Source organism: Amblyomma americanum, chromosome 7 (assembly GCF_052857255.1).
Source record: "Amblyomma americanum isolate KBUSLIRL-KWMA chromosome 7, ASM5285725v1, whole genome shotgun sequence".
Taxonomy (NCBI): domain Eukaryota; kingdom Metazoa; phylum Arthropoda; class Arachnida; order Ixodida; family Ixodidae; genus Amblyomma; species Amblyomma americanum.
Window position 1 is genome coordinate 18,864,742 of NC_135503.1, and position 50,630 is coordinate 18,915,371.

General features: G+C 47.3%; 1 protein-coding gene across 1 annotated transcript; it reads right to left on the reverse strand.

Moving 5' to 3' along the window:
• Positions 1–2,627: 2,627 nt before the first annotated feature.
• On the reverse strand, positions 2,628–50,421 carry LOC144098614 (uncharacterized). Its single transcript, XM_077631397.1, has 32 exons — positions 50,313–50,421; positions 48,651–48,666; positions 47,057–47,172; positions 46,003–46,062; positions 44,094–44,153; positions 41,884–41,919; positions 41,486–41,539; positions 39,036–39,077; positions 38,845–38,946; positions 38,022–38,162; positions 36,533–37,188; positions 35,529–35,645; positions 34,720–34,849; positions 32,549–32,590; positions 30,933–30,977; positions 30,053–30,190; positions 25,718–25,959; positions 25,213–25,331; positions 23,555–23,669; positions 22,096–22,245; positions 20,883–21,002; positions 17,680–17,809; positions 16,101–16,148; positions 15,561–15,584; positions 15,108–15,152; positions 12,798–12,932; positions 9,745–9,980; positions 8,954–9,075; positions 8,728–8,842; positions 5,476–5,637; positions 4,587–4,703; positions 2,628–2,840 (listed from the first exon to the last, which is right to left on the reverse strand). Exons 1-32 carry the CDS (start codon positions 50,371–50,373, stop codon positions 2,691–2,693), a joined length of 3,846 nt encoding a protein of 1,281 aa, XP_077487523.1. The 5' UTR covers positions 50,374–50,421; the 3' UTR covers positions 2,628–2,690.
• Between the last annotated feature and the right edge of the window lie 209 nt (positions 50,422–50,630).

The following is a 50,630-nucleotide window of genomic DNA, read 5'->3' on the forward strand; positions in this document are numbered from 1 at the left end:
GTAAAAACCCGACGTGCCACAACGACATGTGGCGCATGCGCAGAATTACCTTCTAATCGCCGGCAGTGCAATACGGCAAGCGGGCTTCGTCGTCTCCTTCCCGAGGCCCGCCAACTGGGCATGGACAGCGCTTTCCACACTGTTACTTCCTGTCAACGCAACGAGGTCCCCGGGTCAACACCTCTAGGGGACGTCAGCACGCTGACTTGCTAATCCCGCACTGTCGTCGCCGCTGCGAGGGCTGCAGTGTGCCAGGTGGAGCCAGTGCCGACGTGGCGTATGTAGCTGCCTCGATCCTCTGTACATGTCCTCGACCGTCAGTGACTCGAGGCGGCGCGTCGAGATCTTGAGTGTCTATCTCAAGCGAGCAATGCCTTTCGGACTTTTTCTGTGTTAGGCCTAACTGATTAGCTATTGATAGGACTCACCCTGTTCTCATTGATATGTATGTGCATTCTAATCACGAATACGCCTGTATAGGAGTGAAAAAGGAGTAAGCTGTCCTCTAGCGCAGCCTTTTAAAAATGAGACTGTGGTAGAAGATAGCTTACTCCCCTTTTTACTCCTTTCTGTTCAGAGTGTGTGCAGCTTTGCGAGTTCTGGGTTGTTTAATATGTGTCATTTGCAACCTCCTTCGTGACCCTTTCACGGCTTTTATATTTGGTGTAGTTTTCGCTGTGTTGTTCGAATTTGCACGCTTTATTTTTTTTTCTGACTGCTGCCATGCCTTCATCCCGTCGAGGCTCTCTCCCTTTGAAGCCGGCTCGTCAGTATCGAGAGCCTCGACTTCCCCGTTCTGTGTGCGCGCTTTTTCAATCGCCGTTTTCTAGCTTTCTTTTTGTTCACCTGATAATTACTTTCCAGCTATTGCTGCATTTCATCATGTCGTTTTTTACCTGAATGCAGGCTAAGCGCGTCGGAAGCGGGGTCCGATTTGCAACAATCGTAGGACCGCGGGGCTCTCGGTGACTCTTTTCTTCATGGCTCCAAGCTCTTTGAGGTTCCCCGAATTTTTCTCCGCGGTTTAGGTTGTCCTTTCATCGCCCCCCAACCCCTTCTCTTCATGGGGTGACCCGTCGTATACGCTCTCGGAGGTGCTCGACCTTCCCCGTATTCTCGGAATCCTCTGCCGTTCGGTTTCCCCTGTCCCGCCAGGTGGCGACTGCGACTCACCCCTCCTCCGCCGCTACGCAGAGGGCAGACAAAAAACAAAAACAAACTCATTGGCCATTTTTAATAATAATAATAATAATAATAATATTAATAATAATAATAATAATAATAATAATAATAATAATAATAATAATAATAATAATAATAATAATAATAATAATAATAATAATAATAATAATAATAATCTGCCATTATTATGTACATGACGGCAGGGGCTACCGTAAAGCAACTTGGCAGAGCCCCCACCCCCCTCTTTGGCTATTACAAATGGGAGGCCAATACGAACATGTAAATAAAATACACAACGCAAAATTTCAAACAATAGGAATCACAAATTAAAGATTAGACAATACTAACTAATACAATGCATGTTTTTGTATACAGGTAAAAAATAAAGAAGGGGAAAGCAAAGAAAAGCATACGTCAAGGAACTTAAAAAATGCACATTTTTGTTTCAAACGAATGCTACATTTTTTCTTTAATAAAGCACTGTACTCTCAAGGTTATGCTGGATTTAGGAAAGGAAGTGTTAAAGTAAGTGTTGAAATGATGACTCTGGAGGATAAATATTTGCTTGGGACAAATTGTTAAGCGAACCCATACGCGGCAAACACGCATAGCGTCGGAAACTTCATTGTCACGTTTCACTTCTCTTTAAGTTCAGTAACGTTTAACTTCATTATATCATGTTTTCGACTTCGTCTTTTTCATACAATGTATTATCATAACGCTGCAGTAAAGAATCATCTTCATTCCTCGCCTTTCAAACATATCCCGTTCTGACCACATGTTTAAATTTGCTGCTACATTTTCCGGTACAAAAATGTGTCATAACTCAATTATTCCCAAAACCAGCGCAGACTGGAACGACCTTCCTCTCTCCATCGCTGCCATTTCTGACATTGACAACTTCAAGACCATCGTAATTTCTGCCGTTTTGTAAACATTATGTTGTATAATCATGTTTTTTTTTATGTACTTACCACTCCTTTCTGTAATGCCTTCGGGCCCGGAATGTGAAAAAATAAATAAATAAATAAATAAATAAATAAATAAATAAATAAATAAATAAATAAATAAATAAACCTAACCTGACGATGACTGTGCCAGTTGGAAATTATTTACAGCAAACAAGTACTCAATGCAGATGCACCCAATCTCATCTAATCTAATTCTTTCTAGATCATAGGATCATCGCGACGTGAGATTACGAGATGATCGTCAGTAATGCAAAACACACACTAAAGCTTCTCACCCGCATAAGGTTTTCCTCGAAGCTCTAATAAACTAACATGCTTTTTTTTTTTTTTGTCGGGATACCGAAGAAGTAACGAGTCTGTTCGGCGTAATGAAAACATCGGTAGTTATTTGCTTTCAGTGCATTTGGGTATGCTTCTGTCTGGCGAGTGTTTCTGCTGACGGGCCGGCGCAAAAAATGAAGAGAGGCTCGTGAGTAGAAGACATGCGACAGTTTTCATTTCAGACTCAGTCAGGGATGAACAATGTGAAGCGCTCGGTCAGCGATTCCGGACTTGGTTGAGAACATGGCGCACTGCCGTGAGTCGCGGGAAGGTCTGGTTCCCGCTGCAGACGCCCGTGTAGTCTTCGTAGTCCACGTAGTAGGCAGCCACGCACACGCTTGGGTTCACCTTCAGCGCAAGCCGCATCTTCGTGATGGAAAATAAAAGGAAAGGGGAAAACGCACGCAAACAGTTAGAGAGGGAGAGAAAACAAAGGGAAGGCAGGGAGAGTGCAACCAGGTGCATGTTAGGTCGGCTACCTTGCACTGGGGAACGAAGGATCAAATGAAGCAAGGGTAAGGCGGAGGGAATGAGATGTGAGAACACAACAAAGAAAGCAGATCTGCATACATGCGCATGTTGTTTATAATCACTCCCTGATGGTCCAAAGTTTAGGGGAATCCGCCCATGTGGAGCAGATTTGTAATAAGGGAGTAATTATTCACTAGCATCCACCCATGCGCAGCCACAAAGGAGAGTTATAGAGCCTTCCGTGTAGCTTTCCTTTGTAGCCATATGGCAGCGCTTGGGGGGATGCCAATGAGTAATTACTCTCTTATTACAAATCTGCTCCACATGGGCGGATTCCCCGAAACTTTGTACCAACACCGTTCCAATTTTTGATCAGTTCGCCCTCGTCCCACGACATGCTAGCCGTTATCTGAGACGCTATAATAGAGCGACGTACTGCTCCTGGCGGTCCCGGGTTCGAACCCCGGACCAGTACGAAGTTTCTGTGAAAGCTGCACAGCTTTCTTTTGTAGTCGTATGACTGCCCTTATTACAAAGTGTCTATGGGGCATACCTAACAAAAGGTGTTGCAGCAGTATGCGCCATTTACCGTGCTGCCCAAGCATAGTATTTAGCAGGTTTTCGTTTGGTACAGGAATGGCTTAATATTGTCGCGTTCTGAAGTAAAGATGCGTCGGTTAATGTGACTTCAGGGACGGAACTGCTGGTGATCGCACGAACGGATTTCAAACGGCCAACAGAACCTTGGTCGTTATCGTCTCTGCTGGGCTAGCCGGGGTACGAAGAAGGCAGCGTAGTGACGTGGCAAAATAATGGACCCTTATGTGCAAAAACAGATAGGCTGTATAAAGGATGGCTGCGGGTTATTTCGACCACCTGGAGATTCTTTAATGTGCGCTGGCATCGTACAGCATGCGGGCGCTTTTGCATCGTCTCCAACTAAATGCGGCTGCCGCGGCCGGGAATCGAACCCGCTACCTCGCACTCAGTTGCAGGATGAACCATTGAGCTACAGCGATGGGTGGATCAGGAAACAAATGGCGCCGCTGCACTGCGGGAAGATACCTCTCTCCTCAAGATCACTGTTCTGGTCGCTTTTGCGGTCTTCTATGACCTATGCCTTGTTAATGTATTTTTAGCCAAAAACAACCAGCCCGTATATTTAGAAAGGCAGACAAAGAAGGTGACAACATAAAAGTATCCGCTTTGAGTGAGAAAAACTAACGAAAATCGATGCACTCAGAGAACAACATTATCTGGGCAAAGAGCTGAGCGCTAGCACTCCTCACGGTTGTTTCCAGTTTTTCATTTCATTCAGTTCATTTTATTTCCTTAAAGGCTCCAGACTGGGGTATTACATGGGGTGGGAACTAATAATAAAAAAGTCTTCTTACAATTGTACAAACTTTTTACATTTTCAGTGACAATTTTTTTGACAGCAGAATCGTTTGACAGGCGTAGTTAGTGAATTTTTGTTACACAGACGTGTTTTGTGATAGCAGACCGTTTGACGTCCATCACTGCATTAACTATTACCTGAACTCAGTGCAATGGTACGCCCCGCACTTCAGATCTGCCCATTCAGTCAGACGCTGCACAACAGATGTGAGTGGATGGGCCCATGTATTGCAAAGCACGTACCATTTTTGTGATGCTGTCCGGTGTGAGGAAAGACTGCCACTGGTTGCTGTTATAGTGGTATGATGCGATGGCTCGGTCGTCCTGAATGGGGCCAGCCCAGCTGCCTCCCACACACGTCTGCGTGCACAAAGGGGCAATGGTTCCCTGACTGAAATCTCCGGCGACATCTACGATGTAGATTTACCGGTTACTGTCAAGCTGGACAATCATTATACTGGTCACGATAAAAAGAATGCGGATTTCTTTATTGCAGCCACGAAGCAACATAGATAACGCGCGTCTCTAACGTCATAAAGTTCTGCACGAACTCACTTACTTCAGACAGCCCAGCCGAAGCCCCCAGTGCTTTTGCGACGTATCTGTGTACAGCTATGCTTCACTATGCCTGTACCGGGTTCCTCACGATAGGCCTATGTCCCGATTCCAATACTTCCGAGTACTCTGAAATCTAGTTTCCACGATCACATTTTCATTCGCTGCACTAACTTGAAAACGTTCTATCGTCGAACATCTTTACGAAACGGTTTACGACGAAATAACGGATATAACGAAGGAAAGACGATCCCCCTTGGAAGGTCGGTCAACACGGGCTATAACGAAGCTACGGCTGCAACGAAGAAATCGCCGGGCCCCTTGAACTTCGTTATAACGAGGCTCAACTATAATTGTATACTGATAGGCGAGGATTCTGGCTGGCTTGATTTGGGCTACGCCAGGTATACCACTGCCCTGTCTTTTCGCCGTACCACGCTAATCGGCGCGTTACGTGCTGATGCATTATCTGAAGGCCGCTCAGTGCGGATTAGTCAGCGGTTTATAAAGATAAGCGACAGTTCAGCGCCACTGACGTTGTTTCAACAGGGGCACACCCAAGTCTAGACCTCCTGACCTTGTTGTAGGGCACGAGCGCCTCGGTGTCGCAGGGGGCGCCCACGTTGTTGGCTGCCGTCTTGAGCGTGTAGTGCAGCGTGGCCAGGCTGAGCGAGAAGCACACGTTGGGCATCGGCACGAGGTTGCTCTGCAGCTGCTTGATCCACTCGAGCGCCGTCACCTGCGCCGCGCCATCCGGTGCATGCTATACGGTCGACTGCGCACACATCGCACAGTGGCCCGGCAGAAGAGAGGACGGGAGGTACACTCTAAACAGGAATAGGCTTATATGGGAGTAATAAGGGGAGTAAGCAGCCCTCTAGTGCTCTAGAGGACAACTTACTCTCCTTTTTACTCCTTTCTATTTAGTGTAGGCCTTCAAAGCTTGAGCTTGAACAAGGAGCGGGGGAGAAAAAATTGGCGGTGGTTTAGCTCTGGTTAAACCTGGAGTGACACGATAGCTACAGCTGGCTGAGGGGTACTTGGTCACGTGACCAACCACGTGATCAGCCACGGCGCCGCGCCGCCGGCAGCTGCTCCGCACCACGTGACCAACCATGTGACAGCGTGGCGGCGCAGCCACGCCGAAGGCTCGAAATGCTACCGTAATGTAGCTATCGCTACAAAAATTCTGAGGGCACATAATTCTGCTTACGTGCAGGAATGCGAAAGCATGAAACTTTGTAGAACGCGGGGTTTTTTCCGCGGCGCCTGTAGGCATTGCATTTTTCTGTAGTTTTTAGGTCTATTTTTTTTGTTTAGTTTGGCTTATTTTTATTTTTTCTTGTTTTTGTTTTTCTCAATTTTTATTAACGTTATTATTTTATTATTAACCTTATTTCTATTACCGTATTTTCAAACTAATTTATTTATTTTTAATTTATTTAGTTTCTGTTTATAGTGTTCAACTTTTCATGTTTTTTAAATCTTTTACAATTACTAATTAACGATTAATTAACTAATTACTGATCACCATTACTTAGTAATTGCTAAGAGCATATGGGTTATAGCAATTATGCCATTGATGACGTCATAGTGTGACAGATTTTGCTAACGGACGGACGGACGAACACCGATGAGCCATTAGAGGCTTTCGCCTTAAAACTCAGTCCGCTGACCAATGTTACGACAAAGAGTCTTTGGGCCCAGATGAAGACAAGTTTCCTTGTCGACCGGAGTGAAGGTTGCCTCCCTCCGCTTGTTCAAGGGCGTGCCGTGGATTGAAGGGTACTAAGCCACAATGGTGGACGTAATGTTTCTTACAGTTCGTTACTGGCATGCGACCTAAAGACCGCGGTGACGCAACGCGCCTTTTTTTTGTACTGTATCTCTTTCGATCCATTAGTATTCTTCCATTTCTCGCGCTTATACATGCGCTCGTCTTTTTTCGATGTCTGCACTTACAGCCGAGCGGCTGCGCAAATTGCAGGCTCTTAGTATACGCTAGAGTTACTGTGTAAACTCCCTGTGTGAGCTAGAGAGAGATTTGGGTCTCTTTTCCCCGAGCCGATTGTGCCTGTATTAGACAAAGGCGATGACATGGTTCAAAAAGTTTCCATGCACTGCCGAAAAGCCAACATAGATGCATCCTTTTGCACTGGACTGCTGTTGAAAGTTCATTGGTTCACCAAATATTTTCGTGCTTTGCGGCCTTTCATTTCGTCCGAGTGAAGATTTTTATTGAAAACACGTTTTTGTATAAAAACATGCAATTTGTGACGAGTTTACTCTAATTATTGAAGAGAAAGCGCTTGTGGCCTGCGGTGTTATACCAAATGGCACCATCCACGAGGAGCGAATTTTGTCTGTAACACATTCAGAGTGATCTTCGTGCAACGTTGCATTACTAACAAGCCGTGTCATTTACAGCGACAGTATTTTGGCTAGAATAAAGCAAGTTCGGCAGCTAACGATAAGCGGATCGAGCCTGCCCCTGCTCTAACCAGTGCAGCAAGTATGCCTCTTGCCTGCGACAGTTGCGGCTATCCTTCATAACTTGCATGCGAGCCTGCACCTCCTCTAAAAAATGCACCAAGTATGCCTCTTGCCTGCGACAGATACGGCCATCCTTCATAACTGAAATGGTTGGGAAACCAATATGGTGGACTTACGGCAAACTAGGCTCAAGTAGGGAGCCTATGCTGTAACTTTAGTGTACACTAACGCGGGTGCCTAAAAGAAACTATGTCAGCTGTACGACAGCACGATGAAGACGCCTAATTCGGCTGCTGCTACAACGCCACGCCGTCTACACAATCGTTACTAAACTATACGTAACGTTTTGCCAAGGCATTACTTTTTGTTCCGAAAACTCTTAATCTATGTACTGTGAGCCAATTAAAATTAATGGGTTCGAAAGCTTGAGACCTACTTACACTACGGGCCGCTTGCCCGCGTACCTCGTCCCTTGTCGAAAGCGTGTGCTTTAAGGACAAAGTTAGGTGTGTCAAAGGTATTTTGGAGCCAACTTGCTCGGACAGTGCGACTCCTCCTTAGGTTGTATGATTACACTGGGTTCACTACGATGACGTTAGTTATATTGCCGGTTTGGATACAGTTCTACGTGGCCGCTCGGGACCACTTTTCTTGGACACGGCGTCGGCGCAGTCGTTCTCATGTGGAATGTTATTGTGGATACACATGTATACACATGTGGATACATATATGGCGATTCCGTTCACTGCTGCTTAATAGACAGTTTTAGCAGAGCGTATTTGCGCCTCCCCTCCGGTAAGCCGGCTAGCGGGAGCGCTACTGCGCATGCGCCGAACGGTCATACGGGAGCGCGCGAGCGGCCCGGCCCTTCCGTTCCGCTCGCGCGGAGTCCCAGCGGAGCGCGGTACGGCGAGACGAGCGCGGCTCAGGCTAAGCCTTCTCACGCTAGGCGCTGGCTCGCAACTGTGCTCGTTAACAAAAACAAAAAACGTCTGCTAAAAAACAGCATGTGCATATTACCTTACATGTTATAAAATGTTTACATGCAAAAATATGCCTTTATAGTTCGATGGAAAATAAAGTTATTCTTTTTTTCTTTTGCCTAGTTTCACATTTCAACGCCAGGGGGCTCTTTGTGCAGTTCACTTCGTTCCCGCTCAGCTAAAAAGAAATCTAATTGCCAACGCTCCGGTTAGGGTGCGCGGGAACCGTGAGCGGAGCGGAGGCGCAAATACGCTCTGCTAAAACTGTCTAATGACCGCTCTGCACATATCGCATCAGTTGTTTGCTTGATTTTCGACACCGTACATGAATCGTGGCGAGCACAGTCGCTTACCACGGGCAAGCTGTCGGCCATGTCACTGTACTCCCTGAAAGAGGTGGGCAGGAGAGCGTTGCAAGTGGTCGAATTCCGCGAGTGGTGCGTCTCCAGGATGGTGTAGTCGACCACCCTGCAAAACAGGTCCGTCTCATACATGCACTTTCTCTGCCCTGAGCACGTTACATGGCTGCTTTTGCCTTCGCAAAATGCTGCTCCGTTTCCGAGGCGCACAAAAGCTCACTTGGCGATCTTCTGCAGGCTCTGAAGCAACTCGACTGAGGTCGTCTTGAAGTTCCTCACTTGAATGCCGTACATGAGAAGCAGGGTCCGTGGTCGGTTCTCCTTGAACGCCTCGTGGAATTTCTGCAGCAGACGAAAGGACGACGCCGTTATAGCTTTTTAAAGCTACGAGCGCTCGAGCGACGAGACTTGGAGGCGACGATATATACCACGCGATGGTTTAGACCGCATGAACGACTCTTTACTTACGCGATGAAAGCTTACCACATCGTATGCGCTTGTGCCTCACACAGAAGTGGAAAGATGCCGAACTGTATCGAAGCCGCGAATTCCGGTCAAGCAGAACAACTTGTGCAGTAACTGAACTACTAGCAGAAAGAGACGTGCTTCCCTATAAGTGTTTTGAGTAGTTGTGGACAGTACGCCAAACAAGCGGAAGCTATGGTTCTAAATATGTGGGTGATCATGAGGCACATCTGGTCCTTGCTCGCAGTGCATCATGTAGCACAACTCTGTCGGCGGCACTGGCACTTGAAGAGAGTAGAAGGCTTGCATTTTTGTAAGGCCTTTATAAGCTGGAGTTTATTGTCTAGAACCTTAAGGCTTTTATAAGCTGGAATTTATTATCTAGAACCTTGTACCGCTTGATCTAAACGTAACTTAGTAGCTAAAAAAGAGAAAAGAATAGCCTCTAGCACTTTTCGAAGTGCCACCTTCCGCCGCGTTTCGTTTCGCTGACCCTTATATGCGTGCGCGATGAACTCTGCGCCCTTGAGACAGTAAGATACTAGCCTGGAGCATCTTGTACACGGTGGGCATGGCGTCGCTGGCCACGTGCAGCCCGAGGAAGGCGAGCCCGTCCAGATTGTTCTTTGTGATCCACGACGACGTGGTGATGACGAAGTGGGACAGGGCCAGCGGGTCCTTCCACTTGTCCACGCACTCGCGGATGTCCTCGTGGCTCACGGCGACCAGATGGTTGCCCGAACCGTTGGCCGCCATCGCGCTGAACAGCTCGAAGCCCGAGCCTGCGGGTGCAAGGAGCGGAAGCCGGTCGCAGCTGGTTGCTTATTGTGCGCGCATAATCTGCTGATCCGGGCTCAGCATCTTCTCCACGTCATCTCCAAACACTTGCTTCTAGCATGTCCTCCACAGATGAAACATCAAAGACGCGACTACTACTGGCTATATACAACTCATTGCAAGAGCATCTACAGTGGTGAACATTACGTTGAAATCTTAGGCTGTGCGTCTGTGCGTGTCTCTCGGTGTTTATTCTTCTCTTGTGTGTGTGTTTTTGCGCTGCTACTATGCCTAAGACAAGTAACCAACTCGCCCAAGAGCTCATTTTACGGAGGAATTACGTTGGAACTGGTTTGCTTTCCAGCACCGGAAGGAACGGTGCACTAATTGCACGACACGAACAACCACCCGAACCTCCGCGCTTACGGAGCTTCTCAGGGTGCTCCTCGGAATCCTAAAATATTCGCCCAGCGGACAACAGATGCAACGCACCAGTGCACTCAAACTGTTAGTAGACTTATCAGACCGCGAGAGTCGCTCATGCGCATAGAGGGAGCACTTGAAATTTGAAAGAACTCTGAAGACCAGTGTGCAGATAAAGGACACTGGAAACTATCTGTCTCATGAGATTAAGCCGTTGAACAGAAAAGAAAAAGCTATACGGCTGGTTGAGAAAAACACTGCGAATTGTAACTACGCGAGACCAAATCCACTGCACCATGCCGCCAGCAGCGGAATGTTTTGCCAACCACTCTGGCCCCTGCACTTCGCCCCTCATTCGAAACGTCATCCGTGACGTAGAGCGGGAAAGGTCTATTGAGATGTAGTTTGTTCAGCTGCGCGATGAAAGCGGTTTTTTCGACGAGCAAGGGAACAAGTAGGAGGGCGAGTGGTGCTACAGCGACACGGACGCCGGTCATTCATCAAGAAGAGGCGTACTCCGTTGGATGATTACTAAAGAAAACATGATGGCAGACACGAAGCTATGGAGGCAACTGCTGCAATGAGCTAAATATCAGAGGCCATGGAAGCGAGTCATGCTCACGCATTCCCGTAGAACCGAGCCATCAATCGCCGTGCAATATTTTGCTGTTTATTCACCAAACTTGAGTTGAAAAACTGCACTGGGAGTGGCCACCCGGGCGCACTCTTAAAAGTTTATTGAAAAGATACAGAGCTTACAATTTAATGTGTACAGTAGGGGCGGGTCGGTAACCCTAAAAAGAAAGCTGTAAAAGGAAGTAAGCTATCTTCTAGCGCACTCCCTTTCACTCTAAAAAGAAAGGTGTAAAAAGGGAGTAAGCTGTCCTCTAACGCACTCCCTTTCACTCCAAAAAGAAAGGTGTAAAAAGGGAGTAAGCTATCCTCTAGAACACTCCCTTTCAGTCTAAAAGGAAAGGTGTAAAAAGAGAGTAAGCTATCCTCTAGTGCACTCCCTTTCACTCTAAAAAGAAAGGGGCAAAAAGGGAGTAAGCTGTCCTCTAGCGCACTCCATTTCACTCTAAAAAGAAAGGTGTAAAAAGAGAGTAAGCTGTCCTCTAACGCACTCCCTTTCACTCAAGAAAGAAAGGTGTAAAAAGGGAGTAAGCTGTCCTCTAACGCACTCCCTTTCACTCCAAAAAGAAAGGTGTAAAAAGGGAGTAAGCTATCCTCTAGAACACTCCCTTTCAGTCTAAAAGGAAAGGTGTAAAAAGAGAGTAAGCTATCCTCTAGTGCACTCCCTTTCACTCTAAAAAGAAAGGGGCAAAAAGGGAGTAAGCTGTCCTCTAGCGCACTCCATTTCACTCTAAAAAGAAAGGTGTAAAAAGAGTAAGCTGTCCTCTAACGCACTCCCTTTCACTCAAAAAAGAAAGGTGTAAAAAGGGAGTAAGCTATCCTCTAGAACACTCCTTTTCACTCTAAAAGGAAATGTGTAAAAAGAGAGTAAGCTATCCTCTAGTGCACTCTCTTTCACTCTAAAAAGACAGGTGTAAAAGGGAGTAAGCTGTCCTCTAGCGCACTCCATTTCACTCTAAAAAGAAAGGTCTAAAAAGAGTAAGCTGTCCTCTAACGCACTCCCTTTCACTCAAAAAAGAAAGGTGTAAAAAGGGAGTAAGCTATCCTCTAGAACACTCCTTTTCACTCTAAAGGAAATGTGTAAAAAGAGAGTAAGCTATCCTCTAGTGCACTCTCTTTCACTCTAAAAAGACAGGTGTAAAAGGGAGTAAGCTGTCCTCTAGCGCACTCCATTTCACTCCAAAAAGAAAGGTGTTAAAAGGGAGTAAGCTGTCCTCTAGCGCACTCCTTTTCACTCTAAAAAGAAAGGTGTAAAAAGAGAGTAAGCTGTCCTCTAACACACTCCCTTTAAGGCAAAGCCCGTTATACTTAGTGTCACTATTTTTCATTCTTTTTATGGTCCCACAATAATTTTTGTCCCTTTAAGGCAGTGCGCTGGGGGACAGCTTACTCTCTTAATACTACCTTATAGGCGAATTCATAGTGTTGGTATCCTTCTGAAAAGAGCGCGAAAAATCAAGAACACGAGACGAAAAACGACGCAGGGCAGGCGCTGTCTCGTTCGTGTTTTTTGGCGCTCTACTCAGATGGGCACTCATATTATCCACGCGTTCTGATACAAGCACGAATAAGGTTTCAGTGCGCGCCACGTGGCCTATTTGTCAGCATATCGTCCCGCGGCCTAACCACAGCGTGATCACGTTGAGGGCCAGGTTCCCTAAATGGTCAATAACAATGCTTCGAGATCCTCATTCCACGCTTTATCAGTACTTCGCGTTACTTGAACGGCGCGGCGCTTACGGCTTCGAGCCAAGGTTACCACGAACCGTTGGTCTTGGGCACCAGCTTGTCCTCGTGGCCATTGTAGACGAGGTCCATGTAGACCACGAAGTCGCACGCTTCCTCCGGGAACTGCTCCCGGACGCTGGTCTTCTCCGTCATGATGCAGATGAGGTTGTGCGCTGCAAGAAGATGGTGCGAGAGTGGGGAAGCTCCGCCGACCGATGGGGCACATAGCGGGAAGAAAGAGCGCAGCCGCTCGAATCAAAGCCCCTGAACATCGTGGTTGGAGAGACCGAGCGATGCGTGTTTTAAGGTGCTAATTTTTACTGCGAGCTGCTCAGTAAGCGACTGAAAGCACTTGTAGACACCTGTAGACACTTGCAGAAATCGGTAAAGCTCATTTTACACCGCTCACGTATAGCAAAGCATAGCATACCGCGAAAGGGTTGTACTTCTTGCTTCTAATTGGTTGATTTGGTTCATCGGGTTTAATGTCCCAAAACGACTAAGGTTATGAGAGATGCCGTTGGAGGGGTCCAGATAATTTCAGCTACGTGGGGCTCTCTACCGTCAGCTGACATCGCACAGTACACGGGCGTTTAGATTTCGCCTACATCGAAATTCGACCCCCGCGGCCGGGATCGAAACCGCGTCTTTCGTGTCAGCAGCCGAGCGCCATAACCACTTAGCTACCACGACGGCTCTCTTGCTTGTAACTGCCGCACGCACTACAGCTGGTGCCTCATGTGGGCATGGCTTTGTATGATTTGGTAAAGCAATATGATGTGCACTTCGTTCCTAATAGTCATTAGTCAGATTTAACTATCCAAACACGCTGTTTTTTTCGTTTACTACATTTTATTTGCACTGGACTTCTTTTCGTGTCCTAACACCAGCTTCCTCAGCCATGGCACCTTAGCTACGATACCACTTCTCTTTTGAAAGATAGAATCGTCTTGCGGTACAATCGTCGAGGCGCATACGTCCCGCTCAAGTTTGAGGACAACTCTCGGGTCGTGTCTTCGTTTCACTTGCATCCGATGGCTCATGTCATCCGTTTCCGGTAATATCTAGTCGTGAACTTCAGTTCAAGTCAATGACTGCAGATTTTCCTTGTGCTGAGTGGCTCGACAGGATGCGCGTGCCTTGCCACAAAAGGGAAGAAGCTGAGTGCTTTCGGCAGTTGTTGACGAGGTAGGCTAGTGAGTAGCGTGTCTCGGTCCTGCGTTGAGTGACAAGACAAACGCTGGCGGCGAAGCCCTTGAGCTGAGCGTGTCGTGACAGTTCGAGTCGGGTTCCGTACACTATAGCTGCTGCCACAACGTGTGTGCTGTATGTTTGGCGTTTGCTTTGTGTAGCGTTTTCTGCGCTTATGTGTGCAAAAAAAAAAGGAAGAAAATGAGGACGCATGACTTGAGCGGGCCTAAGGAGGGATATTTTTATCTTTGTAATGAGGTGTTGTAAAAATGTGAAAAGCTGCTCACCAGCGTCAGTTATTTGCCCTTAAGGGTCCCGTTAGGGACATTACGTAAGAGTGGGGGGGGGACAGAGGTGTCAGCGATCATACATACGGAGAGAGGGCGAATAATTACCGAATAAACAAGTCAGACAAACAAAACTAAACAAGAGCAACAAATTCATGCTAACAGCGACAGCGACTACATGCGTCGCTCTAAATTAAAAGTTTTTTTTTATGAGAGTTTAACTTCCTAAAGTGACTCAGGCTAAGAGGGACGCCGTAGTGAAGAGCTCCGGATATTTCGACCACCAGGGGTTATTTAACATGCATTGACATCGCCGCGGCCGGGATCGAACCCGCGTCTTTCGGATCATCAGAATTTAAAAGTTAATCATCTTTAGCGTACGATATCTTTATTATGGACGCAACAGGAATTTTATAGCGCTTTATTCCTCGTATTACGTGGCTCGGAACATTTGGAAAGAAAAGAAGACTGATGGATGTTGGCCCCGCCGCGGTGGCTCAGTGGTTAGGGCGCTCGACTACTGATCCGGAGTTCCCGGGTTCGAGCCCGACCGCGGCGGCTGCGTTTTTATGGAGGAAAAACGCTAAGGCGCCCGTGTGCTGTGCGATGTCAGTGCACGTTAAAGATCCCCAGGTGGTCGAAATTATTCCGGAGCCCTCCACTACGGCACCTCTCTCTTCCTTTCTCCTTTCACTCCCTCCTTTACCCTTCCCTTACGGCGCGGTTCAGGTGTCCAACGATATATGAGACAGATACTGCGCCATTTCCTTTCCCCCCAAAAACCAATTATTATTATTATTATGATGGATGTTGTCGGCGCTCGCCCTGGGGGGGGGGGGGGGGGGGGGGCAAAATGTAAAGTGTACTTACAGCGGGCAACTTTTTCTTCTTCCGCAGGCTTGCTAGTCACCTCCGCTGAGAACGAAGAACAGAATGCAGCGAGTTTTGTTAACCATGCGGTGTAGTTAGGTAGCGAAACGCGAAGAAAAAAATGCCTTCGGAAGTCATAACATGAGGTGCTCTGTCTTGTCGCTTGCAGTGAATCACACACAATAGCAATAATAGTGAATTAATTCATAAATAATCATACAGCGGGTACGTCTAGCGCATCAGAAAGTGAAACAACTCTTGAATGCAGTACCCACGACAGTTGCACTGAATGGTTTTTCGGCTACAAACACGTTTGGAACGAGGTAGTTGATGACCTCATAAGGTGAGTATCACACTCGAAAACCAGAAGCAGTCATATTTGTTAGTTTTTGCGAAACAAGTGGACTGAACTTGCCATTCTCGAAATTAAAAATGCTATCGCCAGTTTCTTACCTTCACCATGCCGACCGCGAGTATCTGAGGAAAAAAAAAGTGCGAGTTTAGTTTGAAATTATATAAAGCGCACCTTCTTAGAAAACGCGCAGCGTACAGTGCCCAGGTATCACAAACCATCGTAACGATGACATTTAGAGCCTCGTAGAAGTAACAAACAAAACCACCAGACTAACCAAATAAGCACTGATTTTTTGGATGCCCGTACTATTATAATTTATCATGCACTGAGGGCTTTGTTGAATACCTGTGCCGTTATCATTTATCATAACTCGGCAATAATTTTTATTAGCGAATTGCAACAATTCATCCCATTTGTGTGTTATCCAAAAAAGGTCGCGGTTAGGACTGTTAATGACCAGAATTTAGGGAAGAAATGCTATAGTAGCCTTTTTTGTGACCAGCTAACCTTCAGGAGTGACAATGGAAACTTCTATCAGTTTCAGAGATGTAAAACCAACAACAACAAAAACAAAAACGCAGGCGTTTAAGCAGCTGAGTAGTAAAGGTGATAATAGCGGACGCTGAGCTCTCGCTTACCGCCGTCGTGGAATCGTGGCTTTAGTTCGACCAGATTGTCGACGGGACCTGCGAAAAGTTGGGATATTACTGCTGTGGCAGCCCATTGCTAGAGTGAATGCGTCGCACTACTGCCTGAACATTTTTATGTTTAGTACTTGCTCAGCTTCTCCTACTGCCTTTGTACCTTGGTAACTTCGGCTGCGCTATATTTACACTCCGACGGCTATTCGCCCTTGAAACCTGGCAATGGTCTCAATCCGCAAGTAAATCTCCAAATAACGAGAACGATGCGGACGGTCAAAAAGCAGATAAGGCTACGGCGTTCGAAAACCTAAATAAAATGAAAAGTTTGCGGATTTCCACAGTTCGGATACGCGGTTGTAAATGTGGTAAATAGGGACAAGGTTATAACTTAACACTTTTACTAAAATTTAATATTTGGAGTGAAAAAAAAACCTATTGCGTTTACCCAGGTGTGGGAACTTAGCCCAGTGTAGAACGTTTTATTACGCCTCGCACGCGGGCTAGGTGCGGGGAACGTGCATGTCCCTACCGCGTCCCTACCACGTCCACACCACGTCCCTGCTATGTCCATCCGGCGATTCTTTAACACTATCACCCTTGCATCGGACAAACGGTCGTACAGCGGCATGTGACGAATCAAGGTGGCAAAACGGGAGATAATGCACGCATGAGCACAAAGTGCATGCCTTTTTCATCCCGTTTTGTCACTCCACATTGTCACAGAGCACCGTACGGGCGTTTGTTCGACAACGGTTGATATTGTTTAAGAACTGGCCGGGTGTGCAGTACCTTTGGTGGTGAGCAGCTTGTATGGTGGAGTATTGGTCTAACCAGCCGAAAACTTGTGAAACATCTTGAATTGTGATGCTCAGATCAGCCCTTTTGCACTGGGTGGGTGTGCTAATTAGCTGATTATTTTTTGCGTGGACGGCTGTTTCCTTTCGAGATATAATAACCTCTTCATATATTAATTATTATTGGTTTTTGGGGAAAGGAAATGGCGCAGTATCTGTCTCATATATCTATGGACACCTGAACCGCGCCGTAAGGGAAGGAATAAGGGAGGGAGTGAAAGAAGAAAGGAAGAATAGGTGCCGTAGTGGAGGGCTCCGGAATAATTTCGACCACCTGGGGATCTTTAACGTGCCCTGACATCGCACAGCACACGGGCGCCTTAGCGTTTTTCCTCCATAAAAACGCAGCCGCCGCGGTCGGGTTCGAACCCGGGAACTCCGGATCAGAGTTCCCGGGTTCGAACCCGACCGCGGCGGCTGCGTTTTTATGGAGGAAAAACGCTAAGGCGCCCGTGTGCTGTGCGATGTCAGGGCACGTTATGTATGTCATGCATGCTTTTGCCCCAATGTCGCAATCTGCCAGGTACTATCCAATCCTTGTCAGGTACTAGCTGAAGTTTTATGATATCGTCTTCATCAACTGTACAGCCTCAGTCTTTTGGTGCAACACTCGTGGATGGTTTATTGCAGGAATTTCAAGCTATAAGCTCTGGCTGAATTATCTGCTCGACACGGCGGTTCCTTCAACAGGAACGGAATCTTGCTTCAAGACGGCTCACCTTTTTTGAGTGTCTGGGCAATCTCAGACAGCCGCGAGAATTTTGGTCGGCAGAGACCCATGGAGTCCTCGTACTCAAGGTAGTAGGCAGCGACGCACAGGCTCGGGTAAAGAGTCACAGCGCGTTCAACCTGCGGGAAAGGATGGTCGCATATCAGCTGTCTATTCAACCTTTCGATTGATTCACCCTCGCACTATCAACTACAAGCTTTCTATTGGCAAATTTGCCAAGGCCGAATTCTGGACTAGGTTAAGGTCAACCTCAGGATTTTTTTATCTTTTTGAGTTGATAATCACACCACATTCTTTAGTGTCCCCTGACTCAAATATTTGAAACCAGCTGAAATCAAGAAATCGATACGCTTAATTCGGCTAAATTATGACTTCACGTCATAGCTAAGTATGACGTCACGCGTATTGTCCCAAAAGTTATCGTGTGCGCGTTTGTTTGAAAATTTTGCCCTTTAGCAAAGACGTCACATACGAAAGGTTGCCCGCAGAAATTGCCCCGATAAATTTTCGCTGCAACAAGTTGTCGCCCGGCTCCGAAAATTGGCACAAATTACTATAAAACTGCGGGAAACGTACCCTGAAAGTTTCAGTAAAATCCGTGGAGGTTCAAAAAACGCCGGAGTTGTCCTTTAAGAACCTCGATATAAATCAGGTGCAAATCAGAAGAGCACGAAAAGGGCTTTTGTACTTCATTCATATAAACTTGAAAATCCGCTACGAAAATGGTCACGCTCTCGCTAGATCTAGCTCAGAAATTAAGATTCACCTGGTGAGTAGTAGGGCTGCTAATAAGCTACTCTTGGAATCGGTTAGAAATACAATAGAAGCATGGGTTTTATGGGGTTTAACGTCCCAAAGCGACTCAGTCTATGAGGAACGTGAAAAAAAAAGAACTAGCAATGATTGCAGGCATACAAATCCTGTTCGGACTGGTAAGGAAAAAAATGTCTAGGAAATACAGGGCGATTCAAAGTAACAATAAAGGTAGAGATTCAAAAATTAGGTTAGTACAGTCTGTATAGGCATGGTAGTATAATAGTATAGGCATGATTCGGGTTTCCCAGAAATGCACAGAAAATTGCAAATTTTTTAGAATAAAAAATTAATGTCAGAGTAGTTACATTTTCTAACCTGAGATGGTGCTACATATGTGTAAAAGTCCTATATCTTTCTTTGCATTTCTGTGAAAACCGCACTTAAGGCCGCCGCTCTTTTCCAGCTGCGTCCCTTTGCAGGGCGCCGCCACACGCGGACGCGGCTCCCCAGTACAAGCGAGAGCCCCCGGAAGCGAAGTGCATACCGGAGATGGATAGGGTCGTTTGACGCACCGCCGCCGCCTCGACGAGACTCCCCTAACGACGTAGGCTATCGTCGGAGAGGCACCCGGTGTCCCGCAGCGTCCCGCAGTGCCTCATGTCCGAACAAAAGCGTATTTCCAGGAGGGCAAACACCTCTTAAGGCGAACATGTCCTACTCACCCAAACCGTGGAAAAACAGGGCCGTTCCTTATCTGGTTTGCCGAGCGGCAAACAAGCCCATTCATGCTTATTAACCGTGTCCCGTGGTGCGGCGGATTCGTGGTCCTTTCGCTCCCTCTTCTGTTGCTGACGGGCCATACGGACTGATGATGGGTGGGCCACATCAGTGTCAAAAATTTGACGAGCAACGTCAGCGGAAAAGAGGGGGGGGGTGACGGTGTGCCTGAGGAAAGTCGAATAATAGCTTCGAAGGGAGAGCGTGTGGACACTCTTACTTGAGAGAGAGAGTGGTGGCGTATTTGTTTTTGATTTGATTTTTGTTGTTAACGAGACCCTGGGTTCGAGGCTAAGCCCAACGCAAGGGGTAGTCCCCATCTCGCATGTTATTTTTGATTGCAGAATTGATGCTTAGGACGGGCCACTGAAAATGACCGCCCTTAGTGCTTTGTTAATCAAGTGCTTAAAAGTGCACGTGAAGGAGTCCAGTCCAGTCCAGTCCAGTCTGAGCTGGGGCTCTATGCTTAGCATGTGACGTGGTGCTACTTAGGCTCTAACCAGTCGGGTCGATGAGTAAAGTAGCGCAAAGTTTCTTCTTTTGTAAATTCATTTCTGCTTCTTCCAGTTTAACTCTGTATATGTATGCTGTAAATATATGCTGTGCTGTCATCTACAAGCACGGCTCCTGTCCATCTTCCAAGCCGAACGACACTAGAGAAAGGGGTCGTAAACCTTCCTCGAAGAAACGAACGACCTAAAATTCTACTCGCACCGCATTACTGTCTCCACTTTTCGAATTACTGAGTATTTACTTTTTCTGTGATTTTAGGATCATCCTTTGTATACCACACGTTCTATCGACGCCATGAGTTGTCGACGTTTTAAGGAAACCCCCCCCCAAAAAAAAAAAAAACGTACTACGACAGTGCAGAGATGCAGAAGAACCGCTAGGTTTTAGGTTTCTTAAAGCCACAGATTAACTTATCAACAGATTAGTACAGATACATGACACTGGCTTCAGCGTAGCTGTGACGTTAGCAGAGTCCGCTTTGCCTCGAACCCACTGTTACATACTCTTAAAGTAGCCTTTTAAAGTAGCTAACAACATCCCTCACTATCAAAAAATACAACGGAACAATTTCTGCCGTCGTAACGGGCTTTTTGTAGTACTTTTGGACATGGCCTCGGAGTAACAACACAAATTTTTGTAGGAACAACAGAATTTTCTGTAGTACTGCACAGTCCCTTGTCGTAGCAATAGAACAGTTCTTCCGGGTCAACCAGGCGACTTCGGAATACAGAAAAATCTGCCGTTAAGATAGGGAGACAAAACATTTTATTGTATTTTAGAATGACTGTGTCGTTTTTTGTGTTTTTTTTACTGATGCACGTTGATATACGTCGCCTCAGTTCATTCCTGAAAACAATGTGTATAAGCACGGCCCGGATGGGGCACGGGCCAGCGTGCCATGATAACATCTTACTAAATAAATAAATCAGCACACAGTATGCCACCGTTGAAGCATGCTCGCTTACCAAAATAGGAACATGGGTTTAAGCGCGAACCTGTCGAGGCGACGGTATCAACAAAGTTAGGCCTAAGCACGATGTCAAAAATGTCTGCCCCGCTGTCGTCGTCAGTACTATCATTCGGAAGAACAGCTAGGTGACGAATCCTTATAGCTCCTTCACAAGAATCGATCCCTTGTGCTCGTACCTTTTCGCGCAGCGAGTCCTCGTCGTCGTACATCTGCCAGGCGTTCTTGTTGTTCCGGTAGACACTGAGCGCCCCATCCACGCGCACGGGAGCTTCGAAGCCGTCCTTGCTGGAGCAGACCTGCGCACCGAATTGCCATCCGTTAAGGCCGGACTTTGATCGGTAGCTCCTGATACTAAATGCATTAGAAGCTGCAGAAGGTCATACTTTCCCTCCAAGCGATGTCTGACAAACTGAATGGCTTTCGACGCGAGTGCCAAGTGCTCGTCGTGAACAGCAGCCAGAACTCGTAAAAAACGGGGCGGGGGGGGGGGGGGGGGGGGGGGGGAAGGCATCTGTGGATTTAGAACGTGCATAAATGGTAAACATCATTGTATCACGATCGGTAAGAAACGCCGCAGTACCCTACCGGTGCCTAGCACAGTGACGTCGGTACTTTGTGCGGTGAGGCAGTCTCAAATGGCTTGGAACGAATAGAATGACAACAGAGTCCGACGACCGTATTTTCAGGCAGGAGGGGTGAGGGGAGTGGGTACCGTGCAGCTGGCGCAGTTACGTACTTCCTTACCAAAAAGGTGACGCGAAAAGTCTCCGAATCTTTTATGTGCTAGTGTCACAATGATAAAAAATCCGCGTCTGTCTGTACCCGCGCAGGATAAAGCCTCCACCCCCGGGAATTACGAGCCATCTCCCCAACGCACCCGTCTAAATAGGGGGCACCCATCCACCCACAGCCACCTTCTGTCTACCATCCGACCCCACCACCGTCCGACCCACCCACTCACATTCTAAATTGAAAGCAGTAAAAAGGGGACTAAGCTCTCCCCTAGCGAACACCCTTTCATAAAAGAGTGTGCGCTATAGGATAGCTTATTTTCTTTTTACTCCTATTTAGGTGTTTTCGTGTTTAAAGTGCACCCACCCAGCCAGCCAGCCAGCCACCCAATTAAAAGTATTGTTTAGAGCAAAGCCCTCGAAGTAATCATCAGTAGTAAATCCAACTGGCTTTCACAGAATTGTCGCATAATATGTATGGTCGTCCCGTAATTTTTTTTCTATAACAAAGCTTCTTATCTGAGAACTCGAAATTCCTGAAAGGTATTTAACTAGACTGACTTCACAGTCAGTCAGTCAGTCTACTCAGTAAAAAGCTGCATTTTTCTGCAACTGCATAACGAGTAGTTCAGGACGACGGCAAGGTGAGCGTGCGTACGTCGCGGAAGTTGGACCAGCGCTCCGTCTTGCAGGTCATGTTCTCTTTTCTCGTCTTGAAGTTGAGGGCGGCCATGTTGAACGAGACACAGAGCTGCGCAGATGTCTCGTTCTCCACGTGGAGGATGCGCATCCAGGCCAGGGCCGTTCGCTGGGGTCATAAGAAAAAAAAATAGCGAGTCATGGCTCAATAAGAAAACTTCACGTCCTGTTCCAATCACTTGAACACGTGAATTATGGGTGTATTTGTGAACAACTTAAAAATGAAGTGGCATATAGCTTTCGAAGAGGACCGTCATATATCCGCCAATCGTTGGCGACAACCTATTTGCTGATATCACAGCAAAGTAATGGACTCCTTTTTTCAAAATGTCCGCTTGCGTTTCGCAGTGTGCCGTCTCTTCGTCTTCCTGCGACTAAAGGTGGTCAGCCTCAGCGGTGGCTCAATGGTTATGGTGCTCGGCTGCTGACGCGAAAGTCGCGGGTTCGATCCCGACCGCGTCGGTCGCATTTCGATGGAGGCGAAATGCTGGAGGCCCGTGCACGGTGCAATGTCAGTGTACGCTTAAGAGCCGCAGGTGGTCGAGATTAATTCGAGCTCTCCACTACAACGTCCCTCATAGCCTGAATCGGTTTGAGACGTCAAACCCCATAAAACCAAAAGAAGAATCATTATGTGAAAGACCACATGCAATTTAACGCTCCGCTTCAACCCAAGCCGCACGAACATGCCTGCGTACTTTGGCACATGGGCTATGATAGGCGCAGTAGTAAAGGGCTCCGGATTAATTCAGACCACCTGGAAACGCACAACACATGGGCGTTTTTGGATTTAGCCTCCATCAAACTGCGGACGCCGCGGCTTGATAGCAGTAATTGGTGAGTAGCAAATATTATGCTTATCAAATCTTTAAATCCCTATTAATGTTGTCATAGATGCTATCGCTATTTTTTGTGTAAGACATTTCTCCTACCCTTGATAATGATATCTCCATTTTATAAAACGATGGATTAGTCATATCTGGCTGCCTGCTCCGAGTTGGAACAGTTAGTAGGGTTTGGTTGTCTCTGGGCATTTCTAATATTTTATTCGGGTAGTACCCTTTCTTACTGGTGTCCTCTCCGAAGTTGTACGAATCTTCTCAGTATTGTTTTTCATCAATCGCCTAATATCATTAGCGCAACCTATTGGCGGGTCACTTCACTGAGATTCGGCCTCTGAGACATAATTCGTGATTCTGCCCGATGAGGAAGGCAATGAGTCTTTCTAACGATTGACTACTGACTTCTGGACTTCACTGAGATTCAGCCTCTGAGACATAATTCGTGATTCTGCCCGATGAGGAAGGCAATGACTCTTTCTAACGATTGACTACTGACTTCTGGACTTCACTGAGATTCAGCCTCTGAGACATAATTCGTGATTCTGCCCGATGAGGAAGGAAATGAGTCTTTCTTACGATCGGAACCGACTCGGTGAAGGTGGAATCCTCGAGGAACGACGAGGGCAGAGACACCTTGCACGGACCCGAATGCTTCTTGCGGTGTGTCTCGAGGATCAGGTAGTCCGAGTACCTGGCAGACCGAGAAGAAGGTGCCGCTTCAGGAGGGTGCCAAAACTATCTTCGTAGTTTGCCTAATGATTTTGCGAAAAGGCGCTCAGGTCTGCTGACTTCTGGGCGGCAGAACATTGTGGGACTTTCATCCCCCTAAATGCCATGGTGCGTGCACAAAGGAACTCATCTCTCTAGATGAGCCCATTGCGCCAACATAAACACTGGAGACGAGACAGGCCGGACAGGTAGAAACTTCCAGGTAATTTGAGCTCACGACACCGCATATTTAGGCAAGGATTGAACATGCGCGTTAAGCGCTGTCTCTGGTTCTGTTCAGAATCTTTGTAGGTAAACTACAAAGAAGTACTACGTAGGGTTTCCTCAAATCTTCTCAGTTCAACAACGATCCGTCCCCGTTCCTTGACAGCCCGCACCACCACCAGTCAAGTGCATCCTCTGTTAGCTTTGTGAACAAGGCGGCTGCAGAATTCGCTCAGTGCTTCCGCCTAGGCTTGCCTATCCGGCTGCGTCCCCGTACACTCTAAATAAGAATAGGCCTACATGGGGAGGAGGGGGAGTGAGTAAGCTATGCTCTAGCGCACTCGCTTTTATAAAAGGTGTAACAGCCAGTGTAGAGCACTTCCTTTTATAAAAGAGAGTGCTCTATACTCGCTGTTACTCATTTCTATTTAGTGTGTATATATGGTGACAATTATGGTTTGTTAAGGTAGCAGCGCGCCTGGCCTACGCGGCAGTGCTCTCAGCGTCGATGTACGTACCAGAACAGAGGTAGAAGACTGAATAATTTGTGCTTTGCCATGGCGCAGTGTTCAGGTCGGTTCTGTCACGACACTTTTGTCGGAGTTTCACAGCCTTTTTCTGTGTATTTATCTGCACCCTCTAAGTCGTCAGGGCCACTAACACGATTCCGTGATAAATGGAAACCGCGGTGTGCATGTAGAGCGTACTTATAAGGCGCGAGGAAAATGACTCACAAAATATGCATCACGAGTGCACAAAACAGCTGGCAGAAAAAAACGCATCCCGAAGGAAGTGAAGCGTTTCTGAGCTCCAGAAATGGCTCGGCAAAACAGCTAGGCCTTTTTTTCTGTTATTTTGGCAGGCTAAAGTGGCTCCCTTATAAAAATGGTCTATAGACAGTCTATAAATTTCTTATAGACTTTTTGCCTCATAGATATATCTTTGTTTATTTTATAGTCTGCAGACTGTCCATAGGCAAAAGTACTACAAGAGTAGGGCCATAAATCAATAAATTGTCTATGGACTCTCGATACAATTTGTGTTGCTTATGGACCATTCTCTAGGATTCCTTCAGAGACAGTCTACAGACTTTATAGACTTTAGGGACAGAGACTATTGTCTAGAATTTTTCCATACAAACTGTATAGACTTTATAGACAGAGGTCTACGGACAGTCTATAGACAATCTAAAGACATTGTTGCAATGACAGATGGGCCAAAGATGCTGCGTTTATTGGTATTTTGTAGGGTTTAAAAAGGAAGCAGCAGAAACGTTCACGGAGAAGCGCGAACAACAATACCTGGCGATGTTCTCGAGGTGTTCGGCCACGTCTTCGGCAGTCTTCTCGTGGTCCAAGATGCTGAGGCCTACCACGATGAGAAGCTTGCGCTCGGAGTTCTTGAACTCATCGTGCAGTCTCTGCAGCCGGTTTGACGAACTTATTTATATACCCGCGTATTCACGGCACTGACTGATTATAACACTGAAGTGAAGGTCACGAGGAAAGAATCGTGTATACAGAGTGTACAAGTTAAAAGTTACCAAGGTTTTTTTTAAAAAAAATATAGAGCTAAACGTACCCCCTTAGAGCAATAATCAGCGAAAGCTATTTAGTAATTTAGTTTGGCACTTGGCCCCTGGAATCTACATTTTAAGACTAAAATATACTATGCTATACCAAACTATGCCGTGCTAACCTCAGCTATGCGATGCTAAATTGTCCTCTGGGCAATTAGAGAAGGAGGAAGGCACGGGACAGTTATGCGAATTTAAGCCCTCGCAAGCGTCCCTTGGACGTCACATACCTTGACGACGTGAAAGTAGCGCTTGCCCACGTCAGCCGATTTGACCTCCTGGTCTACTAGCGCGATGCCGTCGAATCCGTGCAAGTTCAGCCACTCGATGGCGCTGCGGGCGAAGTGGCCCATCTTGGGCGGGTTGCGCCACAGACGGGCGTAGAAGTCGCTCAGCTGCTCCGCCGACACACCCACCAGCATGGGCAGCTGGGAGCTGGCACGCAGCTCCTTGAACTGCTGGAAGCTTTGCTCTGCGCCGTGGGGGTACGGGTGGGGAAAACGTCAGACAGACAGACAGACAGACAGACAGACAGACAGACAGACAGACAGACAGACAGACAGACAGACAGACAGACAGACAGACAGACAGACAGACAGACAGACAGACAGACAGACAGACAGACAGACAGACAGACAGACAGACAGACAGACAGACAGACAGACAGACGGACGGACGGACGGACGGACGGACGGACAGATTGTATTGGGGTGAAAAAAAAGAAACAAGATAAATATGTCCCGGTCCACACCACTGGGCCCTGTCACACTAGCCCGACACGCCGCCGACGCCGACCCGACAAAGACACCAAAGATCGGCCAACCCTGTCGGCCGACCTTGTCTGTGGCAGACCAAGCTGTCACACTAGGCCGACAACGACACCAACTCGTCCGACGACCAGATGTCTTCGTAGTGTGACATGCTTTGACGCCCGCGACGCCGACAAAACCGGTCTGCCGACCGTGTCGTCGCGAGATCGGTCGCTGAGCAAAAACATTCACGAGACACGAACACGATTTCGCTATAGTACTGTTTGTTTATGTTCATAACAAGCTCTGGGATAGATGAATGTCCGAAAAGGTATCATTACTGAGGATCGTTGGCCAATGCGAAGGTGCTGGTTGAAGTGATAACTACGAGACAAGCAAATTTCATCCTATAGCCGCCTGCTGCTGCTGCTGCTACTGCTTCGTGCGGCTCGCCTGACGTCTGCTAGATCCGCTGCTGAAGCCGTCGCGGAAATCGAGCATAACTTTATTTTATTATCGGACAGGTTGATGCGACTAGAGGAGTTCCTTTATTACTGCGCTGGCTAGTTCCAAAGCTCCCTGAGCTGCGGCATCGATGAGAAAACCAGCTAGGCTTAGCGACGAGTACGGCAGCCGGGAAGCAGCGCAGTTCGTCGCCCTGGCGCTCCCGCAGGCGTCGTCGTTGCCGAAAGCGCGGCTGTTGCGCAGGCATGGTGTCGTTGCTCGAATATAGCATGCGGCCTTTCTGATAGCATGGCTGTTTCGTTTTTTTTTTCTTGTGCGAACGTGAAGTAAACCGAGCCTGCTCGCCGGCAGGCCAGCATGGATCCCGTCCGCCGCCGTTATAAAAATCAGCTTAAGATTGTTTTTGACGTAAGCAATAAACGCTGAGACTGAAAAATGTGACAAATGTATCATTTCTGAGGATCGTTGATCAACACCGAGTTGCTGGTAAAAGCAACAACTTTGATAAGAGCAAAATTTCTCGCCAGAATCGCCCAGCAAGCTGCCGATGGCCCGCCGTTGTGGTCCGGCTCGCCTGTCGCCCGCAGCGGTCCGCTAGCTCCGCAGCCGAAGGTGTCGCGGAAATTGACCATAATTTTAGTTCATGGTGCGATTATACTGTTAACAGCCAAGCGGTATTAATAGATATACATGGTTTGCATGTGACGTCACGTCCGGCGGCGCGCGCTGCGGCGGACATGTTGGTGCAGTCTGTGCGGAGTCGGTGGAGTGCGTATCGCACGCGTTTCCTCGCTAGTGGTAACACGTGCAATTTTGTTGCCTTTTGTGTGGCATGCCGCCGCTTCTCAGTAAGCAGCCTTTAGACGCTACCTACCGCTTAGATCTTATGGGGTTGGAGCGCGTTCGGTATGCGGAAAAAGTGCGTCTCTTCGATAATATCGACCCGTTCATGCTGCGGCCGGGAACGGACACAAGCGATGTCGACATATTTCCAGAGATTTGTTACGGTGACATCGTCAATTACCTTGCTTTTTCTGCAAGCTTTCTGACCCTTGAAGAAATGAAGGCGTTTAAGTCCACCGAGGCGCATAATTATTTCACTAGCGGCTTGGTGAAGGGACTGTCGGCAAAACAGCTGCAAGGGGACAATGTGCTTCTACTTGGAGAGGTAAGCCGCAGGGCATTGATCTTTGTAAGGATTAGAGTAAAGAAATAACGGTTATTAAATCCACAAGTGACTGAGTGTAGGCAATCACTCAGTAAAGTTATAAAAAGAACTGTTTACAAACTGTGAGGCTAGTGATTCATTTCTTCATATGTACTGAACCTGGACGACTTCAGATTAAATCGCGAGTTATTCTATTTTTATGGGCATATGAAAGGAACCGTTGCTGATTTATCTTAGTTTGGAAACCCAGCAAGTTATTGCGCAAAAAAGAAACGGTCATGCGTGGAGAGATTGTTATCGCTCGCTACAGATTTGTCGACCAACAATTTAGGTCTCGCCTGTCGCGTCGCGCACTATGGCCCGCATTAAGTGATCAAGCTCATCGCTGTTGCCGTTTTCGACGGTCCGGTAGCACGACAAGATCGACAGTGACTCCTCAGCCTGACACTCCGCTTGAGCCGCGCGTTTCTGGGTCCGTCGTCTTGCCGCGCGAGCGTGGCGACCGGGATCACCCTGTTTTGCGCTGTAGCCGAGCAAAAGCGTAGGGGCCCAGTCCGGGTCTGTCTCCTCCCACAGTTTTGACGGTCTGCCTACAAAATGCAAGAAAAATTTGTTTAAAATGAGATTTTCCGCTATGCTTGTACGTCATGCACCTAAATAAACACTGTGCATATGCAACGAACTTACCTTTTACGAAGTGGGCGCCGCAAACACGTATGCCCGTCCTTTCGGTGTTAAGCTCGGCGCGTTTTATCCGAGCCTGCCACACCTCCCGTCGCTTCGCGCATAAAGCTTTCGTACGGTCACCTTGATGCTCGATGACCTTTGGAAGACGAAAAAAGTCTGTGTTTGTTGATTTCGCCCAACAAGTGCGCTTGGAGCATCCAACAACAGCGCAGATAACCATCGCAACGCCGTCGAAGTACACCGTACGCGCGAATTGCATCAAGTGCACCACGGCCGCTGCGACTGCACCAACATGGCGGAACAGTATCCCAGGGTTCCCAGCTACGACGTCAGTGCAAGCATGTATAGCGCAGGCTACTTGCGAAGCGGCGTCCGCTGCGCCGGGCAGCAGCACAGTTCGTCGCCTGGCGGGACCGCGGGCGGTGCCGTTGCCGAAAGCTCGCTACTAGCGCAAGCATGCTTTGTCGCTGCTCGTGTATAGCAGGCGGTCTTTCTGATAATATGGCTATTTCGCCTTTTCTGGTGCGAACTTCAACACGCAGTAATCAGACCGCTGCGGGTGGAAAAGCGTACACTTTGAGCTCGAGTGCTTGAGTCGAGCGGCGCAACGATGCTTGCTGCTCCGTGTGTCCTTGCTTGCAGTGGGGCTGCAATGCGCAAGCAGCGACCGGTGCATCGCGCCGGCCGAGTTTTCGCACATGGGTCGCCGGCTTTACTTCTGTCGCGAGTGCAACACTGCGGAATGCTTCTTATCAGCGCCTCTGAAGGACAAAAATTGCTCTGTTCTCCATGGCGTCGTGGGTATGGCAGTAGCTTCGCATTCCAGAGGTTCCTAGTTCGAGTCCGCGCCAACGAGAATTTTTTTTCTTTTTATTATTTTAGCCTTAAATAATCTCTCCCGTCCTGTTTACCCGCGAGCGACTGGATTTTTTTTTTCAGCCATGCCTTTCTGACCCAGAAATAAGTGCCGCTCAGTACTGGGCTGCCCTCAGCCTAGGTTCATAATCACGATTGTTAGTGTTTTACTATGGTGGGATTTATTTAAAAGAGTTAAAAATGAAGCGTCCCGGCCCATGAATTTCGCATAGCAGGAAATGACAAAAGAGTGAGAACGAGAAAGGGTCAAGTCGGCGGGAGGTCTCGCACGCTGTCTCGCTAGTGTGACATGGGAGTTGGCGGACCATCGGCCAACTGCCGTCTTGTGGGAGACATGGCGCCGACGCCGACAGTCGGCCGACTGTTTTCGTCGGCGCAGTGTGACATAGAGCCAGACCTCACGACGACATGGTTTTGACAGACCGAGTCGGCCGACTGTTGGCCTAGTGTGACAGGCCCATAAGTATAGCGGGCAGACGGACGGACAGATAGATAGACGGGCGGAAAGATAGACAGACGGACGGCCGGCCGGAAAAGCTGCAGACAGAGAGATAGACAGATGGGCGAACAGATTGACGGAGAGAAAGACGGAATGACGTACGGAGAGGTGGCGCGCTCACCGTTTTCTTTTGGCATGAACCACTTGTGCTCAGAGAAGAAGACCATGTCCTTGTAGACGAGGTGCGTACAGTGCATGGTCGGGTAGTGGTCCAGGTCAGAGGTCAGATCGCCCGCCACACATAACACCGCCGGGCCCTCTGCGAAACCCCCCGGCACAAGCGATGAGGGCTGCTGCTTCTTAACTACCCATGCTAGGTCAGTCTCGTGTTCCGTTAGGTGCGACGTCTTGCCTGCAACTATTCGATCACACCGCATAACTCACTGTGGGCTCCGCGCTCGGCACTGTGACTGGTCCACAAAATCTGAGGTTAGCTGACAGTTACGTCAGCTGTAGCGTCGAGATAAACTCCTATGGACCATATTATAAAGAAAGTTGCAGAGCGCCAGTGACAGCTTATTTCAGAGCCCACAAACAACGTCACTATTTTTTAGCTTATTTCACAGCTTATAAACTACGCCGCTATTTTTTAAGTTCCAAAAACTGGTCCCGGTCAAGCCCATATTCTGATTTGGAGTTATGTTACTGGATGTGTTTAAGAATTGCACGTTCGAATACCTCTCCTCCACAAACGACAGATAACTGAACAACGATATTGCAAACACCCTATTCTTTCAGCTTCCGGGCTGGAGTCACCACTTATGAACGCTTCCTGTGAAGGAAGCTCCGACAGGAGCTCGGGCGTTGCAGATTATAGTGATGCAACTCCATGTGTTCTGGAGGCTACCTCCCAGTTGGGCGTCAACTTCCCAACATTTGGGATAAAACTTTTATGCAGCGTTTTTATGGCGGCATAGTAGTCTCTGCTATTACTACTGAGGCTGCTGGTTTCAGACAATCATACAAAATTTAAGACACTATAAGATACAGTGTATGCCTACTTGGCGATGCTTTGGACCTTTCTCGTTCTTCTGAGCGCGGTGGAGCTGTGGAATAGAAAAAAAAATTACTTGGTTGCATTCACACAGGCAGCAAGCATTACCGTTTGCGCCGATAAACTCTTGTATAAAGCGACGTCAATGAAGAATGAGTTGCAATTCTGATCTTTTTAACTCTTTAAGAACGTCACGGAAATCCCTTGCACATACTAAGGAGTGAAAACCCCAACGAACTATTCGGGTGCAGTAATCTAACTTGCTCCTCCGGAATGCATGTGCGCCCCACACGTGCAGGCGGCCGATTGAGCATGCAGGCCGTCAGGTACTACGTAACGAAGGACAGAGAAACGGTTGGTTGTCGCCTAGTTGCCACCATGGAGGAAGAAAAGATCGAGGGAGCGTCACGTGACAATTGAGGATCCCTGTCCTCTAGCATGAAGTGGAGAAAGTAGGCCCTCGTGGTTGAGGTTGGCTGAGTGGCCGAGTCTTGGCCCTCACGCTGGGCCGACTTCGTTTGGCATGTAAGAAGAAAGGGAAAGGCTTCAAAAGCGTTTGGTCTGCGAAGGCCGCTCCCAAAGGACGATGCGAAGGACGATCCTTCCTAAATTTTTTTCCCATCATAGTTGCCGCTATAGTTGCTGCACTCTCGCTGCGCCGCCTTTTCTGGCAGTGGCGAATACTCGGCGGTAAGCTTTTTGAGAATTCTGAATAGATGGCAGCACTGCGCCATTTGTTCGGAGGGAAGAGCCGTTACTAGCGATTTCTTCGGCTGGCACTGCTAATCGTTGTCGTTATGTGGTGTATGGGCGATCCGAAGGCACGACTACGCATTGTACGGTATCGAGTTTGTGAATTCATGGCATGAGCTGCTCTAACTATTCCCTAGAATCTGCCCTAGAAGCTGCGGAAAGACGGGGGTAACACCGCGAGAAGCTTGGGCAGTTACAGCCCTACAACGCTGTCGAAAAGCGGAGGGAGTTCGAGCGCATAGCGAAGCTTCAAGCCGCGAGTAGCGACGGAAGAATAGAGACATTTAGCATAGCAGAGACGTAATACTAGTGTAGATTTGTACCGGTTTACCAGACGCTGGCTTGGCACGCGCAGTGGCCTCTCCTGACATCTCCCCTGTGACTGCACGTCCGCAGGAGGCATTCTATGAACCGGAATACGTCTACGCTGGTACGTCCCCGCTATGCTAAAAGCCTCTATTGAATCCGTGCTTCCGCTCTCTCATGAACCTGAAACCAGTAGTTCGTCGCTTTGAGCGTGCATGTGATGTCACGAACACACACACACACGCACACGCTAATCATATACAGTCGGGGACAAAATTCTCTGGACCGCACGAAGCCGAGAGCTCGGCTATTAGCCGGCGGCTGGAGTCCACACTTGTGGAGGTGAAAGAACACAACTCTGACTTTCATCTCCACAAGTGTGGTCTCCAGCCTCTGGCTAATGGCAGAGCTACCGGCTTCGTTTGAGGAACGCGTGGTCCACAGACTTTTGTCCTCGACTGTAGGAACACGTACAAATGACAAATACACACTTCACTTCAGCGCTGTATATCGCGCGCGTGTTGCTACTGATTCCTTTAGAAAAGTGGCAGAACATTCTTGTACCTTTTTTTTCAACGCCGTAGAACTCCTTTTCGACGTGGTGCTCTGTAAATTGGCAAAAGAAAGTCAAAAAGTTAAATATTGGCGCAAAGTCAATTGGTTGCGTACATAAAAAAGTGGTTATACTGAAATGGTGCATTAGGGAGACCTCATGAGGTCAGTGACCCCAACAACGTCCCTTATTCTCTTTAGTGTCTTGGCCAAACGCTTCACGTCGACAGTGTTGCAGATAAATATGAGTAAAAAAATCGGTCCGAGAGCAAAAAACAAAACAAAAATTGCACGATTTTTTTCCTGTCATGACACCAACTTCAGTTTCTTTGGCTCAATGCAGAAGCAAACGACAGAAATTAAGAAAAGACTTGCTCTGTCTGGCTATATCCGCTAAGTGAGTATCAAGTCCATTGTTCGCTAAAGTACATGTTGTTCTCGGCTCCCAACTCTGTTATCTTGTTCAAAGTCTGGCTGACACAGATTTCACGTTCGCGTCCGGTGGACACAGACAGTTGCTCAGCTACAAGCGGTTGCTACGCAGCTCGTTTACGCTGTTTTAGCCTTGAGCCATTTCGAGAACGCTTTTCGTTGGTTTGGTACAGCGTGCTATATTAAACTGATCAAACGGACGAACAGAAAGACAAGTGCAAAAAAAATCGCGATTTGTTTTGAATTGTCTGTTTCTTCGTCCGTCTAATCGTCAGTAGTGTTGTGCGGCGGCGCACTGTAACCAATATACAGAACTAACTGGCCCCTGTTTAAGCAATGCTCTTTGTAAAGGCGGAATTCGCAGAGAGTGTAAGATATGTCTGTTGTTCTATCGGTGACAAAAGTTAGCGGGACGCGAGTTCTTGGAAAAACTTTCATTGTAGCTCCACCTCACTACCCAGTCGCCTGATATTGTTACCAGAAGAAGAAGCATTTAGGTCCTTAATAGATTCACACAGATATCAGGCGAATTGATAGTGAGGTGGAGCTACAATAAACGTTTTTCATAAAACATGCGTCCGACAAACCTTTGGCTCCGACAGTACACTTCAATGTTAGCTTATTCTGGTATTGTGTATATATATATATATATATATATATATATATATATATATATATATATATATATATATATATATATATATATATATATATATATATATATATATATATATATATATATATATATAGATTAGAGATCGATGCGTTTACCTTGGGAATCGATGCAGTAGGAGATTGAGAAGCGAGTTGCATCAATGGATATGGATACCACCCAATGCGCATATTGGTTTTTCCATTTCTCATAAGCGAGTAGTTACTAACTGATATCCACCTAAGCGCAACCGTACGGCCACAGAGAAGAGCTATACGGCTTCTACAAAAATTTCGCAGTGAAATAAAAGTCCGTCTGGGTCCGGCGTTCAAACCCGGGACCACCGGCTCACTGGGGCAGTCCTTCTACCGACTGAACTAACCGGGACGGCTAGCATATCGCAGTGCGAGCGCGAATTGATCAATAACTCAAGTGGAACGTTGTTGGTCTTACGTTGTCCGAAGTTGTACAGCGTGCACTCATACATTCGTTCACACGTACCCCCTTCGCCAAAAGTAACCGAGCAGCAGGTTTTTGCTTCTCCACCGCATAACGGAGCAGTTACGGCTCACATAAAAACCGAAAGGTGTCATAACGTGAGGACAAGCGCTCCCCTTAGTTTGCACAGACTCACAACTTAAGGGCTGCCATAAGTGCTTCGCTACGCGGCTAAGAAACGAACCACCGTTGCCCGGTTACTTTTGGCAAAGTATGTAGTTACATGGTGCTTTTCTTTTCTTCATTCAGTTCCTGCTCGCGCTCGGTTCTTACCGACCGAATCCCCTTGCTAACCTTTGGCTTCAGATCGTGAAATGTATTGCGGTACCCCATTAATAGACACCTTTAGCATGCTGCTTACCGTGTTACCTTTTCCTTCACTGGAGTACCGAGAGACAGCGTGACGTCAGTGCGCATGCACCCGGCAGCTGCGCGGACGCCTGCCGCATCGGGACCAATCAGCGCGTGCTCACTGGCAGTGGGCGGGCTCCCGGTACTCCGGTAACGGTAACACGGTACATGGTATGCTAAATATGTCTAATGAGTATAGAAATTCTAACTAAAGACCGTGGACAAGAAGAAAGCGCAGTTCTTCACGTACTCTGCACTTCACGGACGGCCTGTAGTCTCGGGAAGCGGTTCACACCGTCGCAGGCGGCTGCACTGTCGTCATGGTCCACGTGGAAGGCCGCTACGCAGACTCCGTGGAATACGTCCATTGCACGGCTCACCTGATGGCGCAAAGTGTAGGAATGTAAAAAGAGATGCAAAAATACCGTTAACTAAACCCTTTAGGTTCCACGGTACTGAAGCTGGGTTACTGACGTTCCGGTCGAAGCATGTGCTCCCTGTGTACTATCGGGGACAAAACTCCCCAGGACACGCGTGTGGCAGCCAAAGCATGTAGCTGTGTTACCAGCTGGTGATTGCTGACCATATATGCGGAGGTGAACGTTGACCTTGGGTCCTCTAACGTATGCTAGTGAAATCAAGCGAATAATGGCACACTTTGCCTCTAGAAGCCTAGATCGTAAGTTGATTGTCCTGGAAACTTTTTTCCCCCGATAGTACGTGTTTGCACAGAGTAGCCTATAGTTTAGCGTACGTACGTTTGAGCAGATCACGGTCCACCAAACGGTAATCACTGCCCAGAACACTTGCAACGGGCAATGGCCAAGGAATGCATAAAGGCTGCTTGCGGTTCGAAACCAGCATTAGGAAATAGACGAGGGCGTCCTATGGAATGGCAACAATTGTCTACGTGAGATTGGCGGCAGGCATCTCTGAGTGCTCGAAGATATTGGGACTGCGCCATGCCGGGCCTTTAAAGGACAACTCTGGGATGACTTATCATAGCTCTAATCAGAAAAAAGAATCAGCCATAAAGCATCTAGGGGGACAGGCGGACACCTTCTGCTTGATGGCTTCTTCACTGTCGTAGGCAACCCATGTCTGCGGCTTGCGCCTGGAAGTGGACAGGGCCACGCTGTCTTCGTCAGGCGTCACCCAGACGGAAGTGCCGCACATCTGCGTTGGGAGCACACAGGAGGGCTGGCCTGAGCACGCGAGGTGATGCAACCGCGCATCGTTCAATAGGAAAGCATCGACGACTGGAGTGAGCCGGCGAGCACAATACTCGTGACGATCAGGCTGCTGAAGAGTGACTAAGGCCAGCGAGCTGACGGAAATTACGAAATATGTCGCACACACAGCGCGCAGAACAGAAAGAAACCCACGAAGCGAGGGGATGCATTGCGAAATACACGAAGCTGAGAAGACAATAAAAAAAAAAACGTGACACCAAGTAGCAAGCGTATACATAAAACATTTCGGAGGATGCTAGCACAGGAGAGGAAAAAATAGCTTCTACGTGAATACCATGCTGTTGCAATATATTGGATAGTATGTTGTGCCGAGTTTGTTCTTGAAGTCGCCTCCGATAGTACTTTGTAGAAGCCTACGTGTTCTATACATGATCTAGCGACAGTAATTTGTGCGCTGTATATTGCAGTTAGTACTAGTTGGCATTTTCTGAGGTCCTATGCGCAGGAAGTACTAAAATTTAAGGCCCGTGGCAGTAACACACAGCAAAGGTCATTCCTCTTGATACAAAATTTCCTTATTTCAAATCTACTCGACCGGGGGGAATTCTGTTAAACGTTTGAGTAACCGTTTCCAATTCGGCTTCGCCTGCCATCTGCTGGCCGGCCCAGTTAGCTTAGTTGGTAGAGGGACTGACCACTGCTTCGATCTACGAACCAAAACTAATTTTTGTTAAACTATGAAGTTTCTGTGAAAGGCGCCCAGCTTTACTTTGTAGCCGTATGGCTGCGCTTGGGTGGATGCTAACGCGTAATGGCATTCATAGAGAGAAACGAATAGGAGAGGAGGCGCTCCGAGTAGAGGCCACTCACGTCGCCGTAGTTTATCCACTTGCGGCCCGTGCACCAGCCACCCACGACGGGCCGGCTGTTGGCGGCCACGTCGAACGACATGGTGGACATGTCGAGCGAGAAGCACATGTTGTGCGTGCCGTTCATGCTGTCCTCTTCCTCCTTGACCATCTCCATCCAGAGCAGGGCCGTCTTCACGGGGATGCTGCTGGGCGTGTCGTCCACCCGCACGAATATGGACGGGTAGACGAGTCTGCAGAACTGCTCGTCCTCGTGGTAGTGCGTCTCGACCACGAAGATGTCCGCGATTCGGAGGTACTCTCTGATGCGGTTCAGCACTACCTTCTCCGTGTACTGGTCTGGCGACGCGTACCCGGAGAAGATGAGGGCGGGCTTGGGCTCTCCCAGCTGGGCCAGGTCGTCCTGTATGCTCTTGAGCACCTTGGTCATGCCTCGCTGGCGCGGTGTCATGAAAAGCTGGCCGGTGATGGCGACGCCATTGAGCTCGTTCTGCGAGATCCACTTGGCCAGCTGCGAGCTCAGGGCCGACAGACTGCGTTCGTCGCGGTCCGCGTAGTCCAGGAGCTCACGCACCATGCCCGGGTTCAGGGCCACCGCGAACTTGGTGGTCACGAAGCGCTCGCGCAGGGACATGAACTCCTCGAAGCCCGTAGTGGCTGCCGGAAGCGCACACCAATAGAGATTGAATAGTTCAATCAATCAATCAATCAATCAATCAATCAATCAATCAATCAATCAATCAATCAATCAATCAATCAATCAATCAATCAATCAATCAATCAATCAATCAAGCAAGCAATTTTTCATCCTTATGTGAGAAAGAGGTGCCAAAGTAAGAACAGATTTAGTCCTGTATTCTCTGAAGAACGTACAGGATTGCATTATGTGAAGAATAATGAAGACAGCGCACACAGTCGCGCAGGCATGCTACGCGCGGACGACGTTAGCTTCGGTCAGTGATTAAAATAGTGCTATTTTATCTGAGTATCGAAGTTATTAGATTGACCTTGACACCACAAGAGTGCGCGTGTACGCTCGCCATCTCGAACCGACCGACATCAGTCGTCGGAAAGCTTAATTACCCACCCAGCCCGTGCTACAGCTAATGATTCGTGCCGATGCTTCATTGCGGGCCTAGCTAGGCCGCAAGTAATTGTTGGATTTCTGCGACTGTCACAATCCTTGTAGTTCGTGCGACACATGTAGCATCTCACAAGATTCTGGTGGCTCATAAAAACAAGATATATACGCAGCGGCACGTTCTAAATGGTCTTTTGGCAAAACCGAGCCAAGATGCTGCAACTTTTTCTGCATTTTTTCTTTTTGCTTTTTTCTATCTTTCTGATGCAGTAAGCCTCGAATCTACAGCAATAAGCTCATTGCTTTCGTATTTCAGAATTCCGCCTGCGTTAATTTAATTTTGGCGCCAATGAATTCGTCGGGAACCGAGAATTTCACAAGGGAGGGAACATGAAGCGAGACTGCTCACAGTTTCCGCTGGGGGCGAAGTTTCGGCTCTGCTTGCTGAAGATCAGGTCCTTGAAGACGAGATGGGTGCAGAACTCTGCCGGCATGTGCATCTTGTCCGTGGCGTTCTCCGACATGAAACACAGCAGGTGGTTCGAAATTCCTGCGCACGAGGCAAAGCGCGCCGTTGTTCAGACGTCTGTCGTCAACGCTTTATCTTTTTTTTATACCTCAAGAAATTGAGCATAGTTGTGTAGGTTATAGATTTCTAAGATGCAGGGTGTAGCCATATGTAGCCGTAGTTCTCCAATGTTTATAGTGCTGTATGCTGCTCGTCGAATTCATCACATCTTTTGTTTTTGTTTTCTCTGCGTAGACTACTCTGTCATGCCACTTCTCAGTGTTCATTTGACGCATAACAATAAGATTTAGTGAACAAAGAAGGGAATGTTTTTAAGTAATAAAAATTATTCACAAGTAACCCAAACGCTCTTTGCAGCCTAGAAACAGAACGTCCTATTTTCTGTCACTAAGTGCAGAAAGAACGCTTTCTTTCTGTCCTTTGTTGACAGGTACATAGCTGCTCAAAAATTCCCAAGCCACAGGGTTTGCTTTTGAGCAGTGTAGTCGGGCACTTCAGGCACATATGAAGCTTTCACAGTCGTCAGGGAGAGGAGGAGGCTTATCTGCAGCTTCCGTAGATTTTCAGCTCCGAGGATGTCGTAATGGCCCCACTATATGTATGGCTCGATAGCACGCCCTGTGGGGATGGACCTCCTGCCACACCATGTAGATTTGAGGAAATGTCAGTGTAGCTGCTGAACATTTGGCAGCGGTCCTCTTACCGCCTGGCTTGAGACCTTTGACGGGCCCGTTTGACTCTTCGGTAGTGGTCGGAGTTGGCTGGGTTTTTTTAGAGGCCTTCTTCTTGTATGTCTCGCGGAAAGCTGCGCAGAAGAAGATATTACTTAGAGCGAACAATCTTCTGTCTAGTTTGAGCTTCGAACAACGTTGGTGGTGAAGTCCGAAAGCTTACACTTCTGTTGCTCGGGAACACGGTGGTGGGCACGTGGGGCGTCTGTTCACAGAAGGCGGGAGAGAAGAAGAGAAGCGTGAGAGAGTTACGAAAATAAATAAATGCAAACTTTGGAGCTCTTTCTGAGCTTATTTCTTCTGGCGGAGAACGCTACGTACTAGCAAACCAGCCAGGACAGATTCAAAAAGCGGTTTGTACGCCTTTGTGCGTATTACGATATTAGGAGCTTATTTGCTCTCTTGTTGAAGGCCACGGTTGGACAGCGCGTGCGTCAATCACGGTTCTATACATACATGATTACGATCATGTTGACGATTTCGAGTCCATACCAGCACGTGCCCATGATAAAGCAAGTTTCGTACGGAGACAAAAAATATCTTTGTGAGTCTGGGGGCCACAGTACAAATCAACTGTTCGGACGGTGTGACACAGTAATTATTCTTCTCTCCTATTCCACGCTAATCGTCCGGTGCAACGACTGGTAGATACCAGCTATTCAGGAGCGCATGCCGTCGCTTGATCAAATGATGTAAGGTGAAAAATAAAAGTAAACTAGAATGAATACAAATACGCAGAATCATAGCCCTGATTAAGAAAAGACACAACCAAGCACTGTTACCAAGGAACCACTCCATACGGGATAGGAAGCACGAGTTTCACGAGCAAAGAGCAGCTTTCTTGTTTTGTTTTGTTTCAAGCCCAATAATTTTTCTAAATTCACAGAATATAGGCTAGGCCCGTAATGGTTCTATAATGTGAATGACCTTAGATGCGCGAAACACTAGAGACCAATTTGTGTTTTTTTTCTGCAAGGTATGGACTACTGGGGACAAAATTTTCCGGCACGCGTGTTCTAGAAAAAAACGTTTATTGCATCTCCAATTCGCTGCCCAGTCGCCTGATATTGTGAAGAGAGGAAAAAGGATCTAGGAATTGAACTCCTTCATACAATATCAGACGACTGGGCAGCAAGGTGGAGCTCAATAAACGTTTTTACTTGAACTCGCGTCCCGGAAACTTCGGTCCTCAGTAGCACATATTGTTACATGTGCGGGAAAAATACGGGAGGTATTGCGTTCTAAGCTCGCCGCCATCGGGTACTCATTGGCTTTCTAATACTTTCAAGTACCTGCCAGACATGTATTATCGAGGGCATGGCACTTGATGTGGCATGGTTCGGAACTTACTGTACTGGGAGGATCAGTTATTTTTGCCCCCGATAGTAGACGACTTTCTCCAGGGTGAGACGCTGAGATACGGCGCCACCCATGTGTGGTGTGGGCTATGCTACCAGAATTCGATAAAAACAGCATTGGAGTCGCCTAATGCAAACAAGAGTACTTTATAATAGTAATGTAACGTAAACTTCATGAGCGTTATAGGCATCGCAGTCCAACTAAAAGCACTTGTTCAATAGCTACAGAGCGCGAAAAAAAAAACCAATAGTGCCTTAATTTATGTCGGTTTAGGTCCATTCCGAACGTCTTTCTTTTTCACGTCATGGAGCAACATTTTGAAGGGACAAGGGAACTGCAAGGCTGTGGCCGCTTGTCAAACCAGCTTGAACGAACAAAGTCAAGCCACTGACAGGAAGGCAGGTGAATTTCTTTCAGAGAACGCGCTCCTGAAGGACGCACTTTGTTCAAAGCAAACGGAAAACGGTTTTGCAGTATAGCTTCTTCTGCAGGAAATCAAGCTACTTGAGGACTTTGTTGAAGTACCCCCTTTGCCAGAAGTAGCCGGGCAAGGTGGTTTGCTTCTTAGCCGCGTAGCGGAGCACTTACGGCAGCCCTTAAGCTCTGAATCTGTGCAAAGTAAGGTCAACACTTGTCCTCACATTCTGACCCCTTTTGGTCATTAGGGGTGCCGTAACGGCTCTATTATAAGGTTTAGAAGCAAAAACTTGCTGGTCGGTTACTTTTGGCTAAGGGGGTGCGTGCTACAACGTTGTAATCATTTTTTTTCACATAACCGCAACACTTGTCGTATCACCATCCGAGCAAAGGTCTTTATACAGCGACATCTAACTGTTGATTATGCTCCGCCAGCCGTGACCACGTTATTTCAGCAAGATTTACAAAGCTTGTCTCTTTATTTGAACCGCTGCCACCCTTGAAGATGCTTTTCTTTTCTTATTGCCATTTCTGACACATTAAGAGACCAGTGGTTGTCAGTTCCGCTCATTATATAGCCTACCAGTGTCCACGTCTATAACGACTCGAATGGTAGCGAGTAATCAAATGAAACTAATTAATTTGATTACCACAAATCACAACGCACTCGCGCTAACAATCCGCTTCGCAGTTTCATTCCTATACAAAATATACAACGTGTTTCCAAATTGCTTTCCTGAGGTTGTGTGTTACGTCCTGTACTTTGATTCTTGCAGGTTATCAGGATTAAGATAAATGAAAACCTTGCTATTTGTAGTATAAAAAACTATAACTCACTCGACTTTTCCTTATTTGATCTCAGCGCATGCTTGTGCGTAGTCTTGTGCGTGCCTGGAAAAAGAGGTTTCATAAACTTATGTAAAATCACCGTAACACCTGCGGCACAAGTTACCCTCATTGGTTCTGGTTAATCACTCGAAGGTTCAAGATATCAAGGACGTACAAAAGTAATTATCTCACTGTGTTTCAGAGCATCTGCTATTAAAATGAGAACTGCCGCTAAAAAAACATGGCAGTGTAGGAGACAATATTATATGGTGCTTCTAATGACAAAATACACTACCTTTATAGAAGTGAATAATTAGAATTAAGCCTTATAACCACCCCTACAAGCATGCACACAACGACTCAAGCAAGTAGAGTAATGGGAAAAGTAGAAGAAAACTATTCCTTACGAGGCTTTGCTCTTCTAGGCTTGACCGTTGGAGCTTCTGGCAGGGGATACATAGTAAAGGCATGTTAATACTAAAGGAAGAAAAAAAAAACTCGTGTACGGTCAGTGCTACCTGGTCAGCCTTGAAAGGTATGCATAACAGTCCATTCAGAACTGTTCGAAAGTAGGGATCCATCGACACTGCCAGATATAGCAGACATTACTCTAAAAATGCAACTAACTGCAGGCCATATTTTAAAGGAGGCATAACTGTAACGACTCATTTACGCATTTTTTTTGTAAAATTCTATGCACAGCTTTTTGTGCAACGTTTTAGCGCATGGAGCATGTCTGCAGTTTTCTGCAGCACACAACGCACATGACTATTAGAGTGTGTGACACCACTGGTAAGTTTATGTCGGGAGGAATTTTTTTACAAATGGCGTAATGTTGCTATGAGGTAAGGTGATAGAATGGCGACTGTAAAGAAACAATAGCGTTGTTTAAAGAGGACTGCTATCAATCCGAGCTGAACCATTGCTGAACTCAACTGAATGAATCAACGAACGAAGCGGTCAAACACATGAATTCAGTTCACTTCATTTAAAATTAAACCCCTCCTCGAAAAGGATAACTGCTGTGCATTTCAATTAGCACATCACACGATCATACACTGTAATTTTTAAACTTTCCTTAGCATCTATTTTTATTCCTCGTTTTTCTGCGTTTGTCTATTCAGTATACCAACTCATTGCCCTTGCTGCATTAGTGCCTGATAATACGTCAGGATTCGAGGGGTGGGGGGGGGGGGGGGGGGTGCTCTAGGGAAAATGCTGCGAGACCGCTTCGAGGTATGTTATTGACTGCAGAAAAGCAGCTGTAAAAATGCACTTCGGCACCTAATTACATTATGCGTTGGCAACGTGATAGCATTAGAAAGCAGTTGATGCCTTTACCGGAAGTGCTGTCACTTCTGGTTTGGTGACGCCACTTCCCTCCACAGCCCATGGGGATTACTTGACGGTCAGGCACCGCTTTTTTTTTTTAAATGGTGCTTCTTATGGTATCGCAGTAATAAACCTTTTAACGTTCTGAAGTTGTCATGAACGATTTGGTTTATGGTTTGGTTTATGACGGTTTAACATCCCAAAGCGACTCAGGCTACGAGAGACGCCGCAGTGAAGGGCTCCGGAAATTTCGACCACCTGGGGTTCTTAAACATGCACTGACACCGCACAGTACACGGGCCTCTAGAATTTCGCCTCCATCGAAATTCGACCCGCGCGGCCGGGATCGAACCCGCGTCTTCCGGGTCAGCAGCCGAGCACCGTAACCACTGAGCCACAGCGGCTGCTGTCATGAACGTTTGGAAGTCATTTCTAGGATGCAGGAATCGCCGGTCAGCGCCCTGTGATGCTGTTTAAACGTGTGAAGGTTCCGAAAAAAATAATAATGAAATTCGCGATAATAAAGCTGAAGTTGCACATTCGATGGGCACATATTGTGAAAGCAGAGATACTTTCGCTTCTTGTTAATTTAATTATTATTTTAAAAAGTATTTCCTAGAATTCTATACCTTTGGAGACATGCAGGGCTCTTAAATTCAGGAGCATGCCGAGAGCAGGAGACACCTTTTTGCGGGAGCTAGCTTTAATATAAAATTGTTTTCTCAGTACAACGCGGGAAGCTCGAAATGGCCTGAGGCAGGAGTGCGAGTTTTGAGAATAAATTCGAGCATTAAAAATAAGCATAAATTTAGAGAAACTGCATCATTTGCGATTTATTTAGGCGCTGCATAACTCCCCGACTGAAACTTCCCGCATGTCTCAAGCGTTATACCACTCAGTATTACGTGTCAGTTATTAGTCGGGATAATATGCGGCAAAAAGTCCTATTCTTTTCAAATGTAGTCTTCCATTTTCATTCGTGCAACAATTAACGACTTTCTTAAAGCTTCGGTGCACGCTACAAGAAACACGACGTATTTCGGCGAGGGCGCTTGTGAAGAAGTCGATCCCAACTATTTAAGTTTTGCTGGCCAGTAAATGCACAGAGTGACTCTACATATGAGTAAATAAACTGACACTACATTTTTTTCCCTGCACAGAGATGCAAAGAGTGATAAAATAGCCATGTATTTTGTTTCTAAGAATACAGGTTTGCTTGTTTTGTTGCAACCTCCGTTCTCTGCATTAGCTTTGTGTCGAGAATGCTCTGAGCATGAGAACTTACCCATGTGCCGCCTGTGGATGCTTCCCTTTAGGCTCACAGATTCCACATCACTCTGTGGCCCTAGGTTGAAGAGACGAAAACCACCTTATACCGCCAAAAACTCCAAAAAAGGGCTAAATGCGTCATGTAAGGCAGCAAGACATGCAACACTGGAAGAACATTTCTGTTTGAAACGCACTGTTGCTGAATTGTAGAAAGAATATCTTCTGTTCTCTTCCATCTCTTAGTAAACCAAAATGACGTACCGCCAGTGAATTGCGACAAGGTACTGTCCTAGATTAAAATTATAAGCGCGGAAACGCGGATGCGCAATGTGTGAAGCGAAAGTTTCGGCAGCTGCCTAGTGCGCTGAATAGATCTCTTCAGACTTTGGCTGCCAGTCCGACCATATCGCTTAATTGCTTTGCAGATAGCGTTTTATCATTCGACTGCGGTTTTCGTTCAGATAAGTTTATTTGCACCTTATGCGCAAATATTGCTGTGGATGGCAAATGTCAGAATAATAAACGACAGTGGCCGGGAAACACAGTGCAGAAAATCAGGAGCAGACAGTTCTTAGTTCGCTTCCTTGCAAAATACTTAACAGCTGCACACAATTAAACCATTTCCTGCGCATCTCATCGGGTGAGACTAAAATAAAAGAGGTGACTGAGAAGCGTATGCGACTTTCCCTATGTTGTCGTACGACCTTAGCGCTCGTCTTTCCCGATTATTCGCAGAGTTAGAGAAGCTGGCTCCTCCACACAGCTCATTGTTGAGACAGTCACTGCGTAAGGGGCTTTTGCGTTTAACCGCGTTTGATTATGTGCAGGTATTCTGTGCTGTTAGATCACACAGCAGCGAACATGCGTTGGTAGATTGATCATTTCATAATTCTCCGTTTGCGTTGTCCCGGGGAGTTAACAATGCAGTGAAACCACCTTTCCATTTCTGACAGGGTCTTCCTTGAAATAGGTCCTTTTTTGGCTTGCCACGCCAAGAACATTTCCTGTTCACAGCACCTCCTTTTGGTGGATGCAAAAAGCTCGTTTTATTATTCTAAACATACAATTTGGTTTATCAACTAGTGCTTGACCCATATATGCGTAGTGTCCTGCATGTTAGACACCATTTTTTTTTTGCGCAGTAATTCTAAAAGCTCATTGCATAAAAGCTCGCGCCCGCCAGCTTAGGTTCGAAAGGCTCTAAACGCTTCCTATGCAAGCGCTGCGTTGTGTGCGTTTAGGTATGTGCGTTTGTGCACTAAGAAAGAGCCGCCAGTCTTCCCTGGAAGCAGTGAGCAAGTTCGACCGCATCGACTACGGTGTAATTCGTACGAAAAGCAAACAACAGTTTCACATTGTAATAAGAAAACCACCACTCCTGATGAGAAATTAGGCGTAGAAGTCAGTTTCAAATGTTTCAAGCTTTGTCACACGCATCTGGCAGTGCATTTTCATAACTGAAACACGCAAACAAAAATAGGGAAGCAGGAATGAAACAAACAAGAGAGAGCGCCTAGCTTCAAGCGTCATAACAACACTTGGAAGAATGACTAACAATCTAAAACACTAGGTTACTCAGGCATGCTGGCCTGTGTGGCGCAAATTTACGTCTAGATAGGCAACCTATTTTTTGGTTAGTGAGACTAATGCTTTACTGACGCAACAGTCTATTTTTTATAAAGGAAGCTTTCTTGAATTACTATGCTAAGCAGAATCGTTCGTCGTCCAGTTATTTCTCATCTGCTCCGGGTTTCCTGGCTAAAAATAAACGCCTCCGCATTTTGTAAGTTCTCTTGGTTCTGGGAGGCGTAGGCGTTTACTGAGTCCATGCCGCCATCACTACTAACAGTAACCGGAGCCGGAACAAAGGCGTTTAGCGATGTAGGCTAAAGAAAGGTAAACAGGAAAGCGAACGCATTGCTTACAATTTCGAATCTCAACGTTGTCGTGCGCATCGTGAGATTCGTAAGCGCCCATGGCTCCATCTGCAAAGAATACGAAGACAGCACCAGGACATAGCGCTAGCCAAATGTATAACGGTAGTCGAATCACTGCCTTGCGAGAATTATTGGTGAATCCGAGAAGGTAGAACATAGAAGGGGGTGAAAGCGGAGGGGGTTGGGGGGCGGGGAGGTATCACTGTCGACACTCATTTAGACCGGTTTCTCATTCCCTCAACCTTTGTGTTGTGAGTGTTTGGCCTTAGTGCCTTACTGTCAGAAAATCTTTAGTACCTTTACGTTCTCTAGTGCGTGTAACACTCATACCTATTTCTATTTTGAAAAGATGGCAACTTTGGAAACTGGCAGCCTGAACGCAGGTTTCAGCAGTTATTGAACCTGACGTGCAGTTTTTTTCCCCACAAACCTTAGGCCGTCCTTTGATCGATGTACTCTTATGCCATAATGCCTAGTATTCATTGCAGCTTTGCGGCAAATGGCAGCAATACCCTGTAAAACATGCACAGGAGATGCACTACGTCCCCTTTTTTCTCACCTAAATGGTGCTAAATGAGTAAATGGTGCACGTGCAAGATAGACTCCATAAAAAGGTTTATCGATGTAATAAAAAAAAAAGAACTGAACAGGACGTGTTAAAACTGATATGAATCTAAGCCAGAACGTTACTGTTCATGAAACCGTTGAAGTTGGCGGCAAAACACAGCTGCAAAGAACGTAATAAAAGCTTGCAATACCATCAAACTTAGGGCCGCTGAGGGTATCCTGATGAAATAAAATGAACATTTGTCTCTTTTTTGTTTAACTATATCTCTACCTGGAGAGGTTGGTGTTAGCAGTATCTAGCGACGCCAAACAGCTGAGTAGGTTATAACAAAAAAAAATCAACATCTAAGCAGTCGCGGTAAAATCGGCGCCCCTCTCATAGAAAAGCTGCGCAGTATTCGCCAGAACAGTGGCTACCAAGTGCCGTAAAGACACCTGACCGCCACGGTGACAGAGAAATGCTTGAGGGTCCTACTTGGCATCCTGGAATGGAAGCTCTGGTGGATGAAGAACCCGAACACGAGCGACAGGACGATCGCACAGAGCACCACCACCAGGCTCTCCCATGTGATGAAGCTGCCGAACGGTCCCCTGCGTGTAGGAACCGAAAGGTCGACTGGCGTCCAACTGCCGCGCACAGCTCGAGGTCTTCGTTTCGCTGGTTGCACGCTTCACGTCTTGTTGGAGGTGAAAGCGTTCAACTCCTATAGGCACACGTGCAGGGAACGCATGGCTGGTGGGATGAATTTTTAGAGCGCTAGTTCTTAGTAGCTCGTTCTTCGCGTTAGCGTAGTCGTCGGCATCCGAAGCGCCTCCTGCCTACGTTGGCAAGGGGAAAAGTTGAGAGAGAGAAATCAACTCACCATATCTAAGGGAGCAGAGGCAGAGGGTTAGTGGGAGAGGAAAGAGGGAGAGGTAGTGGTAGGCCTCGGGGGGCGAGGTAGAGAGAGAATACGACGTGACGGGCTTGTTGGCTTGGGCGTCCACCTCGGCTGCGGGTGGTCTTTGGTTCGAAACCGACCGACAGTCAAGGATGGGTGCAAGATGCCCCTGGCGCCCAGCTTTCTAAGGGGTTTGCGCTCGAAAGAGGCTCCACAGATCGCTCTGCACTCTTTAGGAGCCAAACCCAGTTTCGAAAACCTCGGCCTGCAAAAGCGGTTCGTGATCCAAGAGAACCGCAGCCAGCGAACAAACGCCACACAGGAAAGAGTACACGTACACAAGACTGATTCATGTTACCGTATAGTTCATGTTGACTGGTGTTATCGTGTTCACTCGGGGGTTCAAATTCAAATTCGTATCACTGCAGTGCTGGACAAGCCTGGATTCATCCCTGGCTGTCTCACTTTGAGAGAACAGAAAACACACACGGCTGATGGGATACATTTTTAGAGTGTAAGCTCTAAACATGTCTGTGAAATATTCTTTGCTTACATACCACAGCTAGCGCTCGTACATTCGCGTTATACGTTCCTAACTGTCCTGTGATTTTTTTTTATTTGCCAGTACGGTGCTGCAGGAGAAATGCAAGACTTTGTTCCTTTGATAAAATTCAGCCGGGCTGAGTGCCAAGGGCATGTGTCCGCATGTCCGACTCGTGCCAGCGAGTTGCCCCAAAATATTTTTTTTCTCCATAGCCGCACAGATGGCTTTAAGACACCCCATAGTGCAGGAGGACTCAAGGTATTCGACACATTGGGGTTCATTATCGTGTGTGCGGTCGTCTTTGCGTGTTCCTCCACCGAAAGGCAGTTCGCCGCGACCGGGAACGAGCTCACGACTTCGAACAGAGGCCGAATTCCAAAGGCCACCTCGGCAAGTTGTGTGAATGTGCGAACTTTGGGCTCCATTACAAGCTGCACTCGATGTTTTCTGCATGACATAGTAGCTCAGGTGCACAGGGTTGTACAACCCTGGCGTTCGCGTAAGTTGCTCATTGTATGTAAGTGAGGGAACTAACAGCTCGCGTGCCGGGTACGTGACGTAGTAACAAAATCAGCAATGTGTAGTCAGTAAGAGAGGCCCGCGTGAGCGTTTATGGGCCTTGAAAAGTTGTTACAAACACTTACGGTCTTCGGCGGAGCCCTGGAATAAAAAAAAAACTCTTTTCAACAAGAACGCTTATCAGGACGGTTCAAGTGCCAGAACGTGAGCAGAGACAAGAAAATGCTCCCACGCGCACTATAAATTAAGTTCATGCAACTAGCGAAATCGAACAGCGAAGCGACACAAACACGTGACTGCGCTGCTACAGAGGACAACGGCGAGACGATGCCGGCTGACAGTCGCAATGTATCGGTTGAAGTGGCAATGAAAGACGCAAAAGGGTAAATGAGTCGATCAAGCCAAATGCAGGGAACTTTCACAAGAAAACGTTACATGACTGAGGATTTCCTATCCTAAATGAGTATCCCTCTTTCGAAGCTTATATAACCCGCCGTCTTGTACATTCGAGGTTTCAGTGCTTGTGTAAGCAGCCATCTGTATCTTTGTCTATTTAGTTGTTTTAGTGACGTGTGAGTTAAAAAAATAAATAGCAGACGTTGTTCTTCCCCGAACCCCCTTTTTTATCGAGCCGTATTCTCTCGGCAGACTCTCACTGGCGCAAAGAAAGCTTTCTGCTTACGACTTGCAAATGATGGCTCATTCCTGAATAAAAGCGTCATGATCAAACGCTGCGAAACTACAGGTGCACCGATATATGCATCACTTATGATCATTAGAGCTATGTGAAGGCAAGTATTATTATAGCTCATTTTCAGGAATTATCACAACTGTGTATAAAGGAAGATTTTTTTCGCTGATAAACAGGCTCATTTGCAATTCATCAAGACACTGCGTATAAAAGCAAAGTCAGCAAGCGGCAGAAGCGATAGTTCCTCTAAGGTAAAGCTTACACGTTAATTAAGATAATTTAGGGCCCGCCAGCTTGCGACACTGCGCATATCATTGAACCGCTCTAACATCCTCCGACAACGCATGCAATATCGCTTTCGTCACATATGCGTAGACAGCGTGGGGAGTTGACTTCGTAAAGAGGTAAGAGAGTACACGAAGCTCAGAACATCTTTCTGCTTGCACATATACCTTGCATAGACGACAGAGATGAACCCAGATGAGCCCTGCTAACTGTGACCAGCGTGTTAAGAAAGGAAATATTTGCGCTCTCTGTGGACGAATGGGTGAAAGCTGCACGCTGTTTAGCTCGAGTGGGAACTCTGCCATTGTGAAAGCGAAGCTAAGAAAGACGCCAATTACTAAAGGCGCTCGCTAACGAGGACAGTAATTGCCAAGCGGATTAGTTTCATCTACCAGTAGAGTACCCTAGTAATACACTCTGGGGGGCTAGTTGGTGCATAGTTTTGACAAAAGACGATGCGCAAAACAGACAACACAGGAGCAAGACAGGCGAGACAAGCGCCTGCCCAGTACAGTCGCGGCTGCGCTCAGCGTCACATCCCCCACCAGCTCGAGACCCAATTACTGACTCGTTCCGAAAAGCGGATGGTGCGAGCTGCCCATGATGGACGACGAGCTGCTGCTCCGAATGTCGGCGAGCAGGCGATGCATGTTGCGGGCTCCCTCCTGGCCTCTCCGAGGAGCGTGGAACCACCGGCTGCCGCCGCCGCCAGCGGGGGCTCGCGAACGTGCACGAGACCCGAGGGCGCCTCCCGGCGGGCCTCGCTAGAGAAATGGAGCGCGGCAGCACTACGGAGCAGCGCGACACTTGCCCTTGCCGGAGAAGGCGGCCACGGGTTTGGTCATGGCTCCGCTTGCGAAAGGCCCGGCCATGGCGATGCGGGTACGAAGCGGGCGCCGAAAACTTTTACTTCATCGGGCACCGCTCGAGGCCCGCCTGCGATGAGGAAGAAGGAATGGCGAGGCCGGAGGTGGAGGAAGGAGGACAGAAGCGTATTTTACGTTCAGCGACGGGGCATCGTTTTTCCAAGGCTAATTCAAAATTTTTAATGTACATTTTTGTTTTATACCATCAAGCAGTGGCTATATAAGTGATCATCATCATCGGCCCGGCTATGCACACTCCTGAA

What these genes read in the sequence shown, in the direction of transcription:
- LOC144098614 (XM_077631397.1), bottom strand. Translation starts at nt 50,373, where the DNA reads ATGGCCGGGCCTTTCGCAAGCGGAGCCATGACCAAACCCGTGGCCGCC. An exon ending in AGTGGATAAACTACGGCGAC is followed by an intron (nt 35,646 to 36,532) that starts GTGAGTGGCCTC and finishes CTCCCAACGCAG; the next exon opens with ATGTGCGGCACTTCCGTCTG. An exon ending in GCTGGTCCAACTTCCGCGAC is followed by an intron (nt 21,003 to 22,095) that starts GTACGCACGCTC and finishes TTCGGTGCGCAG; the next exon opens with GTCTGCTCCAGCAAGGACGG.